Source organism: Dreissena polymorpha, chromosome 3, assembly GCF_020536995.1.
Source record: "Dreissena polymorpha isolate Duluth1 chromosome 3, UMN_Dpol_1.0, whole genome shotgun sequence".
NCBI classification, from domain to species: domain Eukaryota; kingdom Metazoa; phylum Mollusca; class Bivalvia; order Myida; family Dreissenidae; genus Dreissena; species Dreissena polymorpha.
The window spans coordinates 123,062,528-123,134,616 of NC_068357.1; the positions used below are offsets into that span (position 1 = coordinate 123,062,528).

The 72,089-nt window shown below is 34.5% G+C and overlaps 1 long non-coding RNA gene across 26 annotated transcripts; it reads right to left on the minus strand.

The window, feature by feature from the left end:
• Positions 1 to 32,891: 32,891 nt before the first annotated feature.
• LOC127871290 (uncharacterized) lies at positions 32,892 to 40,411 on the minus strand. Of its 26 annotated transcripts, XR_008045275.1 has the most exons (6): positions 37,387 to 40,406; positions 37,146 to 37,212; positions 36,904 to 36,955; positions 34,289 to 36,601; positions 34,097 to 34,156; positions 32,892 to 33,932 (listed from the first exon to the last, which is right to left on the minus strand). It is a non-coding gene; the product is annotated as an uncharacterized LOC127871290 (long non-coding RNA). The 26 variants fall into 26 exon arrangements; XR_008045273.1 differs by having other exon boundaries at positions 34,289 to 37,826; positions 37,992 to 38,075; positions 38,295 to 40,411; XR_008045274.1 differs by having other exon boundaries at positions 34,289 to 37,574; positions 37,739 to 37,826; positions 37,992 to 40,409.
• Between the last annotated feature and the right edge of the window lie 31,678 nt (positions 40,412 to 72,089).

Sequence of the window (72,089 nt, forward strand, 5' to 3'; positions counted from 1 at the left end):
ACACAGGCATACTCCAGTCGTTACAAACGTAACGCAAACTAAATGTTAAACCATATGCAGATCATGACCCATCCCTTGTTGTTTGAAACTCAGATAATTGCAAAAGGTTCTAATTCGTTTGCCACTGCTGGCGTGTAATGAAGCAGATAAACGCTGTTGGAATTGCAATTAGTTTGTATTTGAGATAAGCATAATCACAACTTGCATTGTCATCGCCATTGGAACATGAAAAGTGTGTGTGACTTCGTTTAAGTCTCATATTTGTTTTGTTATTAACCATATCGTTCAACCATGATATCTACATTTGGAGACACGTGCATGTTGTCTGCTCAATGTATTATTTGACGTTATGATAACAATACGTGTATGAATTGCTTAATCGGTATATGTTCGTTGATGACTGTTAACAAGAGCGACCATTGAGTCGGTCAATCGCATTAAAAAGGCAAATAAGGAATGCTTTTGATTTATAGTTTCTTGATTGTTTTGTTTGTAAACCCAATTTAATTAATCAATCTCATTTTGTTTTTGTCTAAGGTTGACACATGTAAAGAGTTAAGTTGTTTATTAGAGTTGATATATGTATATGTTATCTAATTAACTAGATTATTACAGTTTGATCAGTTATGATACAAAATTACTGGAAAACTGCAGTTTGAATGCGAATAAGTTAAATGAACCAGTAAAAACTACCTTAAAAACTAGGAAATAAGAAGAGAACTTTAGAATCCATACCTAGGGGAGCTATAGTTCCTAGGTTATGCATCCAATATCTTTCCTATTTTTTTAATTTGTATTTTTTATTTTGTATTTATTTATTTTTTATTATTTTTTGTTTACGAATTTATGTTACAAACGTTAACATATAGGTAATGTAACAAATATATAGACTATGATTAAGATATTTTACATAGTGTGTATTCCTTTCATTTAGTTCGTATATTATCCGAAAAGCAATTGATAACGTCAGGAAAATCATTTGTTCATTTGCATGAAACAATAATAATAATACAACGTTATGTTGTTAGTAAAAAGTAAAAAGAAACAACATTTCGTATTTGTGGGCTATCTACAGAACGCTTAAATTTACAACTGAATAGGTATGATGGTTGCTTGGGAAAAAAACAAATAACAATCGATTTTGGATGAACATGTCAAAGTTCAAGTCCACAGGAGCTTGTTTCAATACATTTATTTCCGTAATATATCGTAAGAATACTTATATAGAAAATCACGACAATTCGTATAGGAGTTACTTCTGAGAGAGATAAGACGCATTTTGATTGTACAATAAAAAGTTAATATTGTTGTTACAAAATGTTTTTGTATTGAATACCAGCGTCAGGAGTTGCATCATCGTCATCTGGTTATACAGAGTTCATTCCCAAAGAGGAAACGTGTAAATGTACATCGTTTTAGCGGGGCCACACAACTAGGTATGTATAGGTACTGATCTTTTACTTTTAAGTACAGTACCGTTATGATTAATATTCAAATTATGCATCACGTTTTATTAAATTACTAATATGTTCATATCAGGTGCGACCAATTAATTCACAATTTGATGTAAGTTCACACCTTATATAACTATGGTTCAATATTACCCACTATGTTCGAGAGCATAGTAGCACCTCGCGATCAGTTCTTGATATAATTAAAGGATAAGTAATTACTAGAAATGTTAATAACACAAAACATGATTTTAGGCAATTCAATTTTTATAGTGATATATAAGTTAAGAAGTTATCTGTTATATCATGTTTAATACTGTCCTACTGCCCTACTGTCCAAACATATTATGCTGAAATATAAATGATATTATTTTAATTGCAAAAGTGCAACACACAAAAGTGCGTCCAACGAAATAATGATTTATGTGTGCCACGGCTTTAATGAAATGATCATTATTTTACGGAATTTATAAAAAAAGATAACAAATATGCGAATATCTATGCAAAAATAGCGGTTGTTGGACATCGTTAACTTTAAACAAATGTCCTACAGCTACGTTTACCAACAACGACGCTGAGCTAACAACAGTGCCTGTTTGATCCTGTCACAAAACTGCTTAATTGTCTTGCAAATAAAATAGTGTAATATTAAACTACGCAACGGATGTTTGACATCTTCACAAATTCACAAATTTTAAGCATGCTTATTTATGAAAGGTAAACTAGTATACTATTATATCATATACTCCACTGTGACATTTATATACTTATGTGAAATTTACCAGTTGCATTCGAAACGCCATTATCTTTACAAGAATAACCTATGAAAATGAATTCGTTATCAATTGCAACAGATATCAATATAAATGCTAAGCAACATGTATATTACTGATTGGTTTTAATCTCCGTGCTATATTTTATATTTCTTTTTTTAACAGTAATGAACATAATGGTAATATAAATACAGAGCATTGTCGCTTCTTTTTGTTCAAATTCATTTTATGCCAATTTTTGCAGTGTAATAAACGTTTTGAAATAGACAAAATGCTCAGTTTATAAAAATGAAACATCTCAAATTCTTGAATTTTAACAAAATGAAAGAAGCTTTAACACAATAACATATTACCATTCAAACTGGTTTTATACAAGTTGAGATGAATCTGGACAACTTAAAGTATTTAGCATATCGTCAAGATGGGAATATGTTAATCACATTAATGGTTAAATCTGGATGTCCAATATTTTGGAAATAAACACACACCGCATAACCGTATAGTTCAAGCAACGATGATTTGTTTTCTTCATATGATATTTGATATTCAAATTTTAAATCAAATACTAACACGTGCTTCACTATGTGATTGTAAAGGATTTTAAATGTGTAACCAATGTGTTACCGTTTGATGAATTGTTTTCACACAATAAAGCCGTTTGACAGTTTAATTACGCCTAACCATTTATACATAACAACAAAAAGTATTGAAAACATTTAATCCGTATCCATATAATAAATATAAACGCATGAGTATAAATTATAGAATGATAGCCATAGGATGACCACTGAAAACTAATGGACACAAGTTATCATTGTATAACAAGTCAACAAATAATGCCAAACTAAGCCCCAGCACTTAGTTAAATATAGTTTTCAATTCAATGTCAAAACTCAATTTGCACAGTAAAAAATGAACCCACAAGTACACCAGGGCACAAACACTGGTATTAAGACGATTAAAAATATAATAAAACTTACATCATTTTGATCACATCAACTTTTAACTGCAACTTTTATTAATAAAAAGTTCACATTATTCCATCAACGCATACGTTACGTTAAGAACAATTAAAAAGGGATTTATTATTTCAACAACGTATATGGCAAAACAATTGCATGAGGTAATTCAAAAAGTGCTATTTTTACGGAAAATATAGGACACTGTACTGGTTTACCACTAAAATTGATTGATAGTACAAATGATACGAATCTCTATTCATTGGTTTATAATTGTAACACTGTAAAATGTAATGATGACGATTCAAACAAATTAACAGACACACATGTGATTGCTTATCACTTTTAAAAAGTATGTGGTGTCTAAAAGATTCTGACGAGCGATCTAATGAGATTCTTGATGAGAATCTGATGAGATGCATGACAGCTGTTAAAATATGTATATCTATATTTATATGTACACATCTCAATGTCGCAAGCGCATTTCGTATTACACATATTACAGCAGTGGTTTTCCATGGGAATAGGAGGGGCATTATATGCATTCACAATTACTTGTCTCTTTGAAACGTAACTTCTAATCTTGCAAATAAGCATAAGGTTTACATTTCTCTCTATTAAATGTTAACTATACCATGGACAAATAAATGTCTTGCATGTATTCGTCAAGTCCAATCGTTCACACCTTGCTTTACCGAATATTGGATGTTATTTCCTTTGCTATAATAAAATATTTCGACATAATTTACAGCTTCATCTTGTTAAACCCGAGCATTGTGTACCCTTTGATGCATGATTTAATATACTTAAATATATATATTGAAGGATACGGCCGGTCTACGAATATACGGAGATAATTAGATTCGCTTTTTGCGGAAAGAGATTTGATAAATGTAATCAGTGTCACACGAACTAATAATCTCAATAGTGAATAGAAACATTAGGTCTTATTCTGGGGCTTTCATGTATTTATTTAAGACATCCTTACAGGAACACACTCGGAGCCTCAAAAAAGGAACCATCATTAGATTTATCATAATTTAAGAAATAACAAATTAATGCATTATGGTTAAATGAAATATACCATTTTATAAAACAAAATAATTTGACTTACTTTATTTTCATGTCATGTTATACATGGTTTGTCTCTTTTTTCCGTAAAATCACAGACATTATATTTGCAATCAATTATTGTAGTCAAAAAAAATTTGATCGTAAATTAAAAATATACACGCATTAAATAATGGTAAAGAATATGTGTACAACTTTTGCAAACAAATAACATTATAAGCACAATACAATACAATTTGTTACCACACGCACAGAATTACTAGTGGTGAAGAATATGTTGAATAAATTAAGGTCAAATAAATAAACATTTATAAAAAATCAAATGATGTATAAATTATTACCCAAGCTTATGAACGCTAGAAATACATAATTTCTTGAAACAGTTAGAAATTGCGAACTTCTCTACACTGTTCTATTTGGAGGACAGTTGTGTTTTAAACATTATTTAAACTTTTGCAATTATAGTACATTCGCTAATGCAACAGTTTTTTTAAATATTTTAAACCAAACACCTTGAATATCGAAACCACCTGGATTGTCTTTTATCTAAAAACATCCTTCCTTTCTAAATAAAATTTTGAAATAAGTGTTTTCGTTGTAAAAAACTGTATATTGGTTTGTTGTGTTATTGTTGTCTAAATGACAATTAATAGTCAACATCAATCAACACATTATAGTAAAAAAAAACGTTTCATGCTCAATCAATTAATATTTCTGTCCGTCACATTAATGTTATGATCATGCAAACACACGTTCTGGAATACGCACTGAACAATCTGCAATGCGCATTGATTCCATATAATGATTTAACTATGACAGCCTTGTGATTGCAAATATATTAAAGGATACGGCCGGTCTACGAATATACGGAGATAATTAGATTCGCTTTTTGCGGAAAGAGATTTGATAAATGCAATCAGTGTCACACGAACTAATAATCTCAAAAGTGAATAGAAACATTATGTCTCATTCTGGGGCTTTCATGTATTTATTTAAGACATCCTTACAGTAACACACACGGAGCCTCAAAAAAGGAACCATCATTAGATTTATCATAATTTAAGAAATAACAAATTTATGCATTATGGTAAGATGAAATATACCATTTTATAAAACAAAATAATTTGACTAACTTTATTTTCATGTCATGTTATACATGGTTTGTCCCTTTTTTCCGTAAAATCACAGACATTATATTTGCAATCAATTATTGTAGTAAAAAAAAATTTGATCGTAAATTAAATATATACACGCATTAAATAATGGTAAAGAATATGTGTACCACTTTTGCAAACAAATAACATTATAAGCACAATACGATACAATTTGTAACCACACGCACAGAATTACTAGTGGTGAAGAATATGTTGAATAAATTAAGGTCAAATAAATAAACATTTATAAAAAATCAAATGATGTATAAATTATTACCCAAGCTTATGAACGCTAGAAATACATAATTTCTTGAAACAGTTAGAAATAGCGAACTTCTCTACACTGTTCTATTTGGATGACAGTTGTGTTTTAAACATTTTTTTTACAATAATACTTTGCATGAAAATATCAGTTATAGTGTTTTTTGTTCTTCATTTGAGCAATTCATCTTTTTAAGACGTTAAATATGAAAATGCTTATAAATATGTCTAAATACTTAAGCATACATTTTACAATTGTTCAAATTAATTTTTCATTTCATCGAACACATATTATGTTTGATGCGAAGATGGTTGATTTGCTTAAATAAACGGGTACTATGTCGCAGTCTTTGCTATGACTAGTTATATTTTCAAACTGTTGTGTATCAAAATAATTGCTCTCATATGACAATGTGCTAACAAACATCATTATAATGTTGCTGAAAAAAATGTTTTGTTCTCATGTCGTGTGCTCGTTGTTTTCTTTGTTTAAAAGTTGTATTATATCGTTTGTCTTGTAACATTCGCCATAAAATAGCGACTACAATCAATAATCAATATGTGCGTACGTAAATGAGTATGTTTAAAGAAATAAATATTGTTAAGATAAAATAATTTATGCATAATTGCAAGATACACGTTTGTCTCATGTCTGGTCAAACATGCGAATTAAATTATTCAAACAAAAGATTGGACACGGAATCAAGAAATGAATAAATATAGGATCTTGCACGAGTTGTCATATCATACCATTTTTATCAAAGAGTTCAGGAATTGTGTTAGTAAGCGAGCTAACTAACAAACATCCTGGACGAGTTTAATAACAACTGGTATGAAATGACAACGAGTGTCAGATCTTTTTTTAAACACGCTTTTAAATAAGCAAATTAAATAAATATTTACGCAAACATAATGATTAATCCCGAATGTTGTTTACAGTTCGTGACGTCATTTGAGGTTGCAACGTCATTTCAGCAAAATAACAAAATGCGATTGGTCAATCGAACGAAAACTAAGCCAATGAAAACGCTTAAAAAGTATATTACACATGTGTAAGATAACAATATTCGTAATGGTTATATTACATGGGAAACAGGGTATGGCATGTGATAAAATGAAACTATTAGGGCATTTGCACATTGAATAATGAATGGTTCCGATGTGTCAGCTCTTGCTTACTCTTAATTTGATGCCATAATTAAAATATTTTATTATTATCACAAAAATATAAACGTAATAAATATGTGAGTTAACTTCAGCTCAATGGTTTAATGAATGGGCGTCTCTGATTTAACCACCATATCAATAATACACACGCCGTTCTTTACCGATTGACACCTTTTGTTTCGACACATAATGAGTGTGAAAAGGCCGACATAATTAAGGAAGGAAGTAGTAGCATTTTTCATCATTTTAACATTACCACATCATCTTAACAGAGTTACATTTGCCTTTAATCAATGACCTACTAGTGGTGATAGTAATACTCAATTGCTTCGTTGTCCTGTAAAAATAAGCAAGCATAATTATGTTTGATAGATAATTGCTTGGTAATATACTTTTTATTATGTATGGTGCACTTAACTAACACTTTTGTAATTTTAAAAATATATCATCTTTATTATACCGATAACCAGGAAGCCGGCATCGACGTTAACAATAAAAAATACATGTTTTAACATTCCAGCATAATGTGTTCAATGCTACAAATTATGTCTACTTCATCCAGTACAGAACTTTTACAAACATCTACTATTTAACGTTTCAAGTAGGTGGAATTATACCAACGATATGTGGTCATAGATTGCTAAGAACATCTGTTGATGGCGATTTCCTCAATTATGTATGTTAATGAGAATGAACGGCCACCGTCAAAGATGTTTATGGTCTAAACTCTGACAATCTTATACGGGAAGATTATGAAACAACCCTTCATTTTCTCTCTGATTATGTTATCTAAATGGTCACATAACGAGGCACCCGTACTGAAATAAATATAAAGCGAAGCGACTTTTAAAGCCCAATCATTTGTGACTTTTTCATGTAGAAAGTAAAAGATTCGGGAAAGACAATTTAACAAATGATTTTTATGAAAAATCATAACATTGTCTGTCCATGTATGGGTTTGCTTGAAAGAAATATGGCATGCCGCCCCATTGGTGCAAATCGGTATATAAATTCAACGTCACATGTTTCCTGTTTGCACCAATTTAGTGATGCGTTTTGAACATCATGATTTTCAAAGTTTCCGCAAATTGTTTTTTATAAAACTTAAATTACTAATTTGTTAATTCATCATGCCAAGTTATAATTAACAAGAGCATGCAAGTTTCACATCCAATGCTTTAATGTGTTAAATAATTAAAATATATTGAGCTGCATGTATCAAACTACTCGAAGTATTTAAACAGAAAACATATATATAAATCTGTACCTATATATAATAAATATGTTAAAGTTACCAGAATAAAACGCTTCTACCACGTACTTGTTGTTTTGGTTTATATCAATTTTTGTGAACTAAAATAAATGTTTTTACTTTGCATTGCTTTTGCTCAAAACACATGCCCTTACGTACGCCACTACAATGTTATTCATAATATTGTTATATTATAACTAATATAAATGTTTTTCTGCGTTTCGATTATTAAATACAGTAGTTCTCGAATTTACATGATTCTGCATATTTTTTTATTGTTCATCCAGTTCATTTGGAGGTCCTCTGTGAATTTAGATGAGGGGAGCATATCGATGCATTGGCACTTACAAAGCAATTTTCATCCTGATAGACAAAGGTTAATATAATAATATTATAATGCTGTAATATTTTAAAATAAGTTGATGTCACAAAATCATACAATAAATGTCAGACAATATTTTATAGGAACCTTTTGTTTGTAAGTATTTATATATTTATCCAGATGCATTACATAACATAACTCCATTTCAACAATGTATACACATACACATGAGTAAAACTTTTGTTGCACCAGCAGAAGAATAAAAAAGCATTAATCTCAGTGCTTTTATTTTTAAAGACATAATGAACCGTTGGATGTAACAACTTTCGGATGCACCATACCATAATAAATCCTCGTTCAACGGATTATTCACAGCTATATGTAGCAGTATTTTTGTTAGAAATTGCAACACTAAACAAAGTTTCTTATTCGTTTCCGCTGCAACCGTGAAATTAAGCAAATAAACGATGTTGGAATTACAATGAAGCCGATCTGTGGGATAAACATTATCGCAAATTGCGTCGACAGTGCAACAAAAATGTCTTTGTAAACAATTTTATTCGAAAAGGTCATACACCAAACCGTATTTCCATGAAAATTATTGCAGAGTATGTGTGATAAATTTAATAAATTTGCTAAACGGATGTAAATGATCATGCAGTTACATTCCTTTTTAGTGAGGTATACTTGCCACTTTTTTAATTGTGATATTCATAAAATGATTTCACTCGCGCATTGATTAATGCAATATGCTCTTGTTTGTTTGTCCATTTATTGCAGAAGCAATTGGTTAAATTCTATTGCTCATCGCTGTGTGTTGATTGTTTTCATTTCATTAAGCAATACGATTTATACTGTTATATTTGAATACAATTATCATTTGCACGTTTGCTGTGAAGATTAATCAAATTTAAATTAAGACCATTTCATTTCGTAATAACTTAATTGTGTCCCTTTCCTACTTCAAAGTCAAAATAAGTCAACCAATACACATTTTTAGGCATATAAATGTGTATAACAGGAGACATGTTCGCAGTGAACGTTGTTACTCAATAACAAGGTAGTCATTTCACAGAACTTTCTGAATGTCTTAATGAGCTGACAAACAGCGTTAGGATTTTTTATGAATGTTGATGATTGAATACCTTGAGGGCTAATCAAGTAATGCAGTTTTAACGAAACGTAGCACTCTGTTCCTTGGGCTGCTATTTGCATTTATAATAAGATCAGCAATACGGTAAAAAAACGAAAAACACAATTGGCAACTTAATATAGGAATAAGGAAACATCAGAAATATTACCATTACCAGAATATAAATTTTTGTTAAAATATGCAAATATTGCCTATAAATTATATTACAAAAATGTTAACATAAAACAAATTTGCGAAATGTTACTATTGACTCTGTTCATTCTTTTAGCTAAGTCAACGGCTCTACGAATCTGAACTTGCAATTGTTGTTACGATTGAATGTGTAAGTTTTATCTTAGCAAGAATCGTCTTCGACTTTGAAACATGCAAAGCTTGAGTAGCTCATTAAATACATTACAAGTGAGTTACACTTGCAACTAATGAATACTCAGATTTAGGACTACAGTGGGCAAATTGGATGTTGCATTTGCTCTAAATTTCATATGCTATGGCCAGATTTTTAACATGTTACAAAACAGCAATATACCCTGTTACGAACTGTATACTTATAAAATGTGAGAATACAAATAATAGCAGGAGCATATACATGTGATTTCATGCAAGTCTTTCACCAACTTATGACCGCAATCAAGATAACGTTTTGGAAGCTAAAAGTAATATGCATACTAACAGTTCAATGATTGTGTTAATGATTGTGATGAGAATGTGAAGATGTATGAACTAGTAAAAACAATAATGAATGTTCCTGTCCATGATATTACTCACTATCTACTCGCAAGAACTTAATGCGAAACGACACAATAAGCATAACGACATAACAACCCAGTGGCATGTCTACAATAATTATATTTAAACGATTTCTACGATCGCATGCATTTTTGAAAAACAGTGCACATTTGCTTTAATAATATTCTTGCATATGAGATAAATTGACATGTTTAATAACGATGTATTATGCATGAAAAAAATTGTCATAACGCGAGTATAGACGATTTTAATAAACCTGTAATTCTCGTAATCTTACAACGACAAATGAAACGAGCGAGGCATTGTATACATTATTCATTAACAATCTTTATATATATATATATCGGTACTGTCTATCAGATATTGTTTATTCCAATAAAATTAATAAGAAACGGAAAAATTGATAGCATTTCCCATTGGTGTACATTGATTTTATGCATTAAGGATTTGTTTGCCCTTCCAGCAGGAAATTATTTGCAATTTAATGAAACTCTTACTAGCTTACGTTTATTTTCTGGTACGACTTCTTCTGAACTTGAATTGTAGTGTTGTTTTAATGATCCAACGCTTTATTTCAGAAAAACGTAAATAATCGTATAAATGCGCTTTCAACTATTCACGCATTGAAACAAATCATGATCTAAACATTTTATTAGATATGGCGATAATTACTGGCGTTTCGTTTGCCACTGCCAGTAAACATCGATTACTGCGTTCTAATCACATAAAATGTCTTTATAACTCTGTACGATGTTGTATAAGGGCCGATTTTACCATATCATTCATCCACGAACATTTACTTAAAGATAACTCGACGTTTATCACAACGATTGACCTGATGCTAATTGCGTAATCATTAACAGCCTTGTTATTTAAAAATTAAACGAGACCTTTGATTGTAATTCAACGATTATGTTGTTTAATATATGGAGATAAAACGACATATGAAACGCGCATGCGATGTCAGTTAAAAAAAATAATTCGCTATCAAATTTGTTAAGTATATTTTACAAATAAGTATTTATTTATGTATTTATTTATTTATATAATTGTTGCATTATGCTACCATAGGTGTAAATGCTTGCAAGTTCTGTCGTAGGAGGAGGGACTTTAATACCTCATAATCCACATCAGCGGATCGTAGTTGCCCAAATTTTGTTTAATTAAACATGATTTCGCTTGACCTCCTAGGGTCTCATGTAATAGGGTTTCAGGAATCGTATTGAGGACTTACAGAAAATGTTCGACGGGGAGTCGTTGGCTCAACATTATTCATTGAAAAATAGTTTGTTTTCTGGGTTCTTACGCGTTACTTGTTCACAATAAAGAAAATAAAATACAAGGTAAATGGTCTCCTTTAAGTGAGGTAATATTAGGCATTATTAACCCTCCCCTACCAAACTAAATAAATATCCTCTGTATCATTTGTTATATAATTTAATGTACGATTAACTAGCTGGTTGTAATATGCGGTTATCTTTATGCTATATGACATCTAAGGCAGTGCAAGTAAACTATGAGTTATGAATGCTTTGATACTAACGTTTGATCACATGCAGATGATAGAAACATCTAAAAGAAAGATATGAGACACGTGCAGTACTGATAGCATTTAATGACCATGATATATTTTTTGTAAGTAAGCCGTTTGAGTAGAATATTTTACATTAAAAAAATAATATCATCGACAATCAAAGAATCTTGACACACTATCATAACTTTTTATTTTACTTACACAAATATCAAACTAACTGCATTTTCAATATTTTGTTTAGAATGTTGAGTATCAGACTATTTGCTATTATTATAATTGGCGATAAATGGACGCATATGCTTACATAGCTATATCTCAGGCTAATTGAGAACCTTGATGAAATGAAAACATTAAGTTTAACATTACGTTTTTGATCGCTGTTTACCACAGGTTAATGGGATAATATTGCATGTGTTTTGCTTTAAATCAGACATAAACAATATACATATAATTTAGTGCTGGTTCGGAATCACTGATGTGTTTCATTACATGATGGCTGAAGGTATAGAAAAAGTAAGCATTATTACAACATTAAATTGACATGTTACTCCTAAGACCGCAGAAAAAGGCACCTTAAGCATAAGAGATCTAGAATAAAAACTGAAAGCAGATGTTAACGCGTCAATAAAATGCTGTTCATTAACCCAAGTTTCATCTGTTGCGATAAACAAGTTGAAAAAAGCTACAGACAAATCATAAATTACCGTCAGTTTGTTTATGCAACCAAGCTTTACTCGTCAATATTCTTGCAATCATCGTCTTAAACTTGACAACGAAGTCACGGTGAATGTCGACACACTATTAGAAGTTACGCATTTCACCAAACATTCTTGATCAGTTTAGAAATTACTTCAATTTGTCAGGATGAGCGTTTGTAATTGAATACCTCAGGGGCGAATCAAGAAATGAATTGTAAACAGACTTACCATTTCCTCATAGCGCTATATTTTCAAATATTTTGCAGCCAGTTTTTTAGGCAGCGTTGATATTTGTAACTGTCATAAAAAATATATTTTAAAGTACAATTTTTATAATGTTGCCATCAACATTGAGTTCTGTGTTTATTGCAAAGCTGAAATTAAATTACCTAATTGTAATTAATGTGAAGATTTTTTTTAAATAAAAAATGATTGTAGCTGTAAAACTGTTTTTTGGTATTATTTTTTATATTTATGCACGTATATTACATACAAATATTTCCATAATATTTAACGTTTACTTAAAGCATTGAAAGCTGGACGCATTTAAGCACATATTAAAAATAGTATTGCGATGGTTACATGTCACTGTGAACATTGCGGTTTTCATATGCTGATGTAATGTTAACATTATCAAATCTTTATATGTGCGTCTTGATGGAACCATCCCTTAGCGCCATTTCAACTGAGTGCAAACAGCAATAAAAACAATCTTAACGATTGAATGGGCTGATTAGGTTTCAAATGTCATTATCATTTATGGTACACTTGCACATCATATTTTTGTTTAAAATGTCAATAACTAATATATGGTAATAATGCAGTAAATAGGAAAGTAATGTTACTGCAGGGACATCACAAGAAGCGACACCCTTAACATCGGTCGTGGGTCCTTCTGTTTAAGTGATTAATACGCCATGCGCAACAAATGAACATGACAAAACAGCAACTCCCATTATATTGTGCAATTTAAAGCTTGTTGAGTGTTGAAACGCGATTGCTTTTGATGACTCTGGTGTTAATATCGAGTTTGTACTTTTCGATTGTACCAATGTAACCAAAGTTTATAACCTAATCTGGGCAATCGACCTTGATTCAGTATGTTTTTTCCATGACAAATAGTGAGTGCATTAAATTTCTGGCATAACTGTAGCAGATTGTAAAATTATGACATGCTCTGAACTGTTTTTACTTGGTATGGGCTTTATTCGCGTTGACATTAATATTCCGAACAGTGCTCTACACTCTTCAGCAATACGACGGCTTGTCTGCCAATGCGTCTTTATGGAATATAATCCAAATGAAATATTTCTGTGTTTATATACGCAGTCATGTTTCTTATATTGTTTGATGATTTTTGATACATGTGTGTACGTTTCACAAAACGAATTAATATTATCATTGTATCATTACACAACTACCAAAACAAACCCTTTATATACAGTATTGCCGATACAAATAAATCGTTCGTGTTGTATATTACAATTCTTAATAATACAATAATGTTCACATTATAACGGTATTAGTAAATGTATATCTATTATACCAGTTTATATAGAGTTACAGCTATCTAGCGATGCGATTTTTGAAAGAAACATAGCTATGTAAGTTCCAAAAGCATTTACTAAAAGAAATATGTATAAATAACAATACAATTCTTGTTTTGCACATTTGATTTGTCTCATCACAAACTGCATCGTATGTGTGACTTATTCTTATATATACTATTATATATTATTTGTTATAATATGTCCAGTATTCATACTGCGAAAATGTATTACAACAGATAGATTTACTTGTAATTAATGGTATTGTATAAATGAACAACTTGATAGCATTGTCTTACTTTTGTAATGTTTATCATGCACACTCATGGAACCCATGTATCTGGCCGATTCAAAACGCCTGTCATAACGTTTTATCATACCACCGCATTGATATCTGCCTGATATAATGTTGCCTGATATATGTTTTTATATTATGGTCAACAGGAAGTTCTTATATCAGTCAATGTTTGGAGTTACTTTGGATTTGCAATAAAGTCAACAATTTCTATCAACATGAATCAGGCTCAACCAAAGAAACAATTTGATACCAAGAACATACATATTTTATTCTAGTTTAAAGTCAAAAATCACAAAAACGTGTATTTTTTAAAAATTGCTACAGCCCGCACTACAGAAGTTAAATGACGTCATCAATGGGTACATCTTAAATATCGATATAGTCATCGTACTCGTGAGTGTTGCACAGAAAGTCAAGACAAATGATAGCTGTTTGCTAATCCTCAAACAAACGATTTAACACGCTTATGTCAATATTGACACCATCATCAAAATGTCAATTTCAATACACATTTCCGAATGGTGTCTCCTAGCTATTCGGTTAAGTTTGTTCTTCGATTAAATGTGTCGCTGCAGTCCATTCCTGATATCCAATTCAGAACGTTTATAATTAAAGCGGATGTACTCTTCCCACTCATAGTGCAAACAACTTGTTTTTCTCTATGCGATGTTTAATATAAGCGATTATTTGTGTTGTCTTTTTGAACGCCATTGCTACATGTATGTCAACGTGTGAAAGCCGGATCAGCAAAAGTCAGCGGGGATCCGTAAATTTTAAATATAAAAAAAAATTGAATTTTTTTGCAGATGTTAAGGAAAATGTGGTATGATAAACAGAAACACAGGTTACTGTTCCATCGTTTTGTTATATATCAGGCTCGGCACGAATAAAATAACGGCTCGACAAGCCTCGCCGTTATATTATTCTAAGCCTCGTCTGATATATTACAAAACGATGGGACAGTAACCTGTTATTCTCTATATACAACTTTACGTGAAAGGTTTTACTTTTTCACTAGAATGAGTATAAGCCTTTAATAGTCTAACCTTTTGGTAAATAAACGTACGAAAACACGAAACATTGTTCATGTTAATGACTTGGTTACGAACATGAATATATATGAATTCGTCTTTTAAACAGACGAGGTGCACATCATGTTTTATCCCACTTTTACAGCGAAATCGGTTGATTAAAGCCCCGTTGATTAAATTTCATCTATAATCAACGGCAAGGCTATAATCAATGGCACGAAATGACGTCATCAACTGCCGAACCGGGACTACTTTTTCCCACGCACCTCGTCACCTGTATTTGCCAAGTGCATCAATAATAAAAACAATCTCAAATGTTTGTCAATCTTAATGACCTTAAAACAAAGGAAAGTAGCAAAAAAACGAGTTTTTTGTCATCTATTGTCATTAAAACCTAGTATTAGGTAAATTTAACACTATGCAAATAGGTTCTGTTGTTGTTGCTCCCCTTTGAAGACGTCAGTTCGAGTTGCTCCCCTTTGACCGTAGAAAACAATCGTCTGGACCAAGAAATCCTGTGTTCATTTACAAGATGTACTCGGATATGCGTCCATCTGATTTTTCTTTAAAGCATCTTTTCTACCTGGCAATACGCACAAATGACACTGCATCCCGGTGATTCTTGCGTCAACAATTGGGTGTCAACAAGTTAGGTCAGATGCTGAAGGCCATGGCAAAAGACGCCGGCTTTCTCAAGCACAAGAGAATAACGAACCACTCAGTTCGCAAATTCCTGGTCCAAAAACTTCGAAATGCAAACATTCCACCCACTGAAACCATGGCCATAACAGGGCACAAAAATGTCCAGTCCATAACCAATTATTCCAACATATCTGTTGAACAGCAGCAAAAGTGTTCATTCTTGCTCAGTCCAGTAAATGTAACAATCCAACAGATTCCTCTTGTTCACCTTCACGCACTGAAACTATGGCCGAAATGCAGCCTAGGCAACCGATGTCTACCGTCGAACAAGTTGATCTTGATGTTCGCCCCACCCAGTCACTTCACTTGCAAACGTCTTTCTCTAGTTCGAACAACTTTGCCTCACAATTCTTTGGTGCCACTTTCAACATTCAAAATGTTAATGTATATAATTAGCTCAAATCCAAGTAATCTTTGTTATTTTGTCACGAAATAACCACATATTATAACAAAGAAGGAAATATTGTGCAACTCGTGATCGACTCGATAGTTTGATATCGAAAGTGAATTGTGTGTGGTGTTAGGCTACGTTGTAAACAAATGTAGTTCCTTGTATATAACAACTTAATGCCATATTGATATCATAAAACTTAAAGATTTGCAATTCAATATGATTAAAAGTGTAATAAATAACGCTCGACACTTTGTTACAGAACGATATTCTGATTAAAAAAAAAATGATTATTTGATCAGCGGTTATTTTTGGAACGCGGAGTAATACACTGACCTTGGTTACACTACAGTCATTATCAAAGTACGACAAACACTCATGAAAACTTATTTTGTTTAAATAAAAATAGTTTACTGAATAAAAAGTGGGATAAATAGAATAATAGGTTAGTGTTGATTATAGATCAGGTTTATCATGCTCGGCACGAAAACGAAAAAGCACTCGCCAAGGCTCGTGCTTTTTGTTTTCTAAGCCTCGCATGATAAACCTGATCTATAATCAACACTAACCTATTATTCTCTATGTATTCATCTTATGCATGCATGATTACCTTGCTTAATCATTTATAATATGGTGCAGCAAACACATGTATCTCTGCGATCTTCTGATTGACCGAAATGTTTGTTTTGCAAACGCGTATTGTATATTGCCTTTGTATTGGGTGTTAATGTTAAATTAAATTAATAAAATACTACCATCACAATGGCTTTCGAAAAACAATTTAATGTGATGACAATTTAACCAAACTATGTCCTTGGCAATTATGTATTGTCAGATACGTTGCCATTTGACTACATTGTGCGGATGGATCATTTACACAATCGAGGAACATGTATATTAATCAAGCATCAACACGTTTGGTAGTAAAAGTTTTGCAACAGGAGTGGATCGAACATAATGCGATGTGTATTACCATAGCAATAGCAATGCCATCAGTATTCATTACAAATTGTATGGTGACATTCAGGAAGCACTAGTGTAATACATACGGAATTATGTTTTTTGGTCTAAAATGGATGCATCCTTTCAGCGAAAGTTAAGAAGAATGTTGAATAAAGGCCGCTATTTCCAATTTGTATGTACTGAATGATAGGTGTGTATGTGTGTGTGTGCTCTTGTGTTATGAGGGTATCCTGAATACCACGAAGAAACCACTTATGCCAAGGGTGGTGACGACATGCTTCAGACTAAACAGTGTTATCAATGTGTCTTTATGTATTTTATTAAAAACAATATCAGGTACATGTAGGTGTTATACGGCCGTGTTCACGACATTTTCATAATGATAAAGCATGTACTATATAGGGGTATTGAAAGTCCATTAATACTATCAGGAGAGAAATAAAAAAAATTCCCACGCTATTCTCTTATTTTAGGCAAGTGCTTAATTACCTATTCAATACAGGAAATTACGAAATAGAACATTAACATGATCATAGCTATGTTCACCGCATGGGGACGGTCAGTACAAAGCATTCGGGATTTAAACCGGTCGAACCTCACTCTTAGCCATGAATTTATCACTACAATAATTGTGTAAATAAAACATTGCAACATAATAACGACATTATGAGGAACGACAAAAACACATTGTAAATATTGTGTGCCTGAAAGAAGCCCTATTAATCTTTACACTTTGTTGTAAGAGACTGCGATATTTGATAACGTTTCTAATGCGTTTATCACTGCATGAGAAATGAGGCATAAGAAACGCTGTTGTGATTACAATGAATCGATCTGAAAGATAAGTATTTTCGCATACTGCTTTGTCATCACCAGTGGAACATGAAATGTATGTGTATATAAATAAAGCGTTTCATACGAGAAGGTAATAAACTATATCGTTAAACCATGAACATTCATGGTGAAGATCAGGCTCGTAATTTCACTGTATCTTCTAGATCCAACGTATTTCCGCTGTGTCTCTAACATAGTGTTAGGGCAGTTTATGAATCCTTATCGGATCCTGCCCAAATACAACTATGATTTCATGTTTGTAATAAATGTTCATGTAACTGTCCCTTCTGTGTATGTAAACTGTTCCAACATTGGAAGTTGTGTTGCGGTTAAAGTATGGGGTATATAACTGTGAATGAACCATCATTTTTTAGAGATGGGGATTTCATAGTATGTCTGCTTCATTCTGCACCGTAGCTAGGCGTACACGCCGAAGTCTCCAATAGGAATATGTATATCTGTTTGTATGTCTGTGTATCTGGTTGTTGACGCATATCTTTCTCCATATATATATATATATATATATATACATATATAACATATTCAGCAATATTAACATCACATCTTTAAACTGGCCTCGTTCCTTTTTCATGTTACTGTTATGTATAAGACCCATTAATTAGAAAGTTTGGACTTGTTGACAGTACTTACAATTTTCCCCATCGGTAAATGTTTCAAATATGAGTTAAGCTTAAATTGTGTATACAAATAATTGCTGTTAAACACTATGATTATTTTGATAAGTTAGTTATTATATTATGATATAAAAACATACATATTATTGTTTATATTGTTTCTTAGATCATTCATTTTCCCATTGTGTTACTATACAAATATTTTTTTATAAAATAAAGCACGGCATCACCACTTAAGCAAACACATATCATCTACATAAATTTGAGTATGCACTGAAATGCGTCTGGAGATCGAAGAGAACATCAGGAAACAAATCCTTGCGTGTCCGGTACTTTTCGTAAGATATTTTCAAGTTTTCTTTGTATATGTGAACTCTTACAATGCTATAGCGTAAAGTCGTAACCTTGACTATGAACTTCTGTATTTACAAGTTTTAGAAATACTGCCATGCATCCTTCACGTTTTGAAGTGGTCATGTGGCAGTGTGTTGCCAACCGTCATGTTAATGTTGCTGCAAATATAAATAGTTTATTTCAAAGCTGCCGCTTATATATACATTATTTGAGTCCTTCGTATTAACAAGAAACATGCCTTGCGAATGATCAATTTATATACACGCAAATCGAGTAAAATCATCAAACACTTTAGAGTAAAATCGCCTGCGTATATCGCATGTACGCGCATTGAAATAGTATACATTTATCGCGACTTAAAGATGAGGAGATTACCTTGTTACATTGTGCATCGTTTCTCATAAATTAACACAATTTATATATGTCTGCTAATTGCAAAATATATGGTGTAACATATGTCGTTAAACAGCTCGAAGGAATGCAGGTAAAAATGTATGAATTAAATAAACCTGACGGACATTTTCCTTCCAACAAGCTGAGAATTGTTAAGTATTTATTAAGCATGCAGACAATTCTCGGTAAAAGTATTAATTAACGAATGGATAGGTACAATCAATAAGCACGATGATAGGGCGATTACCACAACTATTCCGCACACCGTCAAAATTGTATACTTCTGACAAGAGCACCGTATCATTCTGACGAAAAGAAGCTTGCGAAGCACTCCATCGAATTTCTGAACCAATATGTCGTCTATTAAATACGTTACCAGTCGTGAAATATTTAGCATGACTTGAACTAGTGTTTACAAAAAGACGTGTCGCGCTCGACACCATTCACTACTTGTGAGAAAAATGTAATTATCAGATGACTGTCGATGTGTCAGACCTGATGTGGCAGACTTAAATCAGTGTATATATAAAAAGAACATGCCATACGAACCTGTTTGTTTAAATATCTGTTAAATGCCTATGTTTTGGTGAAAACATGCATCACTTACATAAATATCGATGCACCGCGCAACACTGATTATAAACACCGTATTTATATTCCGTGTCACTGAAATTCGTGGCACCGCTAACTTCTGCACATGGTTTTAAATGATAAGCTAGAACGAGCCATCGGGTGCTGAATTTATTTACGATAATCTTCCATTTATAACAGTTTCATGTCCCAGAATTGATCTTGAAAATGATGGCATGCTTGCACCAAAAAAGGTTCACCGGGATCGATTGTCTTTCTTTCCACATGTTTAAGTCTCATGTTTCAATCTATCTATATTGTTGTGGTTAAATACAATCATTATTGATAATTATTATTTATTGATTTCAGATTCATAATCAGTAAAAAAGATGTCCAGCTACGATTATGGATGGTATAAGCAAATGTTGGTGTACAACTAACCGAAGGAAATAATAAATTCAGTTATGTATAGAGTGTACAAAGTGATGTTGCATTGGTTAAATTTACTGAAATATGAATTTGATGTTTGTGGCCAAAACCAAAGATATGTACCAAAGATGCTCTCGACTTCTTATATCAGAAACAAAGGGGTAACACTTTTTCGAGACAGTCTATAGAAGCTTGCGAGTGCATCTCTCCATAAATAAGACATTACAGCGCGGTCCGTTTTAACGAGATGTAAAGGGTCGAATCATATATAGTTATTTCCATCAAGTATTAAAAAAAAGAAAACCAAATATTGTAATTTTCGGCACCAGCAGTAAAAAGTCTTCTTTTCTTGTTTTTTGGTTGGTTCAGACATAAGTTTGAACGTCTCTTCTTTCTGAAAGAAAACATATAAGAATAAAGAGGTGACACAAAATCATAAAGATGCGGTGCTTTTACGGACATTGTTGAGCGGTGTTCATATTTTCTATAATGTCAGTGTTGAGCGGTGCATACTTCCTAACACGTGTACATGTTAAAATCACAGTTATATTCAATAAAGAATGCCACAATGTGTTGTAAATTGACTCTTCTACCAAAAAAAAACGGTTTACAAAAAAAAAGCATTTAAAATGTTTAAAATCTGCAAAAAATACGATTTTTCGCGTCACGAAAGTCAATTCTTTCACGACATGCTCAAATTGTTTTCACTATTTTGAAGTTAATAGCGACTCAATTTTGATGCATTAAACGGCAATACGTTGTTAAGTATATACTTCGTTCGATGGAATATCTTTTTATTACCAACTTACCTTCTTTTCTGGTTTTTTTCTTTCATTTCTGGACTCGCTAAAAGTTTGCGGCCATGTTTTTGACAGAAGGATACGGTGCTCTTGTCAGAAGTATAAAATTTCGACGGTGAGCGGAAAAGTTGTAGTAATCGCCCTATTACTGTGATAAGTCATACTTATTATATTTATGGATTTAATTGGAGAAACCAACGTGTATGACGTTCTTCGAAACGCGCCGAATGATCTTTATCGGATATTATCATAACAACTCACATTTGTTACATTATTGTTATTATTTTCAGTTTATTATCGGGTTTTTCAAAAACCCTGAACACAATCTTAAGACTTATCTTTTGTTTTAAGACACCGGCTATCTACTTATGCTTTTTATGTTAAGACACAAACGAATTTTAACACACAATTCGATGTGTGTATTGAAGTTGAGGTATTGGACTAAAATTTGAATTTAGAACACTAAAGCCTAACGTTATAAAGTTCGTTTATTAGTATGCATGATGCATCGCGTTTAAATTGAGTTACATGACTTCTTCTAGAGTGCTGAATCATATAGAAATTATTGTCTTGATATGACCTTGAAGGGTATGGTTTTGTTATTGCATGTTGTGTTAAATACCAAGCAGATGTCGGACAAATGTATATGATCTAGTCGCTTATCTAGTTTCGATATTAAACGACAACTCATAAAACATATGTTAACTTATTATACTTTTCTATTACTACATGTATATTCAACGATTTTTATATAGAGTGCATATCTTTATTATGTAAAGGAGCGTACAATGAGATATGCTTCAAAGTAACGGCGGCGTTTCAATTGAATGTTTATCATTTAAAAGTGATAAGAAGGTACATATCTCAAGCGTACACATTGGAAAGGTATTTCATTTAAGAAATAATATTTTTATATCAGGAGTTGTTGTCGAATAACCCACAGTAAGGAGAATAGATGCGTATGAGTTATATCACGAGTGCGAAGCATCTATACTCCTTACTGTTGGTTATTCGACAACAAACCATCATAGAAAAATATTATTTCGATTCTAACACGATTCTGATTATTTGGTTCGAGCTTTTGGACGTGAACTATATTTTTAATACTCCGCTCTTCTTAGAACAAAGTTCACTATTAAGTGACGTCAATGAATTGTACAAACATATGACGTCGTTTTCATTTATAGCTATTTTGCAAATGACGTCACTTTCATTGAAAACAACAATGGTAGAAACTAAATGACGCCACGTTTATTGATGCTATTAAAAGCTAACATAGTATAAATGTTTTCTTAATTACGTTTCTTAAGAAATAACATTCTTTGCATGCGTGGTTATGCCACTTATAACCAAATAAACAATATGTTGTTTCATTACATGTATAAACATGCTACATTTATTACATTTCTTTTAGAGCGGGTTTTAGCACGTGCATTTTACTGCAATATTTTCTTTATTTATTCGGTACTTTTTTCGAAACATTAAGCTCCGCCCATAATTTATTGCAGAATAACCCACACTTGATTTCCTTCTTAATCTATAGAAAACTAGTCGCGTGCCGTGTTAGAATTACAAACAACTAGACATAATTATGGCAGGGACGTGGTTTAAAATGATGTGAAACCAGTGTGATTCTGCTCGCGCATTTATTGGGTGTACTAATCAACTAATATGGAAAGTATAATGTTTGCCACTAGGTTCACTATCCTATAAATGACATAACAGTTGTGAGATGCTATGTACTGATTCGATAACCAAAATGCGGAAACAGTTGTTAGACGACTACCTGCTGTATTTTGATTCGTTTTGGATTAAATTATTATTACATTAACTTACATTAAACCCCTTTTAACAGAGCACGGCCCATATCATTGTCTTAAGCAACGTATGATATACACCTTGTACTTATTAGTTCTGAAACATCAAAAATTCTTATTTTGAATAAAAATTGCTCCATGTATGCTACATGCGAATCGATTTCAGCTCATTTGTCTCGTCTGTACATGTCGAAACCAAAATAAAGGCTCATTTACAGTAACGTGATATGACTGCAATTAAAGTGTAAATTCTATTGGAGCGTAAAATCTTTATATAATGAAACAGGTAAATAATTATGCTGACTTTGCACAATGTTTGTTGTACGAAAACATGCGAAGGAAATACTAATAATAGCAATTGATTTTACGATAATTACAATATAAAAATATTAAAACGATTCGTTTATCATCAGACTAAATCTTATGTTATAATTATCAAGGGATGTTAAACTAGCTCTCGAAAAAATGTCGTTTGCACAGCATCGTGCGCGGCATGACATGTTTATGACAATCTTATCTTTATGTTCAACGCATTCTGAGTTTTTTAAGTATCGTATTGACATTTTGCACGATGACTTTAATTAGTTATATTGATAACATAGAATGAACGTAGGATGCGTGAACTGAGTGATTTGATTTGTATTCGAAGATTTACTGGTGTGTCTCCTATGAGTCTCAGTGTAGTTTACACCTATTTATTTGATCTCTGTTAGCCTAGGGCTTATTTGAAACGCTCTCGAGTCCGTTTCCTTGGCCTAAAACCAGTACTTAGTGTCTATGTGGAAGATCTAAAGAACGCTCTAACAGTGGGGATCGAACCCGTGACCTCCATGTCGCTAGGCGGACACCATATCCTTAACGCCACGGCGACATTAGTCTGTTAGTCTCAATCTGTGGCAAAACCCTCACTTCGACATTCAAAGACACCTTGCATGGTAATGAGACTCTACTGATGAATGCCATTTATCAGTTTAATGTAGCATTTCACTTTCAGGTTGCTATCAATATAAAACTGCTCCTAACATATTCTTAGTATGCCCAGAGCATGTAAATACAGTTGACCCTCGTTGTGCAGAAATGGTCTTAGTCATATACGGCAAAAGCAGCCATATACCAGTCTGTCCGCTACAAAAACATCACGAAGCATTGGGCGACTTTACAGGTGGCACCTTAGCTCCTGACCAGACTGAGCGTGCTACACAGGCTGATCTGTATCCAGGCAAGCCGCATATGGAATAATACACATTTTATGGTCAGGTGATATAACATAGTTTACTTAAATTGTGTATAGTGAACTACTTATATAATATGGGAAATGATGTTGGCATACATTATCGATTTAGTTTTAAAACGCAACAAAATATATAAATGCAATAAACAAGTGCACACTACGATTCACTTTGTAGCAAATTAAAAAAATGCATAAAATAACTTTCCAAACAAACAAGTTGTATCTTTATTGGTAAAGAGTTCCAACATTAGTATACATACTTGTCGGTGATTTTCTTTAGTAGGTTTACGGACATATTGCATTATAAGTAGTACGGTCGTTCGCACGTATAATACACGATACCATCAAATTACAATCCTTAAATGTCCGGCACCGTGTCATTAACGTTTGTCAACTTCTAATAATTCCGTGCAGTAGCATCCATGGATCATTTTTTTAAGCCAGACATGTTGACAGAGATCCGCCATCTGCCTTACATTAAGCAAATGAATACACCGGGCATGCAAGTGGTATTTGGTTAACATTTATTGCAAATAAATCGTCTAACATTACACCAACATTCCAGTGAACTCTGAAATAAGCAATAACATAATTATATTGGTCGAAATCAGTGCCGAGTAAGGTTTCAAAACTTAAGGACATGAACGGTATTTAATTTCAAGTATACAAATACTCAACTTATGGATTCCTATTGACACGGCTTAGAAGGTCATATTTAATAACTGAGAAACTGGACCAACAAACTGAAAATGGGATTTTATAGAAGGAAGAAACAACAGCAACATATTGTGAGACTATAAACATGCATTACCAAGGCCTAGACATAATTAATACAAAGAGAGGATATGAAGAACTGATCGCAATACCGGACGCAAGATTAACACAATGCGCATCCAAACCTGATCTAGCAAAAAAGGAGACTGAGACCAACATCAACCAAGAGAACAACATATAACTACAAGGCAGCAAGCAACGACATTTAAAAATCAACCTGGAAAGAATCAAAGGATGTGAAGAAAAAATAAATCACACTTAACATGGGAAAAAACACCATTAAGCTGCGGAAAGGACCCCTAACGATGTGAGCCATATGAATAAGAGGATCACACTGGCAGAAGGAGGAACATTCAGATGAAGGGCGGCCACAGATTCTCTTGCTCAGATGAAAAAAGAAAGAGGAGAGAAACCAATCTGTACAAAATGACAAAAACACATGTGAACACACACACATTGAAAACTTACACCGAATGCCAATTCAAGATAAATGAATGGGTATAAATCCTAATGTCCCCCCTAAAATAGAGAAAGCAAACACAATTTTATGCTAAAATGAGGGTGTTCGAAAATGAAGAATGTTCGAAAACTTAGAGTTTTCAGTCTTCATTTAGGCCGGCGATTGTAAGATATTTACATAATTAAACTTTCTGTTTATTTCGTTCAACTAAAAAATGACTTCTTTGCGCGTGCTACATGTTTAACGTGCATTAGAACCATTTGTTTGTTTTCATAAATCAGCTGCAAGAATTATGTTAAATCAATTATGTTTGTTGAAAGCAAATAATCGACACTGTCAAACTGTCGGTGAAAGTTCCATTTCCTCCGTTAAACATACTGGTACGTGATTCAAAAATAATTCGGAGAATTGTACAATCTAGTTACTGTTTATGCTTGGAAGGATTCGTTTTACAATATTTTCAAGTGCATATAAACTTTCCAAAGCATCTAGAAACGTAAGTATCAGATTAATAACAAGATACATAATTTTCTGTTCAAATAAATCGGATCTATGTCGTCGTTATAATTCACATAATTTTAGTAGTTTGTAAGCTGTCGAGGTTTGTTTGTAACTGGTTTGCACTAAAACGACGATAAAAGATTAAGCGTGTCTTAAGGCTAGAAATAAAATTATCAATTTCCCGGCAGTTGCAGAACTCATATACATGTTATTGGAGTAAAATTACTTTACAAAAATATAAAGCAAATGTATTTTATGGATGCTAAGGAACTTTGTATAATAACTGAAAAAAAATAAAGTGCCGATCATGATAATGACCACACGGGTATTTGGTGATGATGATAATGACCACATGGGCATTTGCTGATGGTGATCTTGACCACACGGGTATTTTCTGATGATGATATTGACCCTACGGGTATTTGCTGATGATGATATTGGCAATACGGTTCGTTGCAAATGTTGATTTTGACCATACGGGTGTTTGCTGTTGATGATTTTGACCACACGGTTATTTTCTGCTGATGATATTGACAACGCGGGTATTTGCTGATGATGATAATGACCACACGGGTCTTTGCTGACGATAATATTGACCACACGGGTATTTGCTGATGCTGATAATGACTACACGGGTATTTGCTGCTGATGATATTAACCATTCGGGTATTTGATGCTGATGATATTGGCCAAACAGTTATTTGTGGATGTTGATTTTGACCAGACAGATGTTTGGTGCTGATATTGACCACACGGGTATTTGCTGCTGATGATATTGACCACATGGGTATTTGCTGCTGATAATATTGACCACACAGGTATTCTCTGCTGATGATATTGACAACGCGGGTATTTGCTGATGATGATATTTACCACACGAGTCTTTGCTGACGATGATATTGACCACACGGGTATTTGCTTATGATGATATTGACCACACGGGTATTTGTTGATGCTGATAATGACTACATGGGTATTTGCTGCTGATGATATTAACCATTCGGGTATTTGATGCTGATGATATTGGTCAAACAGTTTTGTGTGGATGTTGATTTTGACCAGACAGATGTTTGGTGCTGATGGTATTGACCACACGGGTATTTGCTGCTGGTGATATTGACCACATAGATATTTGCTGCTGATAATATTGACCACACGGGTATTTGCTGCTGATGTTATAGGCAATACAGTACTTTTTGGGTGATGATTTTTTACACGAGTATTTGCTGCTGATAATATTGCCATACGGTTCTTAGCGGATGATGATTAAGACCCTACGGGTGGTTGCTGCTGTTGATATTGACCATACGGGTTTTTGCTGCTGATAATATTGACAGTACAGATGTTTGCTGATGATGATATTAATCATACGTTTTTTTGCTGATATTGACGATACGGGTATTTCATGCCAATGAAATTATAGCAAAGGCATTTATTGGTGATATCGGATAGATTCAGTAAACTACACTAGAACACGGTATAAATATGAAACTGTTTCTCTACAAAAACAGGTGGATCAATAGTGCAAACTTATACAATTATTACATCGTGACTTTTAGTAATTTAAGAAGTGTACGATAGATTCAGTATAATTTGAAATCTTTAAAGTGAATTATGTTACACGAATCCCGGTATTTATGTTCTAACGGATGTGAAGGAGTTTTATAACTTTTACTCGCAATGTTGCAGAACTAATTTATCAAATTTATAATGTTAAAATCAACTCATGTGCTATGACAACCGCTATTCTTTATTGAAGGCAAGCGACTAATTGTCGATACAACAAACGATACAATATACAAAGCAAAACTAAACATAATAAATAATAATCCGGGGTCATATTTTTTACACAAACGATCAATGCAAAGTGTTAGGGGTTTAAAACAGTTTAAGTGATTTAATCTGCGCTAAGAGTGAGGAAAGGGGCACCGCCTTTCCGCCCACTTAGAGCAGAGTAGATCACTAAAAGAACAAGAAATACAGTAGCAATAAATACAACTTTCCCTTCAAATGATTATACTTGCACCAGAACAACATAATAATTTTATGCGGAAGAAAGATTGAAGAAAGTCCATACACATATCGAACAACTAAATACCCTCTTGTTTACAAGTTCAAATATACAGTACTAACACAAATTCATTTTAATGCATCTCATGAAGTAACCGAAATGCAGGGTGTATAAAGCCCATTTACCGTGTTTGGATGTATTTGTTAATACTTAAATATACAATACATTCTACTGAACTTTAAATAAATACTTTGTTTATGCCAAAAATGAACATTGTTGATTTAGCTAAACGTTTTGCTGACTATGTGCCTAATGTAAGTTACAAGTTTTAAATTTTGAAATTTTATCTTGATCAGCTTCTTAAGAATAAGCATATTTAAAATTCAAATGTGTTAAGCAGATTTTAGTGTTGTTTGTAATTCAATATGAAATTTCACAGTAAAGCGGTAAACATGTTTCAATGCGCAACTTAGTTAAATTGCGCAAACGTATTTAGACAATAATTTTACATACACTTTGGTGACTGAAATGTGTTGTATATTCATTGCGGTTATTAGGTTAAGCAATTGAGATCTTTGTACTACCTGTATTGCAAATAGGAACGATGGGTTTATTACTTCCCGTCGTCGTAAACGCTAAAGTAAAGCGTTTTACATGAAGACGATACCACTGTGCTATAGCACTATTAACATTTCGGTTGAAACTCGAACAATACAGAAATATTTGCTAGTATGTAGCGTTAGTCATTAAGTGAATGATAAATTGCATGACTAATGGTGCATGCACAAGTTCAATATGATACACGTGTCGAAAACAAAAAGTAATTACTGGAGCATGAACACTCACTAAGGCTAGTGTGTCAGGTAATGAGATAATGTATTTTCCAGTATTTTCTAGACAATAGTTTCGGTACCTCTTCCGACGTGAAAGTGCGCTAGGTTTTAAGTTCAGCTAGAGGTATTTGTGAGGGTTATAAATTCTACACTAGCATAGCTGCGCTATTCAGTGTAGAAGGGTTCGGTATAAACGAAAGTGGATGATACGTTTTACCAAGCATCGCGTGACCGGGGTCATTTCGTTTTCACGTGGTATCAGTAAATAGCTCTGATATATGATTCTTTACATACAATCTAGTGCTTTTCTTTACAAATATAATTACAATCGTATAGTGCAAGGGCATGCCATACAATATGGTTATTATAAATGTTTTCAAGACTTGAATGGCAAGTTAATTTAAACGTGTCTGTATGCAAAATGCTACAAAACAGATAAGCATAAGCCCCTCCTTCCATTTCCTTTTATTTAAAAGTCATCGGTTGAAATTCCAGATTTTAGAAAACAATTATTGAAAACAAATCTGTTTAATTTTTCTTGTATTTCTTATTTTTGATTGGTGGAGCAAATTATATTAGCAGCGAATTATTTGTTTTATTAGCTGTGTTTGTTTCCTCATATCAGTTATTGTGACTTTGTTTTATCTTACGACTGACGAGGATTCAGTTGCAAGTAGTTCATGCGTTCATGTGTTTTAGCACGTACATCCCTCATGTATGTGCGCTAGCCTTTCATATTATCATCCACAAATAATTCATTGATCATCGATAGTCATTATCAATATAAAGTTTTATTAGTATAACCTTACTGAGTTCGTATTGCCGATTTAAGGTATATCACGCTTTTCTTTAATTATACATTATAACTCATAACCATTGTCTGATCATAAAGATACGCCGTATCTCATTCAAAAATATTTAAGCATAACATTGTTACGAGAACAACTTGAACAACGGCGTAGCAATCTTAATCAGTTTACGGGTAGATAAAACAACGTATAACATTCATAACATCATTTTGATACCGCTAACTAAATGATTGTTAACTTGCGCAACAGGTTTTAACCAGGGATAAAAAGGTGAAGAATAACAGAGAAACTGTTGGAGAAATAGAGAAATTATTTTCAATGAAGATACGATGACTTATTGGACTTATGAGCGTATACGTTTTGTATTTATTGTTGCTAATCATTTATTACCAGATGCATAGCTTGCATTTATGCATTAAACATTTGTTGAGATAACATTAAAACAAAAAGGCATACTTTATGGTTTGTTGGAAATTAAATGCAGCAAAAATCGACATTTTCTCGTGCATTTTGTTAAAAAAGAATACGCAAATATTGCATGTAAAATAGTATTTTTGTCATAAATACAAATATGTATAATATCACATGTAAACATTAAGAGGCTATTAAACTTATCTAAATCAGCTATAATAAATTACAGTATAAACATTTTATTACATACAGGTTTGTATACACACCAATGCAATTTGAATGTGTACGTTATTCACAATATGGCGGAATTTTAAAATGTACAAAAATAGAACCGTATGAGAGTAAGCATACTTTCATTAAGCATGGTGCCTCACTAATATATACATAATTGCATAAAATTTATCATACTGAACTTGTTCTGTAATTTAAGAATGTTTATGAAGTACCACGTGCTATTTATATAGCAACTCGAAATCGAGCCTATGGGTATTTGGTCCCGCGATAAAATTAATTGCGTAGGAGTGTGAGTCATTTCAGCGTTGGATTGCTATTGCATGCCTATTATCAGCGAATGCTTAAACGTTAAATTTTAACTGTGCTAGTTATAACGTAGATTTGTCAAATAGTTTTACTACATACCGATTAGCGAAAAATTGCTGGTACATTTTAATCACGTACTCAATGTCAATGTGTTGGTTCATTTTTATCATGAGTGTAGCAACTCAAAATCGAGCCTAGTGGCATTTGGTCCCGAGATTATATTGACTGTGTAAGAGTATGAATATTGCAACTGAGCAGCGAGTATTTGTGTTATAACCAAAGCCGGGACTTGCACCCAGATTTCTTCTCCCTCAAAGAAGGAAAAGCGTTCTGCTTTGAACTACTTTGGTTTTGTAAACACGTTTCATACAAGCTACATGATCAAGAGGTGTCACTCAGCGTTTGTACGGGCTTGTGACCGTTCTTTTCACAGCAAAATGAAAAGAGCCGCTTTACCACCTTGCGATATGCAATACGGACTAGCATACTAGCAAACAATATAGCCTTTACTTTTGCCATGCATTAACGAAGAAACATTGGCCTTTCGGCGATGGCTAAACCTCAGAAATCCCATTTAAATAGATATTTTTTTCACATCTTGCAGAAATGTTCTGTTGCATAATTTCTCAAAATATCCTAAATCAGATAATATACAATAACATGTGGACATCTGTTCCAGTATCTTGCAAGACGAATAACTATTTGTGGAGCTGTAACATAGCACAACCTTAGATATGCTACTGCCTTCCAACTGTGTTATTTTACCAAATATGTTAGATTGATCAGACACGACAGATTTTCATACCAACTACACGTGAACAAAACACGTTCGTATCAAACTGCAAAATTGCATTGTAGTGTTTGCAGACCACCTGCTGCTGAGAATTGTCTTCTACTATACAATACATACCTCATGACTACATCTCACGACCAAATCAACAACGCAAGCTAGCGACAACCTCATCTGTGGTGCTAACATAGAGATATATTATAGCGTATGTTTAACCCGTTTTTGTCGTGATACGAATTCGCATGTGCCCGTTGAGAGCATGTGTTTGTGCCTACTGATTTGAAACATCAACACCTTTACTATACATTGCTACACACCAATCTCGACTACATTTCACAATCAAAACAAACATACAAGCTAGCTAGCGACAAGCTAAAACGTTTTAGCAGCGTTGAAGCGACACTGCTTTCCAAAATATTCAAGCAGATGTATGAATGTGCTTACAGGTCTGTAACATTGATGCTACTATACTATATATTACATCTCACAACCAAATCATAGCGTTGAAGCGATACTGCTTTTCAAAATATTCAAGCAGTTGTGTAACTTACTGGCGTTTCAAAATGAGAACATTCGAGTTGTTGAGATTCAAATACGGTTGTAGACTGTAGTGGAGCGAAAGGTTTTTAATTGGAATTGCTTTGCACTATTTCAAAGTTAGTCATAAAACTGCGTTTATAGTTTTTATCAATTGTGCTAGCAATTCTGAGAATGTCATGAAAGTCGCTCAAATCGATGTATATATCATTTTTTCATCATCAACTCATCAACTTTCTATCAACTCAAATAGAAATAATCACTTAACGTTATGTGTATTGTGTTTTTGTTCGTATTTTCTACATGCGAAATATGAAGCCTAAATACTGATAAATGTTTATTTTGATGTTTCTCATTGAAAGACAAGCTATACCTATCGTCGTGCAAAATGTGTATGCAGTTAAAAGCGAGTAACTGCTTTGAGTTTACGAGTCGCCTTATGTAAGTCTCAACACGAGTAGTTCGTTAGGCGCAATTAATGTTCAACGCAACATTGAGTAGCATAGTTTGTGTCCATATGGCAAATATCTAATAACGTTGAGAGTCATTCATATACTTTTATTTATCATGTTCCCTCAAATAAAAGTTTGAAAGTTTTTTGCTTTGTACGATTGAAAGCTAGTGGTGTCACTCGGCGTTTTCACGGACTTGTGACCGTTCCTCTTGTGCTCAGACAAGAGAAGTCGCCTTCCCACCCAGCCTAGCAGACTTTGTGCATTGAAGCACTTAATAGAAATGTTATTGCTCGGTCATCGGTCAGGTTCGGTCAACGCGTGCCTGCGTTTCTGAGAGAGCCAGATTAAGATATTTCGTGTCACCGTACGAAAATACCATGGTGTCGCATAGCAAAGCACAGGCATGTCACCATGCGTGCCTACCACCCTTCCAACAGCGCAACAATGTGGTGTTGAAAGGATTCCCAGATAGTGTCGAAAGTATTGACGGTCATAACGGGGACGAGTTGCTTTATAGCGCCTCATTTCGTATTGACTTGCAACCCCGCCCTAGACCGCTACACAGCTAACTGGGCAGGACTCCATCTGACTATCAATCTCAGCGATCATAGTTTTGAAAAACGTCTGCTTTTTAATTGTTGGTATTTGGTACTTGGAGTCTCTTGTGCCAAAGTAGAGACTTACTTTTTGTTTAAAGATGAAGCAATCATTAACTGGTTGGTAGTCTTAACAGTGCGTCAAGATAAGCACCGTGAAAACATTTTAGCACCGAAATACCGAGGTGTTCACCCCCAAGTGCTATCAGTGCGCTTCACACTTGTGGAGTCTTAAACCCCTCGGCCGCCCAAACACAGTTAATGACTGTTAATGTTTATTTTTTGTTTGATTTTGGTATTGCATAGTTTAAACACAAACACATACATCAATACATCAATATTGCTGGCCAGCGCAATAAAACAAGGAAAAAAAAGGTAGGAGAACAATCTCCTTTAGTTTTCATGTAAAAACATAAACATAAACATACACACTGTCAACACTTGCCACTTGCAACACCGAGTTCGTTTCAGTTCAGAATGTACACATTTTTCGATCGACACACATTCGCAATGTTACATGGATTCACAAAGATACATGGATTCACAAAGTTGCACTGATGTCCATACACGGGCCAATGTTCAAGTTATCGGTGCGATGGACCCACGGTTTTGTCGCAGCTATACGCCACACGTATGTATTGACTACTCGGTGTCCACATCAAGGTTTGCAAATTGGCACTGAAAATAGAAAAGCAAATTGTGTTAAACAGTAAACGATGAAAGTAAACAGCCTGAAATGATAAAAACATGCATGTGTAATATACCATGTATCAAATAAAATAGTAAACACAAACTGCTAAAGAAAAACACACAACTCTACCAACTGTTTAACTGATACTTACTTTTTTGTTTTGTGTTGCATGTTCAGGCGCCTTTCTGTCACTGCGCGTCTAGCAGTACAGCTGAAATGAAATAGAAAGCATGATCAGAAACTTTCATTGTAATTGTACAACTTACAATTTATGTGCACAATTTTGCATTTAAGTATAACATACAGTAAAACAATTTCAATCAATTGTTCAACTAATACTCACTTTTTTGTTGTGTTGTTTCCACAAAGGCGCCTTGTTGTCACTGCTCGCCTGGTAGTAAACCTGACACGTCTAGTAGTAGAGAACACTCGTCCAGCAGTAAAGCTGAAATGAAATCGAAAGCATGATCAGAAACTTTTGAATGTGTTTGTACAACTTACAATTTATAAACACAATATTGAACTGTAACAGTAAACATGAAACAGATAACAATTTTACTTACCTATGTTGTCTTCGCTGAAATACAAAAGTCATGTTCATAGCAATCATAGCATATTAACACACGATGAATACAACTCAAAACTTTTAGTAAGAAACTCAGTACTTACTTTGTATCTTGTATCCAATCCCTCTGCTGGCAATCTTCTTCAGTCCACAATCTAGCTGAAATCAAGACTCAATGCATACATGTAAATTTTGCCAAATAACAAACAGAACTGTGAACCAAAACTTTAACTAAACAAAACTAACTTTTCAACTGTAATGGTACTCACCTCTGGCAACTGAAATCATACAGACATTTTGCATAGCACAATACATTTTTAGTTTGAAGATAAGAATGATTTATGAACATTTTACTTACACAAAGCATAAATATAAAAGACATGCTATGATGAAAAAAACAATATGTATACAAAATTATACATAAAGAAACACACTATACTTACCATTGCTGACCTGAAATTGAAAAAAGCACATTTTGTATAGCAGAATACAAGTCATCAAAACAGTTCAATATGAAAATTAAAGAAAGTTTGTGTACTTACCACAGCCATACTGAAATGAAAAAGAAACACATTTTACAATGCAAAATACAGGTCATCAAAACAGTTCAATATGAAAGGCAATTGTACTTACCACAGCCATACTGAAATGAAAAAGAAACACATTTTACAATGCAGAATACAGGTCATCAAAACAATTCACTATGAAATTATAGAAAGTTAGTGTACTTACCAACAGGCTACTGAAATGAAAAAAACATTAAGCATTGCATAGTAGTATACAAGTCATCAAAACAGTTCAATATGAAAATTAAAGAAGGCAATTGTACTTACCACAGGATACTGAAATGAAAAACAGACATTTTACAATGCAGAATACAGGTCATAAAAACAGTTCAATATTAAATTATAGAAAGTTTGTGTACTTACCACAGCCATACTGGAATGAAAACAACATTTAGCTATGCATAATAATCAAGACTTACCTAGCTGATCTTGAATCATTCTCTGTTTCTCAATTTCTCACTTGTCAAAAAGTCTGCTCTGTAACGACCCACCACTCAAATCTGAAAAATAGTTAAGCAGAACAAAGCACAACACAAACCAAAAGAGTAGTTCACTTACCTCATATTTTGTGCAGAGTTTTAACAGCCAATTTTCTTCTTGAAACCTGTATTCGTCTCTTTTTTGACCCACTGTGGAACAGTCACAGCAATGTAAGTCTGAAACATAGAAGGGCATAACAACACAACATACAAACCAGTATATTTGTTTCGACTTACCTTGTGGCTACAGTCAAGACACAGCTGCTGAATTTCTTTTCTGTCACAAGCTGTCAAAACATCTCTGCAATGTTAACCTGAAACATAGTAAGAAAGAGAAACATTTTGTATACAACATAGTAAACACTTACCTTGTTTAAAGAGCTGAGTTGCAGCAGTGATTCTTTATTGAAATCTTTTTCTTTTCCCTCACTGCATGAGAGACCTGAAAAATAGCATGCAAAGCAAGACACTGTTTGTATGTCTACTCTGAAACAGAGCAAAATAAAGCATACATGGTACTTATAAAACAAACACATTGTTCCACTTACCCTTCTTCAACAGTTTAGTCACAGCAGTTGATATCCTTATTCACAGTTGAGGCTACTATGAGACCTTTTCTGCATGTGAATCTGAAACAGAGCAAAGCAAAGTATGCATGGTAAATATCAAACAAAACACTTACCTTTCTGCAATGCTCAGCTCTGTTCGACTGTCAAATATTCAGGTCATGTCATATCTGAAACGAACTAAATCAAAACATGCACAGTACACAATTATTGATAAAACCTTGAAACAATTGTATGCTTCATAGCTTTGTGTTGTGTTTTTTTTACTATACATATCACAGACAACTGGCGACCACAAAAGAGTACATACATTTTTTGTATTACTCAAACATTGCTGTATTAAGCTCACACTCATGAATACCAACCGACAGAGTTGTTATAGAGTGATAATCCCTAAAACTGTAAAAAAGAATCGAAATCAGTTTTCATTCATCATGATTTATTGAAACAAATGTATACTACAATACTCACCACAGCCAACTGAAATGAAATAGAAATGTTAACAGCATGCAAACAAATGTTAACCAATATCAAATCGTCTATAATAAATAACAACAAAAGCATTTCGATACACATAGTAAGTGTTCACCATCATAGTACATCATCAGTTAGTTCGACATCCCACGGTTGCTCAAGTGTTACTGGCTAGCATTTACCCTTTTCAGTAAACCGTCACACATCAGCATTTTTAGACACAAGTACTGTGCAATTCAACCCTTGTTATCATCTTTCACAGACTTCTATGAGTAAACAACTGAAAAATATAAAACGTTTGTACTCACTGTTTGGCAGCTCCAAGAAACACGTCTGTACTGCTTGCCATCTGGACATCAACTGAAACAAAACATCTGAAAACACACATACATTTTAAACGTTTTTGAACAAAAATCAACACAGAGCAGAGCTAATCTGCAGCAGTTAATCTTTCTTAAAATTGAATTCTCCATCTCTGCATAGCACACATGAAAAATAGCATAACATCACATTACAGCAGTCAATGAAAACAAAAATTTGATCGACTTACCTTGCTTCTGTAGAGTTGAGTAACAGACGTGGAAATCTTCTTCCATGTGTAAACCAGTGACTCGAATCTGAAATAAAGTAAAGAACACATTGTACAACTCAAATCAATGAATTAAAACTTACCTTACTTTTGATGAATTGTGTCTCAGCAGTTGAAATCCTGTTTAATTTCTGCATGTGAAATCTGAAACAGAGCAAAGCACGCATGTTACAAATTAAACAAACACAAGTGTTACACTTACCCTGTTTGCAAGTCCCAATCACTTTCTCAACAATGTTCCTCTTCTTGATTCGTCTTCGTCGCTGTCAGCAAGTACACCTGAAACATAAAAGCATGCACAAAACATCCCATATAACAACTATTTTGTACTTACCATATGAGTGCTTTTCTGTTCAGGTCAGCTTGAAAACCCATCACTGCCATCAGCATCTGAAAAATAGTACATCACAAACAAACAAACAAACATAACATATCATAAAAACAGTTTAACACAACAGATATGAGAGCTCTCGCAACCACGTCTGTTCTGTTCGACTGTCCAAAAGCAAGTGACAGTACTTCAATTCACTAACATTGAGAAATTCTAAACTTACCTTCAAGGCTTGTTGAGTAGCTCTAAAAACAAGACTGCTTGGCTCCACTGTTCACTCCAACTGTCATATCATCACTGGATAAGCACTCCTGAAATGTATTAAAACAAAACATGCATAGAACAAACATTCAGTCAAAAGTACTTACCTTTCACTTTGTCACTGCCCTGTGCTCAACTCCAGTCAGCATGACATCTCTGCTTGAAAGTCTGAAACATATAAAAACATGCAATGCAAAACAAACATAGTTACTTACCTTCTAGCATATTGTTGGAGCTCCAGAAAACACGACTGTTCACTTCAGCTGCCAGACTTGAACTGCCAGCACACATCTGAAAATCTGAACAAAGCATTCATGTTCCATACTGTACTAGCCGTATGATTTTGAGTTACTGACATACTTATCATCCAAAAAAAGAGTACATGAAAATCTAGCAAAAAATAGGTTTTCATCTGTTCACGAGTTATACTCTGAAAGAAACCATGATGATGACAAAACTCACTTTATCTCTTCTTTTGTCAAAACACAAGTGTTCATTGTGAAATTTAACAAACTTACCTTTTCGTTTCCCAGCTCTGTTCAAATGTCAGGTCTACATTTCATGTCAAATCTGAAAAAGATCTACATCGAAAAATGCATAGCACACAATCTGTGTTAAAACAGTAACTGTTTGTTGTATTCAAAGCTCCGTGTATTTTTCACTTTACACATCACAGACAACTGGCGACCACAAACGTAGAAACATTTCTGTACTACTCAAAACATTGCTGTATGAACGCCAACCGACATATTTTTGTTATAGACTTATAGTCCCTAAAACTGTTCAAAAAGAATCAAAAGCAGTTTTCAGTCATAATCTTTTATTGAATTCTATACATAGGCAATACAATCTACAGTACTCACCACAGCCCACTGAAATTAAACATCATGAAATATACATGTAAAGCAATACATTTATCATATTATAGTGCATATCAACAAATGCAATTCAATAAATTTTATGCATTCAGTAAGTGTTCACCATCATGTTACATCATCAGTTCGATTAGCATCACCACAATACATCAACTCATAATACTGGTTAGCATTGAGCTCATGCTATAGCTATCATACATCAGCATTCATAGACACTAAAAATCAAGTAATATCTACAGTACTCACCACAGCACACTGGAACAAAATAGAAATGTTAACAGCATGCAAATACAAGTAAAGCAATATCATATTTAGTACATATAAGAAAAGTATGTCAATACACCATCATATTACACCATCAGTTCGTTTCACATTCCCACGGTAGCTCAACTCTTAGTACTGGCTAGCATTTAGCCTTTTCAATAAACATTCAGCATTTCTAGACACAAGCACTGATTAATTCTACCCATCATATCATCATTCACATCATTCCATACTAAGTGTACAATAACAGTTTTCATTAAGCATCGTTAACTAAAAACCACACATACAAGTTAAATCTGCAATACTCACCACAGCCCACTGGAATAAAATAGAAATGTTAACAGCATGCAAATACAAGTAAAGCAATATCATATTTAGTACATATAAGCACATGCATTTAATATTTTTGCAACATTTTTCCATCATATGTTCGCTTCCTCAAAATAGCTCAATGAATATTCTGTTCCACCATCATCCACTATTATCGCTCATCACAACATATCGACACTGTATCAGCACTGAGTAATTTCTACCCAACACATTACAACCATCATACATCATCACGCAACTTGTAAACAGTAAAACGAAAAAAATTTGTACTCACGTTTTTTGTAGACAGCAGCTCGATGAACACGTCCGCACAGCTCGACATCTGAACCTCAACTGACAGTCAATCGCTTGACACCACAACATAAATTTAATTATTCACAACAGTCAGAGCTTAAAAAAACACGTCCGATCAGTCCGATGTCAAAACTTAAAGTGAAGTCAAGTCGTTCAAAAAAATTAATGTAAGTCAAACATTTCATATATAACGCTCACAAAATTTCGTTGTCAGTCAATACTAAACGTTCAAAAGTTAACATCGCATAAGAGTATGATTTCATTTCACAACTCAAGTCAAAGTCAAGTTGTTATCTCATAACAATAACCTAACACTTCAGTCATCCAGTCATTCAACAACCTGAGTACCAAGTCGCTATTCTATAACGCGAAAACTTTTCATCAATAGTCAGAGCTCACGAAAGTACGTCCGTCTTCGTCAACGTTCAAAAGTCAACTGAAACTTTTTAATCGTAAAAATATTTCAAAGTCAAATTTTGTTCAGAGCTCACAAAAACAAGTCTGTCTTTGTCAAAGACCATCAGTCAACTAAGATTCTGTCGTAGTAAAAAAAATTTAAAAGTCAAAACTTTTTTCAGAGCGCTTTAAAAACACGTCCGTATTGGTCAATGTCCAAGCCGCAAATGAGCGTTCTTTACCCGCGCAGTTCAAATTATAATTAGGTCACGACGTCGAGAGCTTCGAAAAACACGTCCGAACCCTTCAACGACCAAACGAAGAATGACAGAAAAGCACATGGAAAATGTTTATTCTTCATGATTTGAGTTACGATCGAATGTGTATTTGATGACAAATCTAAAAATCATACTTACCATGCAAAAATCCTACAAATATTGACTTTGTGATGATATTTTTTCATGACCATACAAGCCGAAATATTCACACTCACAGCTTGAATGGGCATACAAATTGATAAGCATGAGTCCGTACAATCCATCCAGTATTTCCTTCGAGTTAAAGCAAATCCATGGTCTTTAGGTCTCAAATTTTGTTATGAGGCGTACTCAACGCAGATTTTTAGAGTCAATGTTAAAACGACAAAAGGCGAGTATATAAAAAAATCTAGTCAAACATAGATTTACTAACCTATCATTCTGAAATAATCCTAGATCATATCAAATATGTGAGTAATCCATCAAAATATTTATTACTGAACATTTAACATCAGCACAAAATATTCCCGTATACCCATTTAGTTTTCTACATAGCCTGAACAATTCAATATTTATTTTCAATTCCGAGAACTCAAATGTTTTCATGACGTTCGACTGACGAAAGCAGCTCGATATGATTTCGCACTAACTTTATTAAAGAGCAACTATCGCGCTGTGATTTTTTCAACTGTGTTTTGTGATTTGTACTAGTACAACGAAGATATAGAAAATAAATATCAAACCACATATATCAAAATGTTCAGCACACTGGCGCCTACACAATGATATACAAATAGTATGGTTATGTGTACAATTGTTCTTGAAAATTTGAAATATCGAGAAAATTTGCGTTAAAATCAAAATTTCATAACTCGCGCGTTCGATTTTGTATACACAAATAGTACCAGTATGAGCGCATCGAAATTTCGGTTCATCTGGTGAAAATTTTATGGAATTTGGACAACTGGTTCTATAGATATTGCACTTAAACCACTGTCAAAGAAACACAATTTTCTATCGTCGATATGTAAACACCCCTTTAAGTTGAAAGATGAGTTTCATTGAAATGACGTCGTCGATTTGCACTGACAACGAAGGGTCAAAATTACGATTCATGAAATGTGTGTTTGTTGTGATATGGTTTTCTGCCCGTATTATTGCAGCGTTCCACAGAAGTATCAAGTATATTATACCAAAATGCACAGAAAAGAATTCCTTATCGAATGGTACAAAACAAATAGTGTACTATTGTGAACGATTTACTTTTTTCTTCATATCAACCCAAGTTTGGCCAATAAACAGAAATTTTGACATATATCCACTTATCTACTTGCAAAATATTTAAACTCTTATTGTTCCTGCCTATTTGCTGGTTATGATTGTGAAAATTTCATCGAAATGCGTTCACGCGTTATTGTGACAGTTAAAATAAACCGCTTCGATACAAACACAGTTTTATCAACTATTCGCTATCTAACGACGTTCGGTTTAACTCGATACTTTAAAGTTCAAAATTTCTATAAGCACGAATGCGTTTTCTCTCAGCAGTATTCTTGTAATTAGACCTATTGTGGAGTATCATACATCAAAATGTGCAGAACAGAATTCCTTATCGAATGGTATCAATTGTTGTGTACTTGTATTGAATGGGAATTTTTTTCCTTGTCAGCGAAGTGATTTTCATGCGAAAAACTAAGAATTTCTACTTAATGCGAATATGTTAGCAAAAAATGATCCCCACAAAACTTGTTGCTATTATCGTGTTTCATATTAATGCGAAAATGTTATGTTGATCGGTCAAATGGTTGAAGAGAAAACACGACCTCAACTTTTTCGTATAGTGCATTTCGCTGTAGATCTACACTTTAACAGATTCAATGAGATGACGTTGTATGTTATGAAGAATTTATCAAAGGCGTGTTTCAAGCAAAATGGTTTTCGGTCAATATTGAAGCCAATTTTGAACACACTATCAAGTATGTGGTATCAAAATGCGCAGAATTAAATTCTGTACAAGCAGATGTTCAAATCACCCCAATATCAATGAGTACAAAAAAGTTTTCTATTCACCGACTCGTTTTCAAATCAAACATCTGCGATTTTAACACACACGCATAAATGCTAGGGGAAATTTATCAGCGTATAATTTATAGCTAATATCTCACTGAACAAGATGATACAAATAGCATGGTTTTATCTCAAGTGGTTGGGAAGAAACGCGAAGTTAAACTTTGTACGAAATCACTGTTCTATTCGCAGAGAGTTTTCGACGTTGAGTCAAAAATGTAAAGTTAAAGACAGAAATGCGTTTAGTACGAAATCGTTATCGAACTGTATTTTTGTTGTGTCTAAACATACGGTAAAGTGTAATATATAAAAATGCGTGGAATCGAATTTCCTACAAGCTAGTACCAAAATAACGATAAATGCTCTTTACACAAAAAAGTTTTCTTGTTAGCGAATTTTGCAAAGTTGAATATCTGATACAATAAGTCGTGTTAGAACAATATAGGCGAAACAAAAATTGTAGCTATCATGCGATTAAATATTGTGGTGAAAATTTCATCTGAATATCATGAGGCGTTCTCGAAAGAATTGAGTTAAACCGATGTAACTGAAACTTTTCCCTCGCTTGTTTACATGCATATGAATGACGTTGTAAAAAATCTAAAGTTAAAGACAGAAATGCGTTTAGTACGAAATCGTTATCGCACTGTATTTTTGTTGTGTTTAGAATTACAGTAAAGTGTAATACATCAAAATGCGTGGAATCGAATGTCCTACAAGCTAATACCAAAATGAAGATAAATGCTCTTAACACGAAAAAGTTTTCTTGTTAGCGAATTTTTTAATGTTGAATATCTTATGCAATGAGTCGTGTGAGAACAATATAGGCGAGACAAAAATTGTAGCTATCATAGGATTACATATTGTGGTGAAAATTTCATCTGAATATCATGAGGCGTTCTCGAAAGAATTGAGTTAAACCGATGTAACTGAAACTTTTCCCTCGCTTGTTTACATGCATATGAATGACGTTGTAAAAAATCTAAAGTTAAAGACAGAAATGCGTTTAGTACGAAATCGTTATCGCACTGTATTTTTGTTGTGTTTAGAATTACAGTAAAGTGTAATACATCAAAATGCGTGGAATCGAATGTCCTACAAGCTAATACCAAAATGAAGATAAATGCTCTTAACACGAAAAAGTTTTCTTGTTAGCGAATTTTTTAATGTTGAATATCTTATGCAATGAGTCGTGTGAGAACAATATAGGCGAGACAAAAATTGTAGCTATCATAGGATTACATATTGTGGTGAAAATTTCATCTGAATATCATGAGGCGTTCTCGAAAGAATTGAGTTAAACCGATGTAACTGAAACTTTTCCCTCGCTTGTTTACATGCATAGAAATGCAATGACGTTGAAAAAAAATCTAAAGTTAAAGACAGAAATGCGTTAATGACAAAATCGTTATCGGACTGTTTTATTGTTGTGTTATGATATATAGCTAAGTGTTATACATCAAAATGCGTGGAATTGAATTTCCAACAGAATCATACCAAACTAAAGATGAATGCTCTTAACGCAAAAAAGTTTTCTTGTTAGCGAGTTTTGCAAAGTAGAATATCTGACACAATGAGTCGTGTGAGAACAATATAGGCGAAACAAAAAATGTAGCTATCATATGATAGAATATTATGGTGAAAATTTCATCTTAATATCATGAGACGTTTTCGAGCAAATTGAGTTAAACCGATGTAACTTAACATCTTGTTTCGTTTGTTTACATGGATAAAAGACGACGTTGTAAAAATCTAAAGTTAAAGACAGAAATGCGTTTAGTACGAAATCGTTATTACACTGTATTGTTTGTGTGTTTAGACAGACGTTTAAGTGTAATACATCAAAATGCGTGGAATTGAATTTCCTACAAAATCATACCAAAATGAAGATAAATGCTCTTAACACGAAAAAGTTTTCTTCTTAGCGAATTTTGCAAAATTGAATATCTGACACAATGAGTCGTGTGAGAACAATATAGGCGAGACAAAAATTGTAGCTATCATATGATAGAATATTGTGGTGAACATTTCATCTGGATATTATGAGTGGTTTCAAAGAAAATTGACTTAAACCTCATTGTAAGATATTGCACCCAAGCCAAAGTTGTTTTCATGGATAGAAATGACGTTCGAGCTACAGTACATGTGTGCTTTAAAAGTCAATTCATGATTACAGGCAAAATGGTTTTCGGCTAGTCTTGATCAAGCGATACAATAAACATACACGCATGTCATATCAAAATATTCGGAATGAAATTTTCTATAAGATGATATAAGTTGTGTTTCACAAATCACCGCAATGAAAAAGTTTTTTTGTTGCGAACGTTTTCAAAGTGATTTTTATCACATAAGCATGTATGTTGGAACAAAAATATCAATAGAAAAGTTGTAGCTATCAATAAGCTGGGCATTGTACTTTAAATTTGATAGTGATGACTTGAACAGTTCCGGAGAAATTTGACTTAAACCTCGGTGTACGATATTTTACTCAAGGTTGTTTACATAAAGCGAAATGACGTACTACATGTAATGAATTTTTGCGCGATGTCGATTTAAAGAAAAATATCAATGTTGCGTTTAACTCGTGTTCAATCGAAATGTTTCACATACATACAAAGTGATATACACCAAATTCTTCAGAAAACAATTCCCTATTCAGCGGTACATATTTTGTTTATGAAAACGAAAAGGCAAAAAAGTTTTCTTCATACACAAGATTTCGGACAGATATTTAACATAGAAACATATATTTCAGGGCAAACTAATCAGTACGTAATTGTAGCATATAGCCATCTGGGTCATGCACTGAAAATTTCATATTGATATTTTGAGTGGTTTCAAAGAAAATGCACTTAAACCTCGTTGTACGATATTGCACCAAGGTTGTTTACTTACAGCGAAACGACGTACTGCATTTTATGAATTTAACCTCCATGTTAAGAAAAACAATATCAGAGTTGAGTTCAGTTTTCTGCTGATAAATCGGCGTTTCAATGTGTGATTATTTTATCCTCACAAAAACTTCATATTTGACGGTACACATTTTGAACAATGTATCGCAAAACGAAAAGGCAAAAAGATTTCTTCATAAAGGCTTTATTTTCGATCAAAAACTAGTATGTTTGTCAAAAAAGCATCAACAAAAGAATAAAACGTTCGGAATAATCGATGTAAGGCTCTCTAAGTTGAATATCATAGTCAAAATTTGATCCCAATATCTGCAGTGGTTTTTGATAAATTTACATTTAAACTTTCTCGCAAATACTCATCTATCTGTGTACTTTACTGTGAAATGACGTTCGATATTATTTGCACTTGATGACCTCGCTGTACTGGGTGTAATTTCTCGTGCGATGCTGGTAGATATTTGATGAAGTATTGGATTGGAAATTTTAGCGTTGTGAAATTATTACAGCAAAAAGTTGTACTAGCGAGATATTGTGATTTGAAAAATACTCCACTGCACTGTTGCGTTTAAAAATTGATCATAGTACATTTCGCAAAAATATTCATACAAGTTCATATCAAATAACAGCTGTTAGGTATTAACTCATTTTTCACACACACAATTTTATTTTGTCGAGATGAAGAATTGCGAATGAGCAAAATGCTAAGTAAACGTATATGGCTGGAATTTTCACTAACGCATAAGCTTTGTCGAAACTTGTGATACGTATCGAGTACTTGAGTTAGATATTCTCTGCGTACTTTTGTTGTAACATTCGACGTTTTGTATTCTAACAGTATGAGCGCAACATTTGGTACATGAATAACGAAATCGGGTCGTCTATTTTGAATAGTTACTTCGTGCTTAATGTACAATTTACAGTCGTCGCGTAATGTGGGAAATGTCTTTCTGAGGTACTGACCCAACTCGCTAACGTACGTTTTATCAAAATCCCTCAGACATGCAACTTTGTTCAGCGTTTTTCTTAAGTACGAGTGTCTATATCTGCCACGCGTTAGAAATTTGCTATTCATCTTTATCAAGGACTTTGGTATGTAAGCGCTATGCTTTGTCTATATACTGAAAACGCACCAGCCCGTTGGGTATATAAAGCGACACGGACAGCTATTGTCATCATTCTTGATTTGAGACTCCAAGAGAGAACATTGACTCGAAATCATGCCGAAATACGCAAACCGACTGCCAAAGTTCGAGGACACAGACGCTGCTAGTGGTAGTAGCGAAACGACTGGCAAGGGCAAGCGACATGCTACAAAGCCATACACTCGACCAGAACAATCGGCGTCAATTGATCTAAAGTCGTTCGGCTATCAACTGAACAGACTTGGAAGTCAGGTTACAGCGTTCGTTAACAGCAGCGACTTCGCTATGTCTAAAGAAGGTCGCGATGTCTGCAAGAAAATGGTATCGTGTATTCAAAAGGCTTCATCTTATCAGCGAGAAGCGAGCGAACATTTGGTTGATGATCAAGAGCGTTTCTTCGAGGATGAGTGGTCTAAACGCGAACGCGCGCTAAAAGAGCAACATGAACTCGAAACCGATAGGATAATATCGCAGCTCCAATTTGAGAAAGAGCAGGCTTTGAATTCGCTTAGAACAAAACTTCAAGAAGAAAAAGAAGAGGCTATTCGAGCATTGAAAACGTGTACCATATGCTACGATGAGGAAAAAAACAGTACCTTGACAAGGTGTGGGCACACTTTTTGTGAAAACTGCTGCCTGATGATGTTTGATGGAGACTGCGCTATGTGTCGAGCTGACGTTACTGGCTGGGTGCGAATGCTTTTCACGGATTAGATGTTTTGACTGTTTTCATATGCTTGTTTGTTTGTTGGTAAATAAAATGTTGAAATGCATATGATGTGTTGGTTGTTAGTCGAGCAGGTTAGATATAGTTTGATTGTATAGAAGAATAACGTTGAGCTTACGAACAATGTCGTATTGAATTGCAATGGATCGAATGCTTAATATGAGTCATTGTGTAATATAACATCTAGTAGTATCAACATGTTTCGAAATGTGCAGCGAAATCAAAAAAATATTATAACACAAACTTGTACTATATAAATCCAGTCTTTTGACAAACGCAATCATTCTCATTTGAGTAACGAAGCGAAATGGTGTCAAAACAACTTGCTGGTGTTGGTTTATGTTTAGATGATGAAAGTCATCCGTTATATCTCACCCCAAGTGAGCTCAACCAAACTTGTCAAAACGTGCACTCCCTTCTAAAAATGAGAGACGAGAAAGCTGATAAACAGTATCATTTGCAAAAAAATGAAGAAAAAGAAGCTGCCGATTTTATTGCTCAGCTTGTACAGCAAAATTCCAACGACTCATCAGGTTCGAGTAGTACTAAGAATTCGAACAAACGCAAAGCTATTGGTGATTCCGAGGGACACACTGTCAAAAAACCTAAGGGCTCGCGAAATGCAAAACAAAATGCAATCTCAAGTGAAAATAAGCAGACTGACTTTGTAGAGCAGTATCTCAAGAAACAAAAAGAAATAAAATCGTTGCACGCTGATGCTCGTACTAGGATCGCGTTTATTGAAAAATCGTTACAATATGTACAATCCAAAGAAAGCGATGAGCCAACGGTTTGCTCTTTTCTGTCAAAGGCATCTTCAAACATTGCGCTTGCTATAGAAAGCATCTCAAGTGAACTACAAAACAGTGGCGATGTTGACTCGTGCCGAATATGCAAAAATGAAGACAATCCACCAACAGTTATAAGCAAGACGTGCGGACACGGGTTTTGCTGTATGAAGTGCATAGTGAAGTATTTGGAATACGTCTACAACAAAAATTCTGGGCGACTTATTTGTTTGAAATGCAAACATCAGTACGATGAAAACGCCACATATCAAGTTGGCTCACGCTATGGCATTATTGGTTGATACATAGTATGAATAAATCATATTAAACATCTAATCTGTGTTTTGTTTTACATGCTTGAAATGAATGTTTTATGCTTACACGACTTCAGGCTCATATTGGCCTTAAAAAAGGAAAATTAAGGTCACGGGTATAAATAGCTAGTTTTTGACACAACACAATCATTCTTCCTTGAGATTTCAAAGCGACATGGCGCTCTCCAAACAGCTTACCAATGCTGGTGTTCGTGTAGATGATGAAACTCATCCATTGCATTCAACACCCAGTGAGATGATACGAAAGCATCCAATTTTGTACTCACTTCTCACAATGACTGACGAAGAAATTAAAACAGAATATCGTTCGCGAGAAAACGATGCAGCAGCTAATTTCATGGCTCAGCCATCACAGCAATGTTCCAACGACTCAACAGGTTCAACTAGTACAACGACATCGAATAAACGAAAAGCTATTGCTAATTCTGACGGTCAAACTGTCAAAAAACCAAAACGAAACGCAAAACAGGACGCTATTTCAACTGAAAAGAAGCATGAAGACTTTTTCGAAGAGTATTTAAAAAAACAAGAGATACTAAAATCGTCGCACGGCAAAGCTCAGATAAAAATCGACAGTCTCAATAAGGCGCTAAGGTACGTTAAATCTGTACCAATTGATGAGCCGAGGTTAACATCGTGCGTAACAACTGCAGCTACAAACCTTTCCAATGCAATTGATATTATTTCAAACGATCTAAAAAGCAGCAGCAAAATCGACTCCTGCAAACTATGCAAACTTGAAAGCAATCCACCTAGAGTGTTCAGCAAGAAGTGTGGTCACGGGTTTTGTTGTCTAGATTGCTTTCCAAAGTACATGGAATTTCTAAATGCTAACACTGGTGAACAAATTGTTTGTTTGAAATGCAAAATACCATATGATTGTAAAACTGGTTGTTTTGGACCAGGTTATGTCATTTTTGGCTAGCAATGGGTCAATAAAATCTATGTTAAACCTTACATTTGTGTTTTTGTGTTATATGATTATACATAGAGTTGTGAGTGAAAGAATCTGAAAATACTGAAAACTGCCATTTCACACAATCAGACAAGTAGAAGGTTGTGCTTGCTAGCAGTAATAGGCTCTCGGAATGGCAATCTCTTTTTGAACCAGACCAGTTATGTAAGCCGAGTATCAAAATTATTGTATTCTTAATCATATAGACGACTAAAACAAATCTGCACAAAAAATTGACTTGTGGTTGTGCTTGCTAGCTCAAGCAGACACTGTAAATTGCATTCAGTGATTTCTCAAATCATATCAGAGCTAGGACTTGAACCTAGATTTCCTTCTGCGAAAGAAGGCGTTCTTCATTGAACCACTCTGAGAATATGAATTGATCATCACTGCACACATAACACAAACAATAAGTTTTGTGGCCAGACATGAACGTGCTGACAAAAAAACATGCTTTCAAAATTGCATTTATATACTTTTTTTCTTATCATTTGCATCAGAAATCTTATGAGAGCCATGTATAAAAATTCTCATATTCTTATCCATATGCATGAATAAACCAAATCTGAACCAAAACATGGCTTGTGGTTGTGCTTGCTAGCTCAAGCAGACACTGTTAGATGCGCTTTGTGAATGACTGAATCATATCAGAGCTAGGACTTGAACCTAGATTTCCTTCTGCGAAAGAAGGCGTTCTTCATTGAACCACTCTGAGAATATGAACTGAACATCACTTCACACATAACACACACAATGAGTTTTGTGGCCAGACATAAATGTGCTGACAAAAAACCATGCTTTCAAAATAACCTGTATATACTTTTTTTCTCATCATTTGCATCAGAAATCTTATGAGAGCCATGTATAAAAATTCTCATATTCTTATCCATATGCATGAATAAACCAAATCTGAACCAAAACATGGCTTGTGGTTGTGCTCGCTAGCTCAAGCAAACACTGTATGATGCGCTCAGTGAATCACAGTATCACGGCACAACAAACACACACAATAAGTTTTGTGGACAGACATGAATGTGCTGACAAAAAACCATATTTTTCTAAATAGCATTCATATACTTTTTTTTCATCCACTTTCATCTGAAATTGTTATGCGTGCTTGCTTGAAAAATTTGCAAATACATACACTATAGGCAATGATAATAAAAACTGACTCGGGACAGACTTACAAATGGGTTTGCTTGTTGATACACACATTTGTGTTGACTTGAAAGAAAGATTGTTGTGACCAAACATTCACATGTTGGCAAAAAGCAGAATTTGCATTTTGGTGTGTATATAGATTTTTTTGCAGTTTTAGACATCAAATATTTTTGTGAAGAAGACTTTGAAATGGACAATTATGCATTCTATGGATAAAATATGAAAAGTGAGCCTACATAGAAATATGAAAACAAATCAGTGCACATGTTTTCTTCACATAAACTGTCATACTCAAATGTAAATTCTGGTAAGAAATTATTCAACATATGACAAATGTTTTACACAGTCAATACAACATGATAAAATATCTGTGTCCAATACAGTTACTGTACTGACCAACATGCAAAATTTTCATTTTTTGTGTTACTAACTTTTTTTAACTTGCAAAACCCACAAATGTTATGCCATTTTTGCTTCTAGATACTTACAAATCCATACCATAGGAACTTCTTAAAAAAAATAACTCAAACAGGCAACCATTGGGTTTTGCTTGTTGAAATTGAATCAAATATTGTTGTGACCTTGAACATTCACATGTTGGTAAAAGAAGCAGAATTTGTAGTTTTGTGTGTTAACAGATTCTATTTGCAGTTTTTGACAGAAATGGTACTTGCGGTATAGATTCAAAAATTGTTGAATATGTTTGATATGATTCAAAAATGAAAAAAACTGACCCTTGAAGTTTAATGACAAATATTCTGACAAATCAGTGCACATGTTTACTTTCACATAAAATATCATAGAAATTGTTCAACTTATGACAAATGTGACATTATTCAATCACAGTGTTAACAACACACAGTTACAAATAAATACTGATTGTTCATTCATTCTAGAAATCAACTTTGTATGGCAGATTTTGATGTGTACAAATAACATTCAAGTCAAAAAAGTCTGATGCAGCTAAGAAAACAAAACAACACAAATCAAGTTCTAAACTGACTTATTTTACATAAAACAGCAGTGATCACAATCATTTGAATAAAAGAACACATTTTGTTTTGAGTATTTCAGTTTTAGTACTAAAAACAAAACACAATATGATTTATCATGTAGTTCAACTTTCTTTGTTTACCTTTGAGATTTGTTGACATTTCAACATTACACTGTTTCGTCTGTTATAAAACAAGACAAAAATGTGATACGTACACTGTACTATGAAATAAATTCCAATTGAAACTATCCAAAAATGAACACAAAATCCAACATAAAACCTCCAAAATGCATTTTGACAGGCAAACTGTTCCATGTTTTCGGATAACTCAAAAACGGTTTGGACAATGACACCAGTTTGAACGTTGATTTTTCACCGAACCCACAAAGAAACAAAAACTGGTGGCATTTTTCACGCAGATGAATGTATCCTTGATCGAAACACACCGAAAACTGCACACTTAACGCAATTTTGTAGCGACTACGAGTCAAAATAACCACGCTACATGTATGAAACGTTACTGCTTGACTCCATTTTTTATCAACAAAGACGTTGGTTTAAAATGCGGTCACATCGTTTAGCAGTGATACACCAGGCATAAGCCGTTAACCGCGTGAAAGTTCCCTAGGGTTGGAACACTATAAAAAGACAAGTTTTCGCATGTTTGATTCATTTCGCAACTTGCAATTACACAATCAACATGACTGACAGAAACGCATGCCAGCGTTGGATGGCAAAGGTTGCTGAAAGTGGAAGTTTTCGGGCATGGTTAGAGAGACAGAACAGAACCGATCAACAGTCAAATGGGAACGACAGAGTCGCCTGTAAAAAGTGGTTGAACAACATGGGGACGATTCTGCCAACAGTTGTGGACACCACACTGATTTTGAAGTGTTTAATTTGCCACGACATATCCAAAGAAGTTAATCTGTGTCGCAGATGTGAGGGACTGTACTGTGTTAAGTGCACGAGATTGGATGACCGATGCCGATTGTGTTGGGAGATCCAAGGCTATGCCTTAAATCGAGGAGCGAGAAACTTGCAGCTATGATGCCTGCTTACACGAATTGAGTGGACTGAGAATGAACTATTTGGTTGTTGAAAATATTGATTGTTCTGGTGTTTTGTGATATTGATTGTTGATGAATAAAATCGTGTGAAACTTCATTTGCCTAGTTGTGTGTATTTGCTTGGGGTAGAGTTGAATAATACACTGTAACAGTTTGAAAAAACGAACGACACTGAGTTATAACAATAACGCAATAGCAAACTGAAACATTCGTGCATAAAAAACTACTTGTTTTTTCTACTTTGTGCTTGGTAGTTGCATGTCGAAATATAGGTAAATACAAGAACGAGAACAAAACGAATTGTACGGTTAATGATATTTATTTACAACACAATCATACAAAACATACTTCTGGACCCACCATTCGCAAAAACTGGCAATGCGGTGACTGCTTATGATGCTCCAAAAAAACATCGTCTGTAGATTGCCACTGGTACAACTCAATGACACAACGAAAACATTTGCAACGTTTTTTCTCTCAAAAATAATCTTGGTCAAACGCTACGCGTTTTGCTGTCTTAGCTTTTGAGCTCAACAAAATACCATTAATTGTTTGAAGTTGTTTTGTGGGATCTTGGTCGCTCCAGCACACACCATATTTTGTACTGGTTAGTAGAAGCTCAATATCGACATAGTACACAATTTCCGTATCTGTCGCTTTCCAACATTGATCTCGCGTCGAAAATGTAAACTTCACATCTGGATAGAGATCCATGATGTACATTTCGACAGCTTTGTTCCACTGTTCGAGGTTTAAACGTAACATGTGTCGAAAAAAACCTAAATCTTTGAGTTCGACGGCTAGCATTGTTTTGTGTGAAGTGTACTAAGTCAAATTACTGCTATATAACATTTTCTACCAAACAAACAAACACATGTTAACGTTTCAACAATTTTATTCAATACTTTGAACATGTACAATTGACCGGCACGCAGCGACAGGTCCAGCATCGGTTTAGTCTGTTAATTTGTCTCTGCGTCATTTTGCCCACGCTGAGAAAGAATGGAGGACGTTTCGCCACCGCAATTTCGGCATCCCAGTCCTCAGTTTTTGGAGTGACGGTTTCTGAAACAGAACAAGCAAAAGTTAGTTACAGCATTCAACGTTTACAATCAAACCTCCAACACTAACATATGAAATTCTTAACAACATACTTTTTATCTCAGACAGCCTAATCTCCATATCCCAGTCCTCAGTTTTTGGAACCCGGAATGTAGTTGCTGGCACAGACATGTTATCGCTTTGAAGGTTAGATCAAGAATGATTTGATCTACCAGTCATGTAGCGCCTTTTATTTGCAGCGACTCTTTGACAACCACTAACCCAAAGCTGTTGTTACTTGTTTCAGTATACAGAATATTTAGGTTTTTGTTGGCCGTATTGTATTCACAAGAAACGAAGTTGTACTTTGATTGCATCAAACGCTCAATTTCCTCACGAAGTGTCGCTGAGTCATCTTGCTGCGAGACCTCAAGAATGCTTCTCATGCGAAATGAGTCAAGTTGTTTGTTCCAAAAATCAGTAGTGCATTTGGGTACGAGTGTTTGACCATAACGTTTGATTAGACACGAAGCCAGTTTGTCATGCGTATTCTTTGAAAATGTTAGTACTCCAATCATACTTAAGGCTTGTGTCAAGTAATAGCTCGTAGCTGCCATATCTTTGGTACATGTTCTTGAAAAATAAAGGTGACACTGATGAACCTCATTGCCGTAGTTATCTTCGTAATCGGTTTGTTCGCAAAGCAGAAAATCAGACCCATTGCTGTGTGAATCACTAAACCTGAGCTTCACAAACTGTATGAATTCAGATTTTGATTTATGAATGACAACTTGTTCTAGATCTGTTTGTGTGAAATCAACAGGCAAAACATGTTTTTCGTTGATAACAATGTAACACGATGAATCAAAATCAAAGTTTTGATTTATGTGTGTTGCTAACAACTCGGGTTGGTTTGATTTGATGAGTGCATGCAATTTGCTTTCGCCTTTCCGTTCGATGCAACGAGCCATATCTGTTTTCAAAACCTACTTTTTCAAGCTTATACCACTAACTTTGTAACATGACGGGTTGTATATAAAGCCATGCAACTTATTCAATGCGTCTCATTTACAATCAGACAACCGAAGCGACAACATGTTCGTCCAAACATTGTGCGAAAAATTCATTCGCGAGAAAAGAAATTTCAATGCGAATGGTCACCAGAAGAAGTACATGTTTAGCGTTACATGTCCTTTCACAGATGTCGAGGGACTGCGTTTTACGTCGATAACGAACAGTCCGTATGACTACTTGAACTACAAGCCAACGCTGGACCATGTGTTTCTCGATGAACCGACACTAGCTGCGTTTGAACGATATGTTGACTTGATGTTTTCTGTTGCCGATGAAAAGATTGATATGTGCTACTTCAAAATATTGAAAAATGTAATACCAGTACATTTCGCAACTCTATACGAGCGCATTAAACAGGGTAGATACATGCAGTCATCTCCAACCGAAAACTACAGACTGCCAATATGCATAATACCAGTGTTGGAGTTGCATGGAATCGAGGAGTTCAGCAAAGTTTATTCTGTGAAATCCACTTGTCTTTCTTTGGAAAGGACTCAGATACGATTGAAGCTGAACACCTACTTTCGAGCAGTCATGACATTACTCGATTGTACGGAAAACGATATCGTGGAAATATTGGTGAAAAAAGGAGTGCTACCGAGTAAAAACTTTCAGCTTGTCAGTACACAGAAAGAGCTCACAATAGGTCTGAAAATTGTGAGAAGCTGTGGTGAAATATACGAAGCGTTGCAAACTGGCATCGAAATGAGAGAGATGAATGCTAACGTATACTCACTACAACCAAAATATGGATATCCAAATACAAATTTGTGTCAGGCGTTAGAGGTTTTGTTTGTGATGCATCCTTTGTACCGCAAGCACATCAACAGTCTTCACATTGAAACGGAGCTGATCGATGGGGGAAAAGGTAGACTAGTCAATGCTATTCCTAATCGCAAACGCAAATTTGTTGAAGATCCAAAGGATCAGTCGAGTCTCCCCAAAAAGATGCTTTGCAAAACACAAGAACAAACATGGAATGACTTGCCTTGTTCTGATAAGAAGGCGTGTTCGGAGCAAAACGAGATAATCAGTATGCCGGTCGATTTGGCAGTCGTGAAAGAAGAAATCGTGGAAACGTTCACCCCAGAACAAGAGGTACAAGAAAACCCGATGCCCGTTAGCGAAATGTTACCTGAAGAAGACCCATGTAAAGTTTACTTCATCAATCAGTGTCAAAACGAAGAACACGAAGATATGCTCTCTCAAGCGGTTAGAACATGCATTCCCAACATTCACATCCCACCGAACTTTGTCGCATTTTGTGTGTCGAAGGAATTGCTGACAAACGGCCTCGTTTTGTACATTCCTGCAGATTTTGTGTTGTAGTCTGTTGTGTGCAAATTTTTTGTTATATAGCTATTACATGTGTTTTGTTAGATGAATGAAATAAAAACCAGCTATGTTGCGCTTCATACTATTTGTCTTGTTTGTGTCTCTATGTAGCTGTAACGATAACTGCTTCAAGAAATCGCCAGAGCGCGATCTGGGTATATACAATGGTGCATTCTCAATCGTTTCCTATGATGATGAGCTAGACAAGTTACGCAAAATTGTATATATTCCTGAGAGAATGTACACAACGCAATATGATATTCTCGAGGCCATACGAAAAGTCATAAATCAAAATTTGGGCGTGAAAGACAATTATTTGACAATTGATAATCACAGGGACAGGTTTTGTTTCCAAATCAAAGGCAAACTCTTTTTGATTTTGACCCCGAATATAGGTAGGATGCTAGCTACCGATTCTCTATGGCGATTCTTGGTACCAGACAATACATCTAATCATGTTGCAGACATCGAAAAACGCAGTAGCGATAATAATTTCGTTACATCGACAGTTTCAAACGAAATTGACACACACACAAACAGCGAAATGGAAAACTCAACGCTTGCTTTTATCCCCAACAATGGTTCGACAACCACAAAGGTTAACAAAAAAAGCACGCAAGCATCACCGAGAGTTGCACACGAAAATACCACTAAAACATTAAGTAAAAAACATAACACATCAGTTGTCAATGCCCTTAGCGATGGTTCAACAACCACAAAGGTTGAAGAAAATAGCGATCTTGGCACATCGATAGTTGCAAACGAAACTAGCACACAACAAAACTACAGTAAAATCCATAACATAACGAGTGGTAATATCACAAATAATGGCTCAACAACCACAAAGGCTAACGAAAATAGCGAAACAGGATCTGTCCTTGTTATAATCGAAGTTGTGTTTTGCATTCTAGCCGTGTTTGCAATCGTTCTTGGACTTATAGGATTTGTGTATAACGTTATAAAAAAAACACAGGAACTAAAATAAATATAAAACACACTTATACAAACGGATCTTGTCATTCTTGATGTTCTAAGCCAACCATGCGGTCGTTTATCATTTTGTGTTTTTTCATTGTTGTCCGCGCAGACACAACAGTTCAAAGTGTTTCTTCAACAACCACATCGAGAGTTGCAAACAAAACTAGCACACAACAGAACTACAGTGAAATCGATAACATAACGAGTGGTAATATCACCACCAATGGCTCAACAACCACAAAGGCTAACGAACATGGCGAAAAAGGATCTGTCGACGTTGTGTTTTGCATTCTAGTCGTGTTTGCAATCGTTTTTGGAATAATAGGATTTATGTCGTACGTAATAAAAAGATCATAAGAACTAAAATAAATATAAAACACACTTAAACAAACGGATCTTGTCATTCTTGATGTTCTGAGCCAAGCATGCGGGCGTTTATCATTTTGTGTTTTTTCATTGTTGTCCGCGCAGACACAACAGTTCAAAGCGTTTCTTCTTACGGTTTACAAAACTGTTATTGCAATGTGTGTGATCCGACTAAAAGTATTGGTAAAATATATGATGGATCTTGCTACTTTATCAGTATTGAGCAACAGTTCAAAGTTGGAAACCAGTTTTCAACGCACGTCAATGTACGTAAAACTGTAAACAACACCGACTATAATGCATACGATGTGGTCATTTTTGGACATAAAAACATTCATCTAAAAACGGTTTTCACTCAAGTAAGCAACGAATTTATTTTAAACAACATCCAAGGTTCTATCAAGATAGCGCTGTTCAACAACAAAGATAGGCCTGCTCAATGCGTTCATTTGTTCAAACGAAAATATTTGGGCATTTCATGCGAAACGGCTAACGTAGCGCTGTTAAAAGCGGATCGAGGAGAGTTTGTGACTGTGTCACCTTTCAATCCGCGTGCGTACAAGACATGTTCATTTGACGAAAACGCAGCAGCGTCGATCACATCACCTAAAACTTGTTTCGTGGTGAATGAAGATGGCCAGTGCTTACCAGCAGTGCTGCAAACAGAAGAAGAGTTTCAAAACGCTTTTGACTATCTGATTAACAGAACGCACGACCCGAAGGTGAATGCAATATCTCAAAATTTGATGTTCAAAATTGACAGTCTGAACGAAACGCTCGAATTAAACGATTACGCGATAGTCTATTCGCGAGTGTCATATGATGAGAACAATACGTGCTTGTATATCGACGTGAATGAAAAATCTATTTCGTATGAAGATTGTACAACAAAACGAACTCTGTGTCAGATTAGAATTCCTGGTATGGGACTGGATTCACCGAGTGACGATGATTCCAAAATAAACAGCTTTTGGGTCTTATTTATTGCACTAACATTTGTGGTTGTTTCTTTGGTTATAGTAATAGTTATTGCGTATGTGTTGCAAGGATTTCAATCTAGACGTTTACAAACTACTACAACAGTTCAAATAACAAGCGCCTAACTCGAGTATAAAACCATTCACGCAAAGTCAGTAGTTGTCATAACGTAAAAAAATGTTCAGCTGTGAGTTTGTGGCTGCGATGGTAGCAAATTACTTGGAATGCAAGCAGTTTGAGGACTCAAATGACACTCTTTGTGACATTGTTGAATGTGTGGTTTTGCTTGTAAATAGAACGGTAACGATGCATGTTCTAACAAAGGATGAACTGACCATAGCTTGTTTCGATGAAGACTATTTCGCCGAATTGCTTGAACAAAAGCTGAACAGTGGTTTGAGCTGGGATGTGTTTGTGACTGCATTTGTTTTGTTTGTGGCCGTCGTGAATGAACTATCGAAATACAACCTTGAAGGCTTCTACCACCTGGTCAAGATTCAAGACGTGTTCCGTAAATATAGACTTACTGACTGGGTTGCAAATCAACCTGGTAAATGGACATCGTTTGTACAGTATTGTAAGCGAGTTTGTTGAATAAAAAGTAGAAAACAGAAAAATACGTTTTTGGTTGTTTTATTCATTATCGCTTTCACATTCAACTTCACTTTCTACAGATAACGATATGTTTGAAGTCAAATTTTCGAATAATTCACACTCATCGATAATGTCTTTGAGACCAATCATATCGATGATTTCTTTGCACATATCAGAACCATTGGTTTTTAGAAAACTGTGTTTCTTCTCAACCACACCATTGCGGTCAAAAATGTTGAAATATAGTTTTGTATCGTCTGGTCTGTCCATAACAAGCATCAAGTCGTCCTCGTCGTCATCTTCACCCAATCTTACATACACATTCAAATGAACTGTTAGTCCAAAGCATGTGATTTTGATCTGATAATCGAACTCGGGTTGAGGTTCATAGTCAGGAGAAAAAAATGCATATGGTTCAAATGTTTCAGATTTTGACATGCGAAACAATTTCACCCTAGGCTCCTCTGTGGATATTATGCTCATATGCTTTGATATGATGTCCCACAACTTATTCGCAGCAGATTGAGATTTGATTTTCCATTTTCTTTTCTGTATACGTTTCTGCTCTGGTGTTTTCGAACGAGCATTGAAGCATATGCATTGAACGTTCTCCATGTTCTAAAATGTGACCAATGTGGCAACGTTAAAAGCCAAAGTGAAATGGTTTGTGATATAGATCGTTACAAAATTTGCATATAAAAGTTCTGCACAAAAAGTAAGCTTCATTTCATTTCTTGATGTTTGCGACTATATTTCTTGGCATTTTGCTTATTCGATTCATCATCGAAGAACGAAACCCCGATTTTTGGGATCGCAAAAAGACTAAACTTGACAACAACAAGAAGCCATGATCGGTGTTACAATGCTTGCGATAATCTGTATTCAAGACTTACGATGGTGGTTTTCTGTTAGAAAAATACGAAAAGAATGCATACAGGTTATGAAAGAACTTCGTGAACGCTTTCAAGCAAATAGTTGCTGTGATTGCAAAGACTGCAAAAAACGTATGGCTCAACTTCACCTGGAAAAAGAGCAAGCAGTGAAAGACTCGCGTACTTGTATAATTTGCTGCAATGAAGAGAAAACCTTTGCCGTAGCACCATGCATGCACCTTTTCTGCGTACACTGTTGCTGGCACATGCATATATACGGGAACAAATGCGCTGTTTGTAGATCTGAAATATTTGATTGGAAGCGGATTTATTGGACTGATTAGTGTTATGACTTTTAGTGCATGCTTGTGTGTGTATTTGTTTGAATAGTATCGTCAAATAAAATGTTGAAATGCATTTTATGTTTTGGTTGTTAGTTTGGTAGAGAAGATGCAAGTATATTGACGTTTTGGGTTTTATCTTGCTGCGTGAAGAAAACAAACACGCGTGTTTACTGTTTTTGCTCTTTATTTTCAACATACAACAAACAAAATACGACATTTAGTTCATAACATTTTCTTCTCTGCGCTTTCGGCTCAAACTACGACTGAACACTTTTGTAAAGCTTCTCTTTCTAGTTCTCGACCGCTTTTCATCGTTTTCGCTAGGTTCGTTGACAGACATTGGTTTTTGGTTTTCCTTAGACTCGTTTTCTCTTCTGAGCAATTCGTTATCATACGCGGTTTTGTTGTGAAATGTAAGAAGTTGTGGAATGCGTTTAAGAAACATCACCACTTCTGTCATGCCTAGGTGCTCAGCGAGTTCGATCATGTTTACCAGACTAGAGATTGACTGCCAATCCGAGTAATCTAGCGTGAGACCGTTACATTGGTACTCAGACAGGTTCATGAGAATTTCAAACACGTTCATCAATTCTTGAACACTGTACTTCGGCTGAATCTTGACATGATTTGTCTTAACGTTAGTGAACATTTTCACAATTGCTGCTGGGTATGATCTTTGTTCTTTGCCCACATAAAATACAACCCTGTCTTTGCTTTGTTTAAGCGACTGAATGAGCTTTGAAGAGATTTCAATACCAATATCGTACTTCAGTTTAGTGAACAAGCGATTAGTGGCTTCGGTGTCAGTGACCCGTTTAATATCTTTAACGTTTATGGTTGACATGGTTGACATGGTTGTGTGTGGTTTGAGTGTTTCTATAGAAAAACTAACCTTAAATAGATTTTTATCGCAGTTTTCCAAACCGTAATTTGTGATTGTATAGACAGTTGAACATCCACAAAAAGTCATGTTTTTTCTTGAGCTGGGAATCACATCCTATAGTGTTAATCATAACAAGAAAAACATAAACTCCTAAAAGCGAATAAGGGCAGAGTGAAGTGTTTCTCGAAGTTTTGTATGTATCGTAAATAAACTTTATGTATGTGGAATTGTTAACCGTACTTTCGTCAAACAGAGAGAAAAAATTGTAAGCTTTAAGTCGGTTGTATCCACAAATAGGATCGCCAAATACTGAATCAAAATGGCTTGTAATTTCGCTAGTTGTCAATTTTTTGAACAACGACATGCGTTCATCGTCTTTGAACTCATTGAGAACCATTGTGACACACGTTTGAATTCCACACCCGAGTTTTGAGTTCATTTCTACTAGCTTGCTTTCGAATATTCGTATTGGTTCTTCATATTCTGTTATGTATTGAAAAATGCATAGCGAGCATTCGTGGTGATGTCTAGAGTACATGGGTGAAAGCAAGTAGGTGTTTTGTGCTAACTGTTCGTCTTCGTCAACAATCAAAACCTCGTCAATATCCATTGATAAGGCAACAAATGTTTACAGTTCATTGATGCAATTTATTTACAACATATACAAAAAATGTAACACACACAAGTCAACATAATCATACAATATTGCAACAACGTAGTCATTCGTCATCATCGCTCAATTCTAGATCACTGAGTATAGTCTTTTCCTTTTTCGGTTTCTTTGCAGCTTTCGTTTCACCAGATTTGCGCATTCTTTTAACAGCCAGACCGTTCATAATTTCCTTTTCATCATCGTTTAGCGTATCTGAGATTTCTGTATCGGAGATGTCGATATCGGCATATTTGCGTTTTTCCTCAACATTGGAAGATTTTATTCGCTCTATTAGCGCAAACATGTTTTCGTCTTCCCCAGAACCGAGTATTTTGTTAATCACATCAATTGGAATTCGATCGAAAACGTTAGAGCTCACAGTCTTCACAACATCGTCCTGCAGGTTTTTTGTTTTCTTGATGCCCTTTATCAGATTCTGCGTTCTTACTTTGAGGCTTTTGTACTGCGCTAGTTTGGCATCAATCTGTTTTAGTTTTTCTGAAAGTTCTTTTATCTTCAAATAATCGTTAGGCGACAAGAAGACACCTGACTCGACTTCAGAAACCAAATTCCTTTTCACGCCGTGATTGAGTACAGTGTTCGCAAACTGCTGTATTCGTTCTCGGTTGTTCGTTTTTATAGCATAGCTCGAGGTCAACATTGCTTGTGCCATCGTAGAAAGTGATTGCGAGTGTGCTTATTTTGTTAACTGCAGCTATATATATACGCTTGAAAAATAATGCACGCCTTACTTGTTCATCATTGGCTGGAATAAACGAATGTAGTACGCCTCTTTTGCTTTACGCACATGCTTGTCTCGCTCTGTCTCCAAAACGAATACAGTGTAACGTTCTTTTACATCGCACAAGTGTTTCCCACATTCTATCAAATGATCAGTAGCTCGACAATAGTGCTGTTCTGTTCGAATATGAGAGTTGTGTGTGTGAATGCGTTTTCTTAAATTAACGGTCTCGCCAATATACTCACCGCCGCAAGTGTTGCACTTCAGAACATATATAACATCTTTTGATTTACAAGTCAAGTTCTCTCCATCTTCAACAATGTATACAAAACCACAATTGAACTGAAAACTATTTCCACTCTTTATTTGAGAACATAAAGTGCAACGCATACCGTTACATGGTTTAACTTTGTAATCCATACAAATTTCGATATTTCGAGATTGTGAATAAAAATGTGTTTATACGCTTTTTGTTACTGAGACGTGAAGATCAGCTGGTACCGTGAAATTGATTCCGTGTTCCTGCATAGCACAAGTAATGTCAAAACACGAACAGTTTTGCGAATTTAGCTGACTGATATGTAGAGTTTTACTAATTGTTGTGAAACAAAACTCGATTGTCAAGTCGAATATGAACACGTGTTCGTCTCCAATATAGTCTAGTATGGTTTCAAAAATGCTTTCGAGCAGTTCTTGTTCATTGATCAAAACGCTGATGCATTTAAAAACGTGGATGGAAAATTCTTGAGTGTTACCAATGCTCTCGCTTTCAATGGTATACATGTTGTCATACGAAGTCATTGTGAGTTATGACAATAGCGGATACAAACGCTTTGATATATGTTAACTGTTTACAACAGTATCGTTATGCCGAGCTATGCTGTGTAGTACAATTATGAAGCAAATAGCAGCTATCACAAGCACAATGAATCCACCAACACAAACAGCGACAGTTTCCCAAAACGTTAATTTTCTTAGTCCCGGTTCGTCATTCAATGTACTTTTACCCAACAAAACCTCGCAAATCGTGGGACTGTGTTTGCATTTTTCGATTGAAATGGTCTTTGATCGCATATCGACATACGTGCATTCTTGTCCACTGTTCGTCCTTTTGTTGTACACAATGAAGTGTTCGCTTGTGACAGAACTGTCATCTATATTTTTTATTTGAAACTTTGCCTCACTCATATTGTGTGCCGTGTTCTGAGTAATGCTAACCAAATATGAAACAACCGTATTATCCAAATCGTAAACACTCGCTATACTTGAGTGCGAACAATTTTCATCAATCCGAAAACATTTGCCATCATTCGCTTTCACAGCACCAATATCGCAGTATGTGAAATTAGCCAATTGTATGTGTGGTACGCGAATGAAATGACCATTTCTCGCTATAAGCACAGCATTCGTGCTCTCGGTACAATTCTCAATTTGATACGTATTTCTGAATAACGACATACAAATCTTATCAACAGTTGTGCCATCTTTGGTGCTGAAGACAGTAAGTCGATATGATGAAGCCTTTTTCGCGAGAATAACTTCGTTACTCACTTGTTTCACTATTTGACTTAGCATCGCACGTAAAGCATGATTACGTTCGTTGATAATCAAGAGTGTGTATTCACGAAACGGAGAAAAATGCGTATTAGAGGAAATCTTGAATGATGAATCCAAGTTGATGAAATAGCAACGATTGTTATGTACTTTGCCGATTGTAGTAGAACGATTACATGTTAGGCAGTAACAATTTTGCAATCCATACGTAGATACTTCTGCAACGGTCTGCTTGTTGTGCTTAATTCCCATTTTATGCTTGTTGATAGCATCTTGCATATTTTGAAATTTTTGGTTAAGGATGTTATCGTTTTTAACTGGCAGACTAACGTTGAGTTTTGGCTTGTTAAGAGCATTTTGAATTTTGTGAGAAGTTTGGTTAACAACAGTATTTTTTTTAACTGGCGGACTTATCTTGTTTTTTGGATTGTTGGTAGAAGTTTGAATATCGTAAAATTTTTGGCTAACGAAAGTATTGGCATTTTGAATATCGTGAACTTTTTGGCTTACGATAGGTTCAACGATAGGTTTGTTTGTTACTGACAGAACTTTAGTGTTTTTGAAAAAAAAGTCAGAAAAATCGATAATTGGAACATTTTCAGCGCTTTGCTTTTCATCCAAATTATCTTCAGAGTAATCCTCATCAAAGTTATCCTCGTCAGAGTAATCCTCGTCAGATTGATCATAGTCAAAGTCGAACTTATCATCGATTTTTAAGCGGATCTCACTCATTTCTTGCTCTATTTGTGTAATTGTGTCTCGCAATTCTTTGGACTTAGAAGGGATTATTTCCAAACCTAGATCATATTCTTTGATATACTTGGCGACTGACAAATCATTCATTTTTCTCTTCAATAACGCATTTTTGATTCGTGTTAACGCATGATCCTGTTTCTCGGGACTAGCACCTTCTAAATTCACATCGCACCATGTCCCTAACGTTGTACACAGTTCAGTATTGAATCTGATGATGGCATGACCGTGCATCCCATTTGCACAAATTTCACTTCCATCATAGGTCAATGAAAAATTGTACGGAAACAAAGGTATCCAAGCGTGTGTGTAAATCTCAGTAAACACAGATTCTACAAACTCACTGATAGAGTACGTTTTCGGCTCAATTTGCAATCTAACTAAAAGACTTGGTAAGTCGTAACCGATAAACATTGATCCCGCTACAAAACCATCAACTACACTGTATACCGGTTTTGAAAACGCTTTTTTCTTGTTCGGACATCTAGATAGACCTATGGATTTGCATTGTTGCTCATGACCTTCTAAACTAAACTCTGGGTTTTTCATCCATTTGTTGAAAAATTGTAAATTTTCTTTGACATCGTCGTATAATGACAAATACTCATAGGTTACGTTTATCAACACATAAAATAAACCATTCGTAACGTCAATCGGTGTATTCTGTACATGCTTGAAACAAGACGGTTCATAAAAATTTGGTTTAGGACGTCCTAACGCATTTGTTTGTAAAACTAAGGGAAAAAACAGGGCAACTATATGCACAAACATATACATGACGAGTTTTTGATGCATTGTCATTTTGGAAAGTTCCTATATAAGTATTTTCTACAAACAAATTGAAGTTATTTGTCTTCCAGTCATTCACATGGATTACACCACAAATAGCATTCCTATGTGTCTGTGGACAGATTTCCAGCATGTGGAAATAAATACAAGAGAACATTTTGCACATCAATTCGAAACGTACGCAAGACTCAAAGCTTCTCTACAACCAACGAAGTTGATAATGTGTCTATTTGATGAAATTGTTGAATTCGTTTGCAGCAAAACAAACATAAGCAAAATCAAGATTCAACACGCGCTGATGGACTCTTGTACTTCAAGGAAAACCTTTTCAGTTTGGTCGTTTCTGATCAAAGATGTGACAAAAGAAACCTTGAACGTTCTTGCTACGAAAGCGAACCTGTGTAGATTCGATTTATTGTATGGTTTCATTCATGCCGAAAACTGGATATGTGGTGCAATTGATTTTCGAGGTGCTGAAAAGTCAAAAGATATTGCCAAAGATATTCTTGAAACAGAGCACGTTTTTGAAATGTTTAGCGCGAATGCGATGACAAGATATTCCAATAAAATGTCCATGAAGAATATTCAATAAAACGTATTGTATCATAGCTTGTGTTTTCGTGATTTGTTCAGAACATACTCAAATAACAAACAACACGCACAATTGTTTCAAGGTTTTTTATTAACATATACAATCGAACACAACAAAACAAACATGCATAAAATGTTAATTATTGAGTCACACATCTATGTGTTAATATCATGTATCACTCGAATGCCGCATCGGATGCATCATCGTCAGAAAAATAAATATGGTCGGCCTCTTCGTCCCGCGTTTCGATGTATTGCGCGAATGCCTCGTAATCAGAAAAATAAATATGGTGGGCCTCTTCATCCAGCTTTTTGTCAATCAAATAGTCATATGGCGATTGAACATAAGGTAGATGTTCAATTTTATTTTGTTCTTCATCATCGACGCCATCGATTTCGTCCGCAAAACAATTGTCGAATTCTTCTTTATATTTTTCCTCCAAAAAACGTTCGTAAGATTGCAAAAAACTGATCTTCTATCATATCATCGATATCACGGCTTCTGCAAACCCAACACATTTTTCTATCATGTATCTCTGCATCTTGATCATTGGAACCCTTTTGAAATATGTGATTATCATCGTCGATTTCGCCCCGGTAATATTTTTGCTTTTGATAAAACTGTTCGTAAGATTCGAAAACCTGTTCTTCGCCAGCATCATTAGTTCTGCAAACCCAACACATTTTTCTATCATGTTTCTTTACATCTTGATCATTGGAACCTTTTTGAGGTATGTAATTATCATCGTCGATTCTGTCCTGGTAATATGTTTGCTTTTGATCTCGTTTTGCATTGCGTATTTTTGTTCTTCGTTTCTTTTTCAGCCTGTTTTCAGCCTTTTTACGCTGCTTTTCAGTTTGTTTTTGATAAGTTTTGTAGCGGGTACGAGTACAAGTCTTGTCAATTTTCGCCATTAGCAGCTCATCCAAATCACTATAATCATCGTATTCGTCATACTTTTGGTCATCTTCGGTTTGAAGGCTATCAACCGATTTATTTAAATATTTTTGGTTATCATCGCTAGAATGAACATCTTGATCGCTTTCTGTTTCCACAATTCCATAATTATCTCTTTCATATTGCTTTTCAAACTCGTTTTCCAAGTACCTATCGCATAACTCATAGTCAAGAAATTCAAATTCAAAAGGACAAGCACGACCAAACCGTCGATGACTGAGTCTCACTATTTCTTCTTTGTTCATGTTCCAATCGAACACAAAAGGACAAGCGGGGCACAGCTGTCGATGCCTAACTCTCACATCTACTTTGTCCATGTTCCAAATGGAAATGTGCGCATTGCAAAACACGCATCTAACGCAATTAAAAATAGTGTCGGAGAAATTCTCTCTCGTGTCGGAGATGACACAAGGGTCGTAGATGAACCCTTGGCTAGCCAGGTCTTCCTTTGACACGCTGCGTTTGGATGGCCTGTCTTCAAAGGTTTGAAGTCTCTGGTCCATAGTTTGATAGCGACTGAAGGCTCGTGGTTCAGATTTTCTAAGCCTCGCAAAACGACTGTACACAGACATGTTTGCAAACAAACGTTCTTAGACTTACTAACGTATTCATCTCCTATTTATACCATTTTTTTGTAATGACTTATGCGATACAACTCTCGTAGTACAATTAGTGTTTGACATTGTATATTGAAAACAAAATTAGCCCGGCAAAATTAGCGGGGGGGTCTTTTTTAAAACCCCACCCCCCTTATTAAACCGTCAGAACATTTTCCGGGCATATCATATAGCGCCGCATCCCGCACCAAAAATGCACACAAGAAAAAAGTGGCTGTGGTATGTGTGCTGCCAAATTTTATGACAGTTCATAAAATAAAAAGCTGTTTAAGAATCAAAAAATTCTTATGAGAAATATATTTCGTTAAACATAAATATATCACCTGTACAATAACAAATAACATTGTCCCTCTTGCAATATCTTCGATTATCTTGGGGTAAGACAGTTTCGCCTGTAGAATTATCGTACACATTATGTACACACATGAGTGATTTACAGTATGAGACCACACGTAGCATCGTCATCTGAGTCCTAAGGTATTGTTCACGTGTCTATTAAGATTACGCTTTTCTGGAACTTAAAACTTGTTCAAATATACCCAGAATATACACAGAAAACCGAGAATGTCTTTGGAACCAGACGACATATATCACCACCAGAACGACAATGAAACGTCGGCGATACGTGCATTATGACATAGTAGTCGGAACGGAACGTATGTTCGTCTTTCTTGCGTGATGTCGTGTTTTCGCACTAACAACTCGTCAACATGTCATAATTAGATATCAGAAATAAACCATTATAAACTGATTTTTTCTCTTAGTCCCATATTATTACGCGATTATACAAGAATTGTATTTAATAAGATAATTAATCATACGATAGACGGAACTGACGGAATTCCTTAAAAACCTACGAAAAAAGGCATCATCTCCTATTTCTGCATTCGATTTTGGTAAGCTTTTTTACCGGCCTTATCAGCGTTATATAAAATTTAATTCGATTTCCAGTAAATATGTCTGGTGTCAAAGCATGGTGATAAAAGCACTGTTCCCGTTAAATTAAAACATGTATTTTTTAAATATTCCTTCAACTACATTAATGTATATGTTAAGCGTGTATGTTGATATTTTGACCGCTTTTATTGAAATAAATCAAGACGGCATAAAGAAGGCATACCACAAACGTTAGGCGAAAGGCTGTTATTTATAAAAAATAACATATTGTTTGGTTTTTTTTTTCAACTCATAAAATCTGATACAGTGACTTCAATCGTTAAGTCATTTTAAGAGAATTATGAGTAAACAATTTTATATCACTCTGATTTAAGCATGTATCCGTTATGTGGTATGTTTAATTGGTAAATCAAATAGATCGCATTCCGAAGCCGCTGAGGAATTTTCTCTGAAGCATACTTAAAAGGTTAAATGTTCAGAAGAGTGTATACATCTCAAGATTCTATTAACAAGTTTATATAAACATTGCCATGCATCTCACAAATAATTAAGTGTTCTTATGACATATTGTTGATAGTAATCACGACGGGCTTATCAAATAAATCGGATTTATGTCGCCTCTCTCATGCTCATGATCGAGTCTAACATGTCGATATTCGTTTTTAAATTGCTTTTACTGTAATCATAATTACATAAGCACTGTCGTGTTGATTTGAATATTAACATCCACACGTAATTACATAAACAAATGCAGTATGTTCAAAGGGAAATTATGAAAAACGTGCCGATAACTGCATTATTTATTTTCCATTTTTTTGCAATTAAACCGTCTTATTTATTGGGGACTTGCTAATGTGCATATGACGGTATATACTCAAAAGGCGTTCTAGCTGTTAATACATTTAGATTTTCATTTTCAATCAAAAATAATTGCTTCCGATCAGTATTTAAATTGTATTAGACAAATAAAACCGTTCAAGTTTTACTTGTCGATGCACTCATAGGAGATGACTTATCAAGTTAAATTGATAGTTTCTTAATGGTATAACAGGTAAAAAATATCCGTGGCATTTTAAATATTGAGGGTTTTTGTAATGTATGTAATTGATTCGCAAACAAAATCTTCTGTGATCACAAATAACCATCCTGAAGAAAACAAATAGGCCCAAATATGTCAAACTATTTTCAAATGTGTCAAAAAATATCCATATAAAAACATAAAACATATCGAGTGTTTGCCAGATCATACAAAAAAAAGTGTTCAGTTACATTTTGTATTTGTTACCCTAAAACTGATATAAGACAATGTATATGATGTTTAACTATATGGCCCGAATTATAAGTTTTGAATGGGGAAATGATTATCAGATGAACATTGAGAAGAAACGCCATTTACAAACTCGTTGTAAACATGCACCATGCCATTAACATATGTTAGCGGGCACTTCTAAACATCTCATGAAGAGCATCCATTTATAACTTGTTCATGCCATGCGTGTTGACAGATTTCCGCCGTCTGTTTTACATATTGCCAAGGAAAACGCCGGGCATGTAAGTGGTATTTGTTTAACATTGACTTAAAATAAATCATAAAATGCTTTAAGAGAAAATGCCCAAAACATTCTATAAGCAATAATTAAGGGTGTCAGAAAATCTCCATAAATGGAAACAAAAATAAAACGTGTCTAAGAACAGTGTCAATTAAATCATAGATCATTGAATAATGTTTGGATTTAGTAATGACCAGGCAATTAGTCAATTGGTCACTGTAAATAAAAGCCTAGCGGTTAATAAATCAGAATATATCCACTAATAATATGTTTAGAGTTTCATCATTCCCTTGAGTATTGTCATATCATTAGTAGACATGTACTTGAATTAAATATATTTAAAAACATTCACAGTGACGCTGTCAAACGTTTAGGGTTAGGGCTCAGGTTTCATCAGAAAAGGCATTTCTTTATAATTGTAAACATGTAAATCATGATATTCCATTAAATAATAATACAATACGAAGAATAACATTGTATTGCTTACAAGTGTAATGTTGAAAAGAGGAACATAATTAAAACTTTCTTAAGCGCGATTTATGGACGTTTATACAATTCCTAATTGCAAAACATGATTTTGGTGAAATAGCGTCATAAGAGTTCGTATATAAAACAACAGACAATATTCCGCATAATTTGTTTGTCGTTAAAAACTTTATGTCCAGGGAATATGCTAATGAGCTGCCAAAGGCTCGATTAGCTTAATAATTCAAGAACTAACTCAATTAAATTTGTAAATATGGTACGAAAAGAAAACTCGTGTCAGCCCCTATATTGATTTTCTTGATCTAATGTGGTGAATTTTCTTACTTTTCATAAATAACATGCAGAATGTTCAGCAAGTGAGTCAGTACGGGAACGCATCGCAACCAGAATCGTTAATTGGATGAGTCTGCATCGAAAAGTGCTGTTTGTCAGGTTTTGACATTGCATAATTTAAATTAATCACCGACAATGCTTTTCCGTAAGGCTTGATGTAGCAAATCATCCATTTGTATTTGAATGAAGCAATATTGTGTTACAAGTTAATTTTTGTGACACTTTATTATGTTAGGGTGTATAATAAATTGGGTCCATTACATATTAACTAAAACTGGTAATGCTATTAATGTACTTATATTGCAGTAAGAACTAATCTGGCATGTATATTATTTTATTTTTAACTTCCTAAAATTTAAAAAAATCAAGCAGCCATATCAAACCCAGAATGTAATGTTATATTTTGTTTGAAATAATAAATGCTACAATTAAATTGTGGTACATATTATTGTAAAAGGTTCTATTTACACTTTCCTATAAACATTTCCATGAATCTCACTAATAATTAAGTTATGCTTTGGCAGATTGTTGACACCGTACACCTTGTGCTTTACGAATATTTCTGATTTGTCTGGCAACATGTTTGTTTTGTTGGTATACCGTAGTGGTGTTTTGAAATGTCTTCTACTCCCTTAAAATCGGAATGCCATTTAGATTAGTATCCTGCTAAATGTGATCAGTGTGCTTGAATAAAATCATTAAACAATAGAAAAATATATCAAGCGTGTAAACATGTGTTCTTGTGCTGTACCAGACTGTTTGGAATTAGCCACTTCTAAAAGATGCAGCGTCGCATGGCATTTCTTGTCTTTCCGATGGATTCTTAAACTTCACTTTCTTTATATTTGATAATCAATCAAATACTGCGGAGATCTTCACGTTTACTCTGTTGAAGGCCATTCCGATTTTGGACGTTTAACATGTGACCTAATCGTATCAATATTTTGTGTGAAAACGTACGATCTATAGAAAATGATCCATTTAAGCCTATTGTTATATACATATCATGAAATGCTATTAAGCGATACTCATGTTTTTTTTGGCTTATTGGCAAATTACAATTACATGTCTATCAGCAACGTCCAATTTATTAACGCGTTAAACGTGTAAAAAAAAGGTTTATTGAGCAACACACATTTTAATAACGAGTGAAACGTGTAAAACAAAGATTTATTGAGCAACACACATTTTAATAACGAGTGAAACGTGTAAAACGATCTTTTTTTTGAGCAACACACATTTTAATTTTTAATAACGAGTGAAACGTTTAAAACAAAGATTTTTTGAGCAACACACATTTTAATTTTTAATAACGAATGAAACGTGTAAAACTATGGTTTATTGAGCAACACACCTTTTATT